The sequence below is a fragment of the Rhodamnia argentea genome, chromosome 4 (genome assembly GCF_020921035.1).
Source record: "Rhodamnia argentea isolate NSW1041297 chromosome 4, ASM2092103v1, whole genome shotgun sequence".
Classification (NCBI taxonomy): domain Eukaryota; kingdom Viridiplantae; phylum Streptophyta; class Magnoliopsida; order Myrtales; family Myrtaceae; genus Rhodamnia; species Rhodamnia argentea.
Window position 1 is genome coordinate 14,939,916 of NC_063153.1, and position 50,967 is coordinate 14,990,882.

Consider the following 50,967-nt stretch of genomic DNA (forward strand, 5'->3'; position numbering starts at 1 on the left):
AGTCCTAACTTATTGTATGAACACTAATTTAGTCTTAAATTTTTCAATTTTGTCCTAAATCTTTACGCAAAGTTTTAATGTAGTCCTCCATAGCAATTTTCGCTGGAGATCACTAATGTAGCAATCTAGTCATCGCCAACTGTCCTACATGGCATATCACGACATCAGCATTTTTTGATAAAAATTACCGGAATGACTATAGTGGCATTTCGCGCAAATGTTTAAGAATAAATTGGCATTCATACAATATGTTTAGGAATGATTAGACAATTTCTTCTATGGTGATTTTATCCAATATACTTCATTAATGACTTACCAAAATGACATTGAGAAGATGGAAATATACTAATCTGGACTTGAGTCTAGTAACCTTCAAAGTACACAAATTGGTAGAGAGAATTACCAAATAAGTCATAAACTTATTGCAATTGTCTTGATTCAGTCCTAAATCTTCTGCATTTGAGTCAATTTAGTCATCTAATCAATTTTGGCTAGCCGATTCTAATGTGGCACTATTAGCTATGATCTGGACTTTTAAATAATATTTGAATAATTTTATGAATTTTCTTATAATTTTTTTCTTTAGTTTTTTTCCCGATCTCTTAGGGCCGAGATGCCCTCGCCCGGCCAGATCCGGTAGGGGTGTCCCGACCCTCACCGCCCTAAGGGTTGGGAAAAGAAAGACTAAAGAAAAGAAAAAAATTGTAAAAAATTGTAAAAAGATTTAAAAAATATTAAAATATTTTTAAAAATTGCCGCGTCAATGCCAATAATACCACGTCACCATCGACAATCCAAAATCGATCGGATGGACTAAATTGGCAAATATGCAAAAGATTTAGGACTACATTGACAAAAACAAAAGCGGTTTATGACTGAATTGGTACAATTATAATACATTAATGACTTGTTTGGTAATTTTCTCCAAATTGTTCAAAAGGTGCGAGAATTAAAAGTAGCTTCTTTGTTCCAAAGCAAATCAAGTGTATCCACAAACCTCTTTCTAGTAATGAAAGTCTTGGTTTGTCGACCAAAAAAAAAAATGGGTAGAATACACAAATTTCTTAAAAAAAAAAAAAAAAGCCCGAGTAGTTCTTAATACCTGTTCTTTATCATCTCTAATTTCCCATTCGCCTATTGAGGAATTGATATTTAGTAAATGATAATCCCGAACTACTCGAGCAAGACAAACCCTAATTAAAGATGATAAGTGTAAATTTATCAATATTGAAAGCCCATCTGGCTCACATGATATGCAATCTAAAATATTGGCCCAATACCCAAAAAAACCTCTAACTTTAGCATTTGTGATAATTATATTCAATTTTTTTTGTCTCATAAAAAACCCCCAACTTTTACTTTTGTCCCAATTCTAACCAAAACTTTTACTTTTAATCCAATTCTACTGGCCTAGTACCAAAAAAAAAAAAAAAACCACTGAACTTTAGTATATGTCCCAATTATGTCCAAAACTATTTTTGTCTCATAAAAAACCTTCAAATTTTACTCTTGTTTCAATTCTACCTCTGTTAGTCTTCCGTCATAATCACTATTAGTTAATCTTATGTGGCATTTCCACGTCGCTAATGAATTACACCTCAATAAAGCTGACATGAAAAAAATACTTGAACTCCTCTTCTATTGCTTGCTTCCTTACATATTGTCGGGAGATACAGAGTCATTCAAGACGACGCATTTGGTATTCTCTTTGGCACTCAACTTCCTAGAGAATTGGTAGACATGGAGATATTTGGAAACGATCTAAAATCTTGTTGCCCCTAAAACCTATTATTTCTAAATTTCAAAGATTCATTAGTAAGTTCGGTGAGAAAATTCGAGCCACATAGGATTAAATAACGGTGATTATGGATGGAAGGCTAACGGTGGTAGAATTGAGAGAAAAGTAAAAGTTGAGGGTCTTTTATGAGACAAAAAGAATTTCGGATATAATTGGGACATATGCTAAAGTTGAGGATTTTTTTTTTTATATTAGATTGGTAGAATTGGAACAAAAATAAAAGTTCATATTTTTTATGAGACAAAAAAAGTTTTGGAATAATTTTCACAAATGCTAAAGTTGGAGGTTTTTTTTAGTATTATGCCTTAAAAAAATTTATTCCATAATCATTCTTTTTTTTTGGGTCAGAATTCCATAATCATTCAAATTACATAAACATTGATAGAGTAAAATGAGAAAATCGTTGGACCGTATGAGACCCAATTTGATTTAGGAAAATGCTTGGATAACGATCATACTACTCAATAACAGTGTGAATGTGCTCTGCAAGTTACAAAATGATTTTCACAACTTTTTTTTTTCATGTGCCAGACACAAAAGGATATGTTTTAGACATAGCACCTGTTCACTGTCATTGAGCAATGGACGGTTATGCCGGCCGCTTTCTTAGATTTATATGCTTGGCAATCATGATTGATCCGATCGGTCAAGGACCGTCTGATTTCAGGAAGTATCTTTCTAAGGCTAAGGTAATCCGCACTCGCACTTGGAAAATGAGAAAAGGGATTGCGAAAACATGTTCAACATATGTGCCAACCACAAAAGGATTTGTTGCTAACATAGCACCTGTCCATTATCATAGCACATGTCCATTGTCATCGAGCTGTGGATGGTTATGCTAGCCACTCCCTTAGATTTATATGCTCGGTGATCGTGATTGACCGGTCCGTCACGTACCTTATGATTTCAGGAAGTACCTTTCTAAGGCGAAGGCAATCTGCACTTGCACCTGGAAAATGTGAAAAGGGATCAAGAATGCATGTGCAACATATGTTATCAATTGTTTCACATGTTGTCTCGATTAGATTGCCATGTCTAGTCCTTTCCGAGAGGCTATTGGAATCCAACTGCTGAACTCCAATGCCTAGTGGATGACCCCACGACAACCCATGGACAAGGAAATGACACGATGCAATGCCGTTTATGCTAAGATAAGTTTGGTCTGCATAAACGACTAAAAGTACAAACAGCAAAACCAAAAGGAAAATTACCGGTGGGAGATTTCATGAAACTAGTGCTGACTATTAAAAAATCGTAAGGTTATTAGATGAATGCATAATTTATTATCTAAATATTCTAATGCTCCCCATCACGAGTAAGCTAGACTTTAGTCTAAGCCTAGGTGTGAAAATACGCAATTAGATAAATAAATAGGGGTCTGGAAAGAGTTGAACTTAAGACCTCCTGCTCTATACAGATTTCATGGGATCATTGTTGCCTGTTCTAAAAGCTTAAACTGTTAAATAAAAGCATGATTTATTATACAAAATATTCTAACAACCAGTTTGACAAAAATAGGAAGTAAGATGGTCTTGATTCACCACTTAAATATTTTTACAGTGCTAAAAGTATAGAGTTAAAGGCACTAGAAACCCTGAAAAAACCCTAAAAGCAAAATTAAGAAATCAACGGTCGACATAAACTAATTGACATAATAATAAGTATTATTGAAAGTTTGTGCTTGTTTAGAGAAATCATCATAAATGATTAAAGTGTGTCGTTCACGAAACATAAAATATTCAGCGAGAGTTGCTCGCGTTTACATAAAAAAAGGCCTTGTACAATTAGTAGGCGACACCTAAGATGGAAGAATGTAATTGGTTGCACAAGAAGATAGACTATCACAAAAAGGGGAATGTTTCAAATCAAGACAGATAAAGCTATAACACTAGATCATAACCTAAAGAAAAACTACACCAAACTCAAAGTCACGTACTTTTAACTGGCTTAAATGTATGATTAATAGTTACAAATAAATTATTAACGATAATGAAAATATTTCTAATTGGTCAAGTGATATAAGCGATTGTTTTCATAAAAGAATTTTTTAAATATTCATTTTCTACAAAACAAATGGAGCCTAAGACCGATTGAAAGAAAAGAAAAAGATAACTATATGGTCATGCCATCTCAATCTCAATTCCCATTTGAATTGGTAAACTACTACTATCCTAAGATTAGGCATGCACATCGCTATAAAGTAAAAGGAGGGCTGAGATGCAACTTATTACATAGGAAACTCCCACACATCTCCTTCCTTCTTAGATTAGGTTTAAAGGGCTTGTTTTCTTGTAGTTTTCATTAAACGAGGAAGATTAGGTTTTGTGTTTTTGGGGGAGGAGAGATTAGGTTATACACATGAAAATTACCACTTGGCGCTATTACGAGTTGAGGGAATGTACATGTGAGATATATATTGTTAGTATATTTTTTAATCTTATGGTGTGTTTGTTTCAAGAAAAATTTCATGATAAAAGAAAATACTTTCTAAGAAAATGTTTTCTTCTTTTAAAGTTAAAGAATTCGTTTTCTTAACTTTAAGCATGCTTATCTGTTTTACTGTTAATGATTTTTTGTTGATAGATTATTTTTAGCAAACCAAACATGTGAAAGTCCAGAAAATTGATTAGCAAAAAAAATTTTCGCTCAAACAAATACACCATTAAAAAGAAAATCTCATACTCTCACCAAATGAACCGTGCTTTTTAGCTATAAGGTTTTTTGAACTAATTAATGGGATGGTTTAGTTAGAAATAATAGCATCAGTTAAATTAGTGTCCCATCATGGCTTGCTTTTCCAATATGCCGAAAGATGCTTCACTTTTTCACGAAAGAACACGTGATTCGTGCTTTTTCCCATGGTGTGGCTCTCAGAAATCCTCCATTTTCAGTCTTTGCAAATACGAGGTACATGTAGAGAGGTACATGGATTATTATGTATGTTTAAATATGTATACCGTACAATACGTGATACAATGATCGGATATCGAGAGAACACCAAAAAAGTCCTAAACCTATTGTTTGTATCAATTCAATCTATTTGGCCGGCCGATGCTGCACAATAGGACTATGAAAATCCACGAGAAGCGATTTTTCCTCCGACAAGGGCTTCATGGCCCTCGCCTAATGGCCAGCGAGCTCCGGAGACCCTTGCCAACCATAGTGAAAAAAAAAGGGGAAAAAAAAGCAAAAAGAAAAAATAAATATTAAAATATTACTAAAAATTGTTCATATCAACGCTGACCAAACAAATGTATTTAATATACGCATTGCATATCATCGCCTCATATTTTCTAATATAGCACAAGTTAGCTAGATCGGAATCGTGGTCGCAAGTCCATACGATAGAGCTAGGGTAATAGTATGAGATGTAAATAATCACAATGTGGTGTACGAGCGCATACAAAAGATACTTTCTCCCGAAGCCCGAGCTCTCTCCCTATATATAGATGCTCATGTCTGTAGCTCAGAAACACAAAGCTTAATTTGGGGATTCCTCAACATGGAATCCGCAAACGTTGTGACTTCTGAGATGAACCAAAACCAACAAAAATGGCGAGGCCAAGCTTGTGCGGACTTGGCAGGTCCAAAGGCAGACCAAATATGGCCCTTCTTGGAGGACTTCTTCGGCCTCGACAAGTGGTTCCCGACCCTCACCACTTGCTCTCCGGTCGAGGGTGTCTCAGGCCAGCCCGGATGCGTCCGCTACTGTGCCGGGTTCAGGACCCCGGTTGACCAGGACGTCGGTGACGCCGAGACAACGACCCTGAATTGGACGAAGCAGAAGCTGTTGTCGATCGACCCAGCCGACAAGTTATTCAGCTATAGCATTGTAGACGGCAATGTCGGGTTCAACTCCTACGTCTCCACGGTCCAAGTCGTGCCCAAGGAAGACGGGTGTCGCATCGTGTGGCGCTACGAGGTCAAGCCCGTGAACGGCTGGAAACCCGAGGACTTGGACCAGTTCATCCGGTCGGGCTTGCGGGTCATGGCCGAGAGGATGGAGGAGGCTCTTCTTGGTCAAAGCAAACCGACTGTACTCCGAAACTGATCTCATCTGAATCCGATGATTTGCTTTTGTGCTCGCGTGATAGTCTTGAAGCTGTGTGATGCGGTGAGGAAGAGGACTGATAGTCTGGGCTATAGTACGTATTAGCTCTCCAATTATTTCACAATAGTTCGTAAGTTTGGTCATTATGCCTGATTCGCAGTAGATTTAGAGTACCATTTTGTACGTCCAAATTCCACTTACATATATTTGAGCTAATTTCGGATTGTCTTTTGCTGCATGTAACCATATTATGATATTCATCTTGATTTGATGAAGGAATTGTGACCAACTCTCCATTAAAATTACGTCAAAGACTGAATTCGCATCCGTACATTAACCCTGGACCAAAGTGCAACAGAAGTCGAAATTTTTTAAGCAGCTTGATGCATTTTTCTGTTTACATTTGAAGCAAACTAATACCATACAAAAAGTCGAATTTTCTGTGTCATTTTTTGTTACCTTTTGTTGAAGAAAAGATGCACTGCCCCTCTTTTCCAAGAGCTCTAGAATTTTTTTTTTTTTTAAGGATGAGTGTCTGGATATTTTCGAATGAGTGGCTAATAGATTACTAAGATGTAACGTATTCTAGAATTATATAGGAACACATTTCTAGGAAGATCTAAAAATGAGAATCATCAAATAAAAAGAAATTCTAAGGTAGATATTAATCTAGAAATATATAGGAGGTAGACTTACTTCCTTAAGCCTATAAAATTAGGGTTATAGTATGGTAACGTTTCCGTTCTCGAGAATAATTTCTAAGCATAGATGATTTTTTTTAATATCTATTACCAGGAACAATATCTGAGAAGAAGAACATATTTGGTAATTGCATAAAATTTCTATTTTCGAAATAGAAAAAGAACATAAATGCGTTAGGAACAACATTAAAAATTTATATTCCCAATTATTTTTATTTAATTATAAAAATGTCAGTGGAGGTGGCAAAGACTATCGAGCTGCAATGGCAATGGGCGATCGGTTGTGGTAGCGGTAGTGACCGGCAACGGGGTCGGTGACAAGCGGTGGACTTGTGGTTATAAAGACGGGTATTAAGTTATACCGAGCTTGCTTTTTAAGACGACATCGTTTCTCTTTTCGTTCTCGGGAACAAAGAAACTATTTTTTTTACTTCTTGTTTCTAATCTCGGAGATAGAAAATTAATTAACGTACACAAAGTTCTTTTTCTGTTTCGAAGAATAAAAGGACAGGAAAATAGAGAATTTACCTAACAGACCTTAAATAGCCAAGTGCTCCCGTTCGTGGAAGTGAACTTGGCTCCCCACGAGCGAGCGAGCAGTTGAGATTGCGCTTGGCTCTCATGAGTGTGCGTAAGTAGTTCTTCGAACCGACATCGTACAAAAGCGTCTCTACCAATAAAAGGAGTATTTTATTTGAGCAAGTTTCGTGTCTTTCTCAACAAGTGGTATCGGAGCCACGCTTCCACGCCCAACACCTTCAAAAATCAGTTAATTACATCTCGATTCTTGTGGGGGCGTCGTTCGAATAATTTTTGTTTTCTTCTTTCTTTTTCCTTTTCGGCAGAAAATCGAGCGAGATTTGTATTTGGGTAGACTGAAGATATGATCGTGGATTAACAACACGAACATGATTTTGGGGAAGCTTTTTGATTTGCTTTTGACAGGGCGAAAAATGCTATTTCAAAACTCGCCCGTACTTTGGGGCGCATAATAGTTTGTGTGCATCTATTCCAAGAGCATGAAGATATGAGATTCATATCTTACACCAAGCCAACCACTTCCGCAGAGTCTAAAGAGACTTAGGTGCGGGACCTTCCGCTGTGGACCGAGACTATGCAAAGATAGAAATAGAAACTTCGCCGACTTTCTCATAAACCTTAATTTTATGCACAACAACCCTTCCATCAGTTTGAAATGGAGGGGGAGGCACACGTGGCCTTCTTTCCATTATTTTTGTCCAATGTTACGTGGCTTTGAAGTTTGAACAAAGAAATCTGCATCTGTTTTGCGCGCCATGTCAGATAATTAAGGGAAAATTTTGACAACAATCTGAAATTGGAAAGAAAAAAAACTAAAAAAATAGAAGGGAAAATGGTACTAATAGATCAATATCTCATGTTATCTTTGTACTTTAATTCATTTAATGAGATCCTTGACTATTCTTAAATGTTTAATCTAGTCCCCCAACTTTCAATTTGTTCAATCTAGTCCCTTAGCTATCCATTGCAAAGTCAAATAAGCCCTTTGGTACTACTCACAAGTTTTCATAATCACACAATGGTCGGTATTTAAAAAATCTTTTCAATTCAATTCAGTTCCTAATTTAAACTATTACCCGTCTTTTGAATATCCTTTCATTTCAAGTCATTTCCTAAATCAACAAAAAAAAATGATATCTTTACCTTTTAACATTCGGATAGTTTATTTACACCCAAAAAAAAAAAACATTAGGATAGTTTATTATAAGTACATTTTCGCTAATGATCTCTCTAACTGTAAAGCAAAACCTCCTTTATAGTTACATTGGGTGGATATTCTTTATTTTAATTAAAACTATTTTCATAAGGATATCTAATATAAAAATATATATATGTTTTTATACATAGTCGTACTTATATTAATTTAAATTTCGTTCCTAATCTTCAAATAGATAAAGTTATCAAATCTTTGTGGTTCTTGTTCTCTTAATAAATTCAGTTAAATCTAGGAAATTAAAATAGCATGAATATCAACCCAATATAACTCTAAGCGAGGACCTCCTTTAATTATTATAGAGATCATAAGATTATTCCTAGGCGGAACTATACGAATATTTACAAAGACCAAAAAGGTAAAAATGTAAAAAAAAATATTTTTAGTTGGTTTAGAATATTGATTGAAATGACCGGATATTCTAAAAGTCTGTGCAATAGTGTGATTATGTAAATCTGTGAACAGAATTGAAGGACTTATTTTATTTTGTTATGCAAAGTAGAGGGATCGGATCGAAAAAATTGAAAGTCTAGGGGCTAGAATGAACAAATTCAAAGTTTAAGAATTAAATTGAACATATATCAATAATTCAAGGACTACCGTGGATGACTTAAAAGTTCAAGAATGACATTAGACATCGAACATAAAAATTTAAGCTCTATTTTTCAGATAGGAAAAAGGAGAAGTTTGGGCTGGTGGTGGCAGAACAGGGGGCCGGCTCCATTGTTAGACTTTGAGTAGGGGTTGCCAACCTTGGCTTGGTGGCAGCAGCGATAACTCTCTTGCTTGTGGCGAGGGTCGAGGCCCTCGTAGGTGGTCGTGATGGGAAAAGGGACCCGCGCCCTCGCTACGACCCCAACATAGGTGACCGGTCTTCGTCAGCCTCAAAGGGGGTGGATAGCACCGTCCCTGACCCTAAGATGTCTCCTTTCTTTATATCATATTTTTTGGTTTTTGTTTTTTGTTTTTCAATTTCCAGATTATTTTTTTAATTTTCAGTTTTTTCTTTTAATATTCTGACGTAGTATAAAAAACGACACAATTCTATCTTCAACTTAACAAATTATAAACCACGTAGGGTGAAAAATTGATTAAAAAAAAAGGTCACACATTGCATTTTTGTCTACTTGAAACTAACGGACTCGACTCGATGGAAGGGTTGAAGCAGACAAAAAGTACCAAGATCTTGATTCAAATGCGCAAAATGAAAGTTTTAGGACTAAAGACTCAAATTGCTAAGTTATAAGGCTTGCGCTACAATCCCAATTAGGGAGCATCCTAAGCAAGAGATTTACATATGTTTCATTAGTCTGCATTAGGATTTTAAGTGAAAGGTTGGAATAAATAGTATAGAGGACTCCATGAAAGCGAATTGCAGGTCATTGCATGGATCTTTAAAACGTATAACAAGGTATGATGATGCAATTAGCATTTGAAGAAATACCTTATCTCAAAACTCGTTGAATTTCGAATATGATGATGCGATAAATGCTTGATTTTTGTGTGTTTTGAATAGGATTTTATGGAAAAAGGACGAATATTGATCCTAACTTTGATAAGAGGATCAGCCTATGAAAACCCCCTTTTAAATCAATGATTGTCATAATTAGGTAACCTTTTCCGAGATTCCAATAATATCAAACTAGACAGATGCCCGAGCATTGCTCAAGGCCAAGACTAGAGAGACTACATGATTCCTATGCCACTTCCGGAGTATGCCCCTTCACAAACTGACAAGAAATGGTCTTAAAGAGTGTTTCGACATGTTCACGTGCTCCAATAGCACCGCCCCTATGCACATCCACCGACCAACTGAAGTCAACCTAAGAGCATTTGTCCAACACATTGATTCCCATGACAATCCAAACGATGCCTTCTCATATCCGGACAACTAAAGCTTTTCACTATTTCAATGTTGTCCCACTACTGCTGCTGCTAAGATGCTAATTGCTGAAGCCTGAAGCCTGCATTGCTATGGCCAGTGAAGCAGAGGAAAAATGGGAAGGAAAGGTCAGTGCCCAAGTGAGATGCTCTAGTCCTGACCAGGTATGGCCCCTCCTGGAGGATTTCTTCAGCCTGCACAAGTGGATCCCGTCGATAGACATGTGCTACGGAGTCGAAGGCTTGTCGGGTCAACCAGGATGCATCCGATACTGCTCCATCACAAGAAGCTCCACCGATGGTTTGGAGGATGCGGTCACAAACTGGGCCCTGGAGAAGCTGCTTGCGACTGACCCCGTCAACAAAAGCTTCAGCTATGAGATCGTGGACTGCAATCCCGTTGGGTTCAAATCATTGGTCGCGACAATGAAACTGACGGCGATGGGAGATGTGAAAGGAGAAGATGTCGGATGTGGAATGAGCTGGTCTTTTGCGGTGAATCCGATTGAAGGATGGACGGAGAAAGCGTTGACGGAGTTCTACGGTTCTGCTCTTCGAGTCATGGCTGAAAGAATAGAAGCTGCTCTATCGAGCCAAGGGGAATGAATCTTCATCTATTTTGTGTTTACTTTGTAGTGTCATCCTGTTGGATTGGCTGTAAACCAAAACCAAGAAATTATTCCAAAAAAGAAATAAAATTGTGAAGAATTGTTAACCTAATTGCTAGCTTCACATCTGTTTTAGAGAAGGGAGTTGCATCACATGCACACAGCGATGAGTAACGTTAACGATCCAGAGAGAAAATGAAGTTGAGGGAAGTACTTTGAAGCTAACTGTTTCTGATCTCTCCGATCAATAAACATGCATGAGAGCAGCCCTCGCCAGCCTGTGGTGAGGGCCAGTGAGGGGCCTGGCCTTGCATTGTAAGAGCCAACCTTCCTGGTAGAGGTGGCGGCAGCCACGGATAATGGTTGCTCGGTGCATTCCAGGGACTTTGTGGCACAATCTAGGATAGCATTTGGGTGAAGAGATGTATTATGGAGTTTTCCTTTCCACCAACTATAAAGTTGTGGGACAATTTAACCCCATAGAGTTGCGTGATTAAGAAACCAACTTTGTCTGTGTGGACTAAATGCACTATACAAGTTGGATTTACACGCCATCAAGTGCAAGCAATTTCATGTTTGGACCGCCCATATGGGTTTTGGCACTATCTTACTCGGGCCATAACGTCAGCAGGCTACTTCATGGGTTTAAAATTTATCTATTTAAGACACGCTTTCTCCGTCATTAGTTTAACATTTGATATATAGTGAGAATGTAACATAGTGTTTAGATATCTAGCGTTGGATGGTCAACAAGCGGAAGAATTCAGTTACAAATTAACACATGTAGCTCCTATAATATTGAATGTATGAGTATATTATCCCCTTGATGGCGGACTTAACAATAATCCTATAGTGATACGAGCTCGTTGACTCTATTTGGAAATTTTCAATGTTCATTAAGAATGGAATTGAACCAAAGTACGGAGAGAATCCTCTTAATATTATTTTATATTTCAAAATAACAATCTTCTAAAGAACAGCCTCAAAATTGTTGAGAGGGCTTGTCATAATATACATGTATTCTGTCTTGGATCTCATTTAACCTACCTTTGTAGTTACCTAAATTTCTTTTCCATGGTAGGCATATGGAGACTGGAGTTCTCATGACTGGCTATGTTGAAAGGGAAGTTCAGGATATCTCTGGTTTGGGAAGAGAAGTCAAGTCAAACCGACATTTCCGGGAATGCTTGATCATCTAGTTGCTAGAGGAGTGGTTCGACTCAATATCGACTCGTATGACATAGGTACGTGATAAACAGTATTGAAATGCTTATGTAACCCGAAGGCAAAAATAATTGCTATAAAGGTAGGCGATGTTACCAGCGTAGTTTGAAGTAGCTATTTGCATTCTTCTGAGTTTCACCTACAAATATGTCCAAGGAAGATAAAATTCTTAGTGATTTGAATCCTTAATCCGACTTGATTATCCTGTTGAGACACAGTTAGGTGCAGGATATTGGTTTATGATGGAGTAAGGCTCAGTTATGAAGCATTATGGCTGATAAAAGTTCTTGATGTAGAATAGCTTATGTGTGATTTCCTGGAAAAAGCAATCGCCAGAAATCAAGGTGATTCTATTGCTAATTCACACTTGGGGCTGGTGAGCTCGGATCGTGCTCAAATTTGGTCGGTCGCATGGAAGCAGGTTGTTGATCAATTCTCACGGTTTTCCCATGACTAACATCATATTTTCGCGTTTTGGAGTCATTTAGAAAGGTTTTCGGGCAATTTTTCTATTTTAGACGACTTTGTGATATATCCATTCGCAATATTTGATTCTATTTCTGTTTTGATTTGATTTGATTTGATTTGTATTATCTCGTTTTGTGTTATTCTAGTTTCCAAAGGAGTTCTATCTTATAAAGGACGTCCACCCTATGTAATCTACAGAATTCAATCTATCAATTTCAATCAATCTTTTGGAAAAGCTTGCTTGTTATCACTTCCCCTGCATCAGTTCTCTAGTGCAATTCACAGATTATACTAATCTATAAAGAAAAGCTAGATTAATTTTACTTGAAACAAGGTCAGTTGATTAGCTCGAGGGACTCAATGACTAGGTAAATCTTTCCACAACCTATTTGATACTAATCAGTGCTCCAATATGGCAAGCCATCCTTGTTAGAATTTCTAGTGGACTGAATATCCCAATTACACATGGATTAGCAAAAATTCATGTGTAACCAAGATCAAATGTGGAAAAGTGAAGAAATCTGTACTCACCTCCAACCATTAATGAAGTCGACTAACAATCCGGATTCTTGGATCCTTGAACGTCGGTGAATGGATACTTCTAGCCAACTGCCTCGTCAAACGAGATGGTTTGGTTTCTTAAGGCTAAGAAGACCTTTATATACAATCACATTCGCAACCCTCCATACAACATCTTTCATCAACACAGTTATCGTACCTTTTGGGCTTAATGTATACTTAACACGTAACTTAACATGGGCAATATAACATCAATGAAATTAATATGGGTAATAATTTGAATGTGGGTTCATGTTATCGAAATGTTAAACAATCCTGTCACGTGACTTTATCTGATCTCTTTCATAAATCCAAGATTGACTTTAGCTCAAGTTGTTCCAGTTCTTCGTCAATCTTTCACAAGAGCTTTACTATCCTGAACCACCTCTTGGCTGCCTATGTATCCACCATAAACATTGAATGAATCGGGTACCGGGTACCTCACTATGCATTTGGGAATGAAACCCCCTTGAAAAGCAACAAATAATGATAGTTCAAGCTTACCTTGACTTTCAGAAGATCTCCCATCACCAACATGAAACGGCAATACAATGTGCTCGAATAGCTAAGCCAACGTAAGAATTGTCCTTCTAGCAAAAACTCAGAACTTTTCTCCCAAGGAATACTGGAAGCACTAGATTTGATATGTTTAAATGACTTGCGAGACTAAGCCAAAGTGTATAAACAAGCGAAGTAAATCAAACATAAGGGCAAGGAAAGAGAATTTGCTCAGGCGATTTATAGTGGTTCGGCCCAAATTCGGTGCCTACGTCCACTCCCCGAACCATGCCGGGAGTTTAAATCCACTATCTCAAAAAGGATGTACAATTTGGTAAATGAGGAACCAAATACTCCGGCACAACTTGAATTCATAACTTGTACAAGTGAGTGTCTCTCAAAGACAATAGCAAGCGCATTTACCCAACTGTTTCAGCAATCCCCAACAAAAAGACTAGTGTTCTGCCCACTTAAAAAGACTCAAGAAAATCCTCAGCGTGTGTGTGGAGATAATGTAAACAGAAGGTAGCCATTTGCAGCTTCAAAACCAGTTTTACTTGAAACAGGATAAATACTTTCCAAAGCCTGTCTGGTCAATATTATCCCTCCAATAGGACAAAGCATCCTGTCATGACTTGATCTGATGAGCTCCTTGATAAACCTAAGATTGACTTCAGCTCAGGTTCTTCGTTGGTGCTCCGCAACAGCAGTACTGGTCGGAACCGCCCCTTGGCTGTAAAATATGGTTTTGACAAAGTCAAAAAAAAAAAAAAGAGAGAAAAGGAAAGGGTTGAAAAGTCAAAGAAGAAAAGGGGCTCATATTATAAAAGAAAAGAGGGGCAGCAACGGGGAGAGAGAAAACACTCGGCAGAGAAGAAGAAGAAAAAGAAGAAGAAGAAGAAGAAAGAGATGGCGTACGAGAATCGGATGCCCTTCATGACGATTCAACTTCGATTCACAAGGCTCGGTAAGTGCTTGCGCTCCTCGTTCGTATAATCAGGATGGTTTTCGGTTTTAGGGCTCAAATTCGGATTTATGGGAAAGTTGAGCCGCGAAGTCAGATTTTGGAGTCGTTAAGTTGAGATTCTTTAGGGTAACGATAGTTTAGGGTGTTGTGGTGCTGTGGGACTTTACAGAACTCGATTTGGACTTGTGGTTTGTCCGAAACAAAAATTGGAAGTTTGACACGTGCAATGAACAGTGCGCAACCAGAACATGTTGCGCCCGTTCTTGCCGATTTTTGGATAGATTCTGGATGAGCTGTGTTGGGGGTTTTGTTGTACATTAAAAGAGCTTTCTTTGGACTATAAGTTCGTTTAAATCGAAGCTCGGAGGAGGGAGTTATGGTTCGTTTAAGTTTAACGCGCAAGCTGCGTGTAGCGGACAACATGCGTGTTCCTCATGAGCGAGCGTTTTGTTGGTGCGTAGGTGTCGTCTTAGTGACAAATAGACATTTTTCAGTCAATTCATGCTATAGAGTAGCTTGTTATTCAGTTTTTGATAATGGTTTTCATTATATTTGATAGGAACACGAGTGTGTTCGGTCGAGTAACAATCCTAAGTTAGTTTTTGGCTTTTCCAAGTGAGTGGTGCTATCTCTTCTTTGAATTAGTAAAAGCATATTTTGAAAAATAAAAAGTATGAGATGTATTATGTGAAAAGTGTAATTTCGCTAAAAGGGAAAAGTGATGTTTATAGCATATTTAATGCATAACTTCGGATCGGGCATTTGCTACCCCATTTGCTATTTGAAATGGTTTAAAAAGTCCGTATGACAGCCATTACGAAAGGTTATTTGTACTGATTTGTGAATAGTTTTATAAATGTGTTATGAAAGGTATGGTGAAAGTCATTTTCATTATATACTTGTTTATATACATGTGCATTTAAGTTGCAAACTAGCTTGTGGAATGAGTTTCGAAAATGATTTGGGAAGTACTTTACAAAAGTATTTCTAGCGGTGAGTTTTTTTGAAAAGGCTATTGGTGTTAGTTGAAAAACCAACTTGTGATATTGATTCTAAATTGTTTTGTGAATTGTAAAAATACTACTATGAGTTGTGTTGATGCTCAATATCGCTATGAGCCCATTGAGGGACTTGTGGGTATGCGCATACTAATGTTAGGATATCCTTGTGGGCCGAGCCACCGGCATTATAGGTGGAGACCTTGCCAAGGGGGGAATCTTGGTCGCCTTGTCACGAGGCGTTATACGTGATCATAGTTAGATATTTGAGCATGAGTTTGGTCAATAGAATGGACTATTGACATGTGATTTGAGATTAGTCGATGGAATGGACCATCGTCATTGATTATGTATGAGATTAATCAATGGAATAGACCATTGATATTTGATTTGAAGTTTGTTGATTTAAATGAAGATTTTTGATATTTATAAAGTTATTGTAGAAAGATGTAACTCACTTTTGGTTTTGTATATATATGACCTGTGATAGCTAAAAGTAACATGTATTTAAAGACTTTGTTATTCACGTGACCGCGTACTTTAGTGTGTATTATGACCGATGAAAGTAAATAATTTATATTTGTAGTTGTGCTCATATTATCAAGCGAGTTTGGGATTATTGAGTTCGGTTATGATTTTGTAAATATGCATAGTGGGTGCTCGATCTGCTTAGAAGAGGTACGCACTATTCACTGAGCTGTGGTTGCTCATCCCTTTCTTTCCCAATCTTTCGGGTTGCCAATAGAGCCAGAGCATTTTCAATGGTGATTTTTGGAAGTTCGATTTTGGGTGGCTTAAGGCTGCGTCCTTCGGAAGGGAGGACGGCTGTGTCATTCCCTGTTTTTTTTGCTAGGAATTGGGGTGTTACATTGGCTGCCTACGGCTGAGTCGGGTAACAGGTACCTCTTTAGCTGTCCGTCTGGTTCAGTGGCTCACAGTGCATTTTGGGAATGACACCTTGAAAAGCAAAATTAGTTCAAACCCAATTTGACTTCTGGCAGAACTTGATGCTTACATGATCCTATCAACAGTCTAAAACAGTAATACAATGTGCTTGTTCCACATTATTAAATAACAACTGTTTGGGAATCACAGCACTACTGTTCGCTCCAGACATTCACTTACATGCAGATGCAAGCATCTTGGGACAAATCAATTCGCATTCATGAACAAGCCTATAAAAATGAACAAATTTTGGAGCCATATGCAAGACATTATATTAATAAAGAATCAGACACAGAAGAAGATTCTACCTGCAGAACATTGTACATGATTTTGGGATATTTCGCCAAGCGAGATTTGCAGAACTCAGAATGCATGAGGAGATGAAAAATCATTTCATGATGTATAATTATTAACTGGCAATCTTCCTACTCTAGTTACGGAGTTCCATTTCTGTACGTCTTGAGCCGAACCAGAAGAGATCCGGAGAAATCCGTAATAAGCAAAGGAACTCAGTAGTTAAAGTGTGTGCACACATGAGAGAGCGAGGATCACCAAGAACAAGGCATACCGTTGTTTACATCTGCAATGTCGCCGAGTACATTTTTGACAGCATCTTCAGTGCATGCATAGCAGCAAGAACCTACAACAAGGCCCTCTTGATTCAATCATCAACCAATACATGTCGACTGCTTTGACAAACCTTTGGATTCTACCTATGAGAACCAGATCAACACGCAGCAACTTTCTTAAGGCGAAGAGAGATGATAAACTGAGCAGATGAAGGAAAAGAAAAGCATCACGATGTTTCCTCGCCCGGCATCAAGAAAGTGGTGTTGCCAAGAATCTCTCATGAAAGACGTTTTCTTGAACCACGTCAGGGACTGAAAAGCTACGAACAAGAAATATTCAAAATACCATGTCCACACGAAAAGGTAAACAGATGATTACATAAAGCATGGCCCTGTCATGATCTTGTACTCATTGCCGAAACAATGAGAAACTTGAATCAGGACTCGATTCTTTCGGCCCCGATTATCAACACCCCATTTAATTGACGGTGAATACCCAGACAAAAAGGAAAATTATGAAACCGGTACTGATTTGAAACATTACAGGAGCGTTACGAATTCCAACTAAAATCTTAGGCGAGAGACTCAAGACTCGCAGGGGTCTTGCTTCGCGGATGACTATTGGAGAAGACCGGAGGAGAGGCTGAGACGAGAGCGCAAGAGAGTGATGGGGGATGGAGAGAGCGATCGACTGAAACGGCTACTGACGGAGGGATGCGAAGAAGCGGAGCGAAGAAAGTTTAAATAGTGAGAAAATGGCGGTGAGATTTGAAAGATGACCTTGCGTCATTCCTCCAGAGACCGTTAAATGATTTTTTTGAATAATAATATTTTGTGCAATTTGATCCTTTAATTAATGTTATCTGTTTTATCATTAACAGATCTTTCGTGAATACCATTGCTAATATAATAGTGGCACCGTGATACAACACTTTTTGCCATGAGAAACCAATAGATAAATAATATTATATACCGATTAAGTCAACTTCTAATTTGGGAAGGAAAAGGAAATTCAAAAAATTGAAATGAAGGGTCGCGAGGGATAAAATAACTGAGTCGGGAGTGCCAATCGACATAGGTAAAGTTACCAAAAAATTTAAAAATTTATTGTAATCGTGCGAATTCAGTTCTAATTTTTTTTTTATCAATTCAGTACTAAATATTTTCATGTTTTGTCTATTGAGTACATCCGATTAATTTTGGTTGAAAAACATATATATGGATGTCGGTTGTTCTACTTGTCTTGGCCAGCGATGACGTAGATAAATTTTTTTGTAATATTTAAATTTTGTTATGATTTTTTTCTTTTTTCTTTTTTCTTTTTTCCTTTTTCCATGCCTAAGGGTCGGCGAGGGTAGAGACTTGTTGGCACAAGGCGATGGCCATGACGACCTCGCTTGGCCGGATTTGGGGAGGACGTTGCGGCCCTTGTAAGATCTAGGCGAGGGGATGTGCGCTCTCGCTTGTGGCTAGCGAGTCATCGGCCGTACGTACATTAGAAAAAAAAAATAAGTAAAGAACCGAAAAGGAGAAAAGGAAAAAAAGAAATAAATATATAAAATATATAAAAAAATCCAAAATATTGTTAAAATTTGTTTACATATGTACCGGTCATGCTCCGTAGGAAGGTCGATGTCTACGTCAGCAATTTTCAACAAATATTGGCTGGATGAATTGAATTGATAAAAATGTAAAAGGTTTAGGACTGAATTGAAAAAAAAACGTTTATACAATTGCAATAAGCTTAAGACTTTTTTGATAATTTTCCCCAATCGACACATGATGAGGATTGCGGATTGGCAATGTATGAACGAACTTGGCATCATAAAGTCCCATTTATAACCATTGGAAGTTTGCCTTAATGGTTACTCTTCTCACTTGAGAAGGGGAAGGTGGGGTGTTCGAATCTCCATCTTCGAGGGGGTTGGGGTGTGGACGCGTGAGGATGGAGTAGAGTTTCGTAACCTGCGTACACACATAGCACACATGGTGGTTTGTAAAATAGAATAGAATAAGACCGAGAAAAAAAAAAGTCCCATTTATAAATAGAAACTTCTTAATGTATTATACGAACATTCTAAACAAAAGTTTCATTTGAAATTCGTGTGTGTGTTTTTTCTTTGTAAACATGAATGTCATTTCAATTATATATACCATTTTTTGGGGCGTTGGATACAGAATCTTCGCGAAAGTGCTTAATTCTTTGGTTGCCATGGAGGAATTTGACACGGTAAATAAAGATAAATTGAAATTGTTATTTCATAGTAAAGAGTTAATCTAACTTAGTAGGGAAATTTCCAAAAAATTCTTAAACCTATTGCAATCGTGTCAATTTAGTCCTAAACTTTTTTTTTCCGATTCAATTATAAACCTTTTTATAATTATGCTAATTCAGTCCATTTGGCGTATTTTGGTTGGCCTACGCTGACGTGAACGCCAGCCAACCAACGACTCAATTTTTTAATAAATTTTGTGAATTTTATGAATATTTTTATTTTTTTCCTTTTTTTTTTTTTTCTCCCTTCCCTTCCCCTTCCCGTTCTACCTCCAGTTGGTCACCTAGCCGGCGACCGGCTAAAGGACGATTGGCGAGGCCAAGCCTTTCCATGGCCAGGCAAATGATGACCTCGTCAGCCTAGATTTGGCAAGGTAGAGCCTCGCCAAGGTCCGACAAACACACAGCCTAGCGTGTTGTGGATCGGCGAGGCGGCCCTCGACACGTAGACCCACGGCGTGGGTGCCGCAGCGGTTGCGGCGAAGAGGTGCGAGGGCGGGGCGAAGGCGGAGACCTTGGGTTGTGGACGTAGACGGTGGCGTGGCGGGTGGCCTGTAGCTGGTTCGGTTCTTCTTCTTCGGTGAACTGGTGTAGTTGAAGCCAAAGAATAGGGAAGTTGAAGCCGAAGAATAGTGAAGGGGAAGGGAAGAAAAAAATAAAATAAGAAAAGGAAAAGAAAAGAAAAGAGAAAAATAATTAAAATATTAGGTCGTCGGCCGGCCAGCCAAAAGTCGCCGGATAGCCTAAATTGGCACAATTGCAAAAGGTTACCAAAAAAAAAATTAGAACTAAATTGGCACAATTGCAATAGATTTAGAACTTTTTTGGTAATTTTCCTTAATTTAGGAGAATAACACGATATGATTGTATGGATGTTTAATATCCTGCCTATTATTAAAATATAATTGTTGGATGGCTAAGCCAACATCCATGTCGTCCTTCTAGGGAAGCCTCAACTTTTCTCCCAAAATATAGTACAGACACTAAAATTAAGATGCCAAATGATCTGCAAGACTGAGCACAAGTAGAGTAGCTGGGGAAATAAATCAATCATAATAGCAAAAACTAGAGAATTTGCTCAATCAAGTAAAGGATAAGCGACATACTCTGGCAAAACTTGAATTCATAACTCGGACAAGTGAGCCGTCTCTCCATAGACAATAGAAAGCCAGTTGCACAACTGTTTCAGCAGATCTCCAATAGAACATCACTGCTTTCCTACTAAAAGAAACTCGAGAAAGACCTCACCCATATGTGAAAAATCTAACTAAAAGCTAGCCATTGAAGCTTCAAAATCGATTTACTTAAAAACAAGGTCAGTTGACGAGCTCGAGGGACACGGTGAGCTGGTAGATTCTTTCCACAGCCTGTCTGGTGTCGTTCATAGCTCCAAGATTGACTTCAGCTCAAGTTGTACCAGTTCTTCGTAAACCCTTGTATTATATCGAAGACTGCCGAAACAGTTGTCCAAGCAAATGGCTTTCCCACAAAGAATCAGCCATAGAAGAAGATTCTATCTGCAGAGCATTGTCCATGATTCTGGGATATTTCACCAAGCGAGATGTGCAGAACTCAAAATGGATGAGGTGATGAAAAATCTTTTTATGATGTTATGACTGGCAATCTTCCAACCCTAGTTACTGTTCTTCGAAAGTTCCATTTCCCACACGTCCCGATCCGAATCTGATGAAAGAATTCAGTAGTTAAAGTAAGTTCACGCATGAGAGGACGAGAATTACCAAGAACAGGGTATGCCATTGTATACGTCTGCAATGTCGCCGAGCACATTTTTGACAGCAGCATCTGCTCTAGTGAATAGTATTGCTAACATGATAATTGTTACTTAGCGAAATTAAGGGTGTACATGGCAACATTTCTACCGTAGAAATCAACTTCTGCTTCTTAGCAATAGTTATTTTTTCTACTTCTGAAGAGAAGTAATTTTTTTTTTACTTTTTTGAGGGTCTCCAAAATTACTTATGAAGCAAAGAAAATGCTTTAGAAGTTACGTTATAAAATGAATTTCTATTTCAAAATTGTTGTCATGCGCGCCTTAATAAAGATTTCATTCGAAGTTATCCTGCAAAGTAATTTTTTAAAGTGCCAATTACCTCTTAGGATTTTCTTTCCATTTTTTTTTTTATGGTTGTTGGGATTCAACAGATCCTTTGATGTGAGTTAGCTTACTCTCATTTCTAGTTTCCTGCTTTTTTATAAATAAGAAAAATATTTGTAACCAATTTTTATAACAATATCTCGGCTTAGAGATATATGTATCTTATCTTGTCCAGAGGTTCAAACGAAGAAGACCAGGTAAAGTACTAGTAGAATCGGTGATCACTCTTCTCATTTGGGATGAGGGAGGTGGGGAGTTCGAAATCCCCACCTTCGAGAGTAAGGGAGAGAAAAAGTGGGGTGGGAATGTGTGAGGAGGGAATAGAGTTTCGCAACCTGCACATGACACATAGCGGACGTAATGTGGCTTGTATAGTATAATATGATAGTATAGAACCAGAAAAAAAAAAAAAGTACGGGGTAGAATTAAAAAAAAATGATTCCAAAAATTTTCTGAAATTGCACTGTGTTTTTTTTTTTTCTAATTTCGAATTTATACTTTGCTTAGAAGTAAGAAGAAGTATCAATCCATTTATTTCGATAGTAGCTTTAACGTCAAAATGCGCGATGCATGCCCATGGTAAAAGTAACGGTATTAACATATATGAGGAAATGCAAATTCATTTGGGGTGGGGTTTAAAATGTAACTTTTTAAAGTTCGGGATTTATTGTGCATCAATGCCTAAGTTAGTGGGGAACAAATTGAAATTTTCCTAAAGGTGTAAGTCGACTTACTTCAGAAATATGTACCAAAGGTTGTCGGAACTGTCCTGGAAATGTTACTTGGAGCATCTGCAAAGGTTGCCTATAAGTTATCTTTGCTGCGATCTGCGCTGATCGACTCGGATTTTGCGCACTGAAATCGTCTAGCGTATGATCTCGTTTCATCACCTTTTACGGGGGCTCTCCAAGTTCAATTCAAGAAGACGGCTCTCGACCTCTTGCGCTCTCGGTCACAGCACCCACTTCGGCGATGCGTCCTCCGTGTCTTACCTCCACGCTCAATCTCGATGGCAACCTGATTCACCGAGCTCAACCCAAGCCCACGCCAAAATGGTAGCGGCCCTCTTGACCGAATGCGGTCACAAGCAAGGATTGAGCCAGATACACGCCCATGTGATCCGCTCTGGCTTATTGGATGCGAATCCTGTCGCGTTTCACTGGAACAACATCATACGAGCCTACACGAGGCTAGACGCCCCAAGAAAGGCGTTGCTTGTTTACGCATTCATGGCGAGAGCAGGCGTTTCGCCAGATTCTTACACTCTTCCGATTGTTTTGAAGGCACTATGCCAATCTTTTGATTTTGAAGCTGGTAGGCAGATCCATGGTGTCGCCGTGAAACATGGGTTGGAGTGTAATGAGTTCTGTGAGAGTGGTTTCATCAGCTTGTACTCCAAAGCAGGAGATTTCGGTGATGCGCGCAAGGTGTTTGATGAAAATGCTGACAGAAAGTTGGGTTCTTGGAATGCCATGATAGCAGGTCTTGCCCAAGGTGGGCGCTCGACGGAAGCTGTCGACCTGTTCATAGAAATGCGGAGAAGTGGTTTCGTGTTGGATGATGTGACTTTGGTCAGTGTAACATCAGCTTGTGGAAGCATTGGGGACCTAGATTTGGCACTTCAGTTGCACAAATATGTTTTTCAGGCTAAAAATAGCGAGAAAGGTGATATTTTGATGTTCAACTCCCTTATTGACCTGTATGGTAAATGCGGTCGAATGGACTTAGCATACAAAGTTTTTCTCGAGATGGAGGGAAGAAATGTTTCGTCCTGGACTTCTATTATCGTGGGTTATGCAATGCATGGGCTGGTAAGTGATGCTCTCGAATGCTTTCGTTGCATGAGAGAGGCTGGCGTGACACCTAATTTTGTGACCTTTGTTGGAGTACTTGGTGCTTGTGTGCATGGAGGGATGGTGCAAGAGGGAAAATGTTATTTCGATATGATGCAGAAATTTTATGGAATAAGGCCTCGTTTACAGCATTATGGTTGCATGGTCGATCTGTTTGGAAGAGCTGGAATGCTTGATGAGGCTAAAGAAATGGTGGAAGGGATGCCAATGAAGGCGAATTCGATTATCTATGGATGTCTGTTGGGTGCTTGTGAGAAGCATGAAAATGTGGAAATTGGCGAATGGGTGGCTAAGCATTTGCAAGAGTTGGAACCGTGGAATGACGGGGTTTATGTGGTACTGTCTAATATCTATGGCAGCAAAGGTATGTGGAAAGAAGTGGAGGAAATGAGAGTGGTGATGAAGCAGAGAAGACTCCCTAAGCTTCCAGGTTATAGCTTGGGAACAAATTCAGAATGATATCTGATAGACTGAAGTCATCAGCATTCATAGCTATGTGAATAGTTGTTAGTTTAAGGCAGCCTGGAATTATCAAATTTTAGTTCTCAAAATCTTCACAAGTGTCTTAATCTTCTTTGGAAACCCATAGTGATGAAAGTTTTAGTACGGTTTGGAGGGAAATCTCTTTTTGCCCATTTATTGCAACAGCCAACATTATGATATTGGCTAGCTGATTTTAGCCTAACTTAATAAGAAGGAAAAACAGATTCATGGGCACATCTTGTTGAGGTACTGTATCAAAAAAGATTGATTGGTTCTTTTGGATTTTCTCTTCCTGGGAAAAGCATAAGATAAGTTGTTCACGTCGGATAAGAAGCTATGAAGGGACAGTGCATTGATGCTTCAGCGTAATGGCATTCACAGTGCTAATAGCATGTGAGCTGCTTCATAGAAGTTGGAGACTGGAAATCTGATGAATTTACTGGAGAAAAGCGGCAAGGTTTCATATTGCAGGTTGCTCATAGTCTCAATCTGCTCTAGAGGACATTCTTTTTGTCTCTTCTGGATTAACTGCTTCAATTATTTTATTCGCATTCGTTTCAGATTAATCAATAGCAACTCAACTTTGACGTCCGTTCTTACTTGATTTCAGAATCGTTTGATGGATTTGCTCACTATTATGGCTTTCAAGCTGCACTTAACTCACAATGTTGCCTCTTTCTTGCTATGGAAAGAGCAAAGGAGAAGAGGGGGACATCACTGACTTGTTGATTAACTGAGAATGCTTGAGTGAAGCACTTTTTCCAGATTCTTGCTCCACAGGATCTGGACACAATGCACTATCCAACATCTCTTAAAAAAATATCACTGACTTGTTGATTACTATGGTTTTACATTGAAGTGTCCAACATCTCTTAAAATCAATAAGTCAATAACTATTGACATGAATAATCATATATTAATTTCCATGATTTTTGAAAGCACGGAAGATCATAAAGTTTACTTTTCAATTTTGAAAAAAAAAAGATTAAGTATTTTCGTATGTCTGTATCTAACGCCTCAAAAAAATGGTATACACCATTGAAATGGCATCCATGTTTATAAAGGAAAAACACACAACCGAATTTCAGATGAAACTTTTCTTTGTAGCATGTACATAACTCGTTTAGAAGTTCCCATTTATAAATGGGTCTTTACGATGCCAAATTTCGTTTATACGTTGGCAATCCACAATCCTCATCGTCATCGTATATCGATTGGCACTCCTGACTCGGTTTATTTTTTCCCTCTTGACCCTTCATTTCAATTTCTTGAATCTCCTTCTCCTTGTCAAATTAAAAATTGCTTTAACCGGTAAATAATGTTATTTATGTATTAGTTTCCCATAGCAGAAAGTGTTATACCACGGTGCCACTATCATATTAGCAATGTCCTTGACCAAAGATTTGTTACGCATAAAAACAGATAATGTAACTTAACGGATCACATTTCACCGCCATTTTCTCACTATTTAAACACTCTTCGCTCCGCTTCTTCACATCCCTCCGTCACTCCGTTTCAGTCAACCGCTCTCTCCTTACCCCATCCACTCTCTCACGCTCTCGTCTCAGTCTCTCCTCCGGTCTTCTTATGATAGTCATGGCGAAGCAAGCAAGACCCCTTAGAGTCTTGACTCTCCCGTCTAAGATTTTAGTTGGAACTTGTATCGTTTCGACCTTCTCCTTCTTATTCCCTTCGACACTGGTAATGTTCATCCATACCGATTTTCTCTTCAGGGTATTTATTCATTGGATTGACGATGGGGGCCAAAAGAATCAAGTGCCACTTCGTGGTTATCATCGTCGTTGGGCGACAAGTACAAGATCATGATAGGGCCATGCTTCCTGTAATCATCTGTTTCCTTTCGCATACTATTTTACAGTCTCATCCAATGATCTGTGAAATATTGTGTGGACATGGTATTTTACCATGAATATTTCTTGTTCATAACTTTTCAGTCTAGACCTGGTTCAAGAAAACGTTTTTCACGAGAGACTCTTGGCAATGCTACCTTTTTTATGATGGGTGAGGAAACATCGTGATGCTTTTCTTTTCCTTCATCTGCTCAGTCTATCATCTCTTTTTCTCCTTAAGAAAGTGGTCGCGTGTTGATCTGATTCTTATAGGTATAATCGAAAGGTTTGTCAAAGAGGTCAACATTTGTTGGTGTGATGATTGAATCAAGAGGGCCTTACTGAAGATGCTATCAAAAATGTGCTCGGCGACATTGCAGATGTAAACAATGGTATGCCTTCTTGTTGGCTATTCTCGTCTCTAATGTGTGAACTTACTTTAACTACTGGATTCTTTGGCTTTTTACGGATTTCTCCGGATCTCGTCTGATTCGGCTCTGGACGTGTGGAAATGGGATTTTCGAAGAACGGTAACTAGAGTAGGAAGATTGCCGGTTATACATTATAAAAAGATTCTTCATCTGCTCATTCATTCGAGTCCTGCAAGTCTCACTTGGGAAAATATTCCAAATTTTTGTACAATGCTTTGCAGGTACAATCTTCTTATATGTCTTATTCTGTATGGACCACTATTATAATGTCTTGCATAAGGCACTAAGACTTGTTGATTTGTTTAGACCTGTTTACAAAAATGAATTGATTTGGCCCAAGTTGGTTGCATCTGCATGCAAATGAATGTTTGGAGCGAACAATAGCGCTGTGATTCCCAGACAGTTGTTGTAATCTGATCATGTGGAACAAGCACATCGTATTGCTGTTCTAGACTGTTGATAGGATCATTTAAGCATTACGAGAGTTATTGTGCAAGTTCTGCCAGAAGTCAAGGTGGGTTTGAACTATTTTTGCTTTTCAAGGTGTCTCGTTCCCAAATGCACAGCGAGCCACTGAACCAGACGGACAGCTAGTGAGGTACCCGGTACTCGACTCAGCCGTAGGCTGCCAAACGGGCGGTTCCGAATAGTCCTGCTGTTGCGGAGGACCAACGAAGAAGAACTAATCCTAAAACAGCATGAACTGAAGTCAATCTTAGGTTTTTATGAAGGAGATCAGATCAAATCACGACCGGATGCCTTGTCCTATGGGAGTGATCATATTGACCAGACAGGCTGTGGAAAGGATTTACCCCAAGTAAACTGGTTTTGAAGCTGCAAATGGCTGGTAAAATGGCTTGCTACTGTCCATTGAGAAGACAATTCACTTGTACAGGCTATGAATTCAAAGTTGTGCCGGAGTATTTGGCTCCTCATTTACCAAATTGTACATCCCTTTTTTTTGAGATAGTGGATTTAAACTCCCGGCGAGGTTCGGGGAGTGGACGTAAGCACCCAGTTTGGGCCGAACCACTATAAATTGATGGAGCAAATTCTCTTTCCTTGCTCCTTGTATTTGATTTACTTTCGCTTGTTTATATACTTTGGCTTTGTCCAGTTCCTCACTAAAACATCTCTAGTCTAGTCCTTCTAGTATTTCTTGGGAGAAAAGTCCTGAGTTTTTGCGAGGCGGACAATGCTTACGTTAGCTTAGCTGTTCAATAATGGGTTGCCCTCGTCAGTGGCATGAAGCTGAAGGACAAGTCAGTGGCTTGTTCCCCAATTTTAATATGCAAGGATGTGTTTGTTTCATGAAATATTTTATTTTATTTTTATAATTTTCGACAATGAAAATATTTTCGTTAACTAATTTTTCTAAGCGGTCTTAAGAATCATTTTTTCAGAAAATATTTTTCGTATCTTAATTTTTTGTGAAACAAAGGTACCCTAATTGGTGGAATATTATTAATAGATCCTCAATTAGTTTTTTTTTTTTTTTTTTGGCTGATTCTATACAATTATATTCTATTATACAAGCCATACTATGTACGCTATGTGCCATGTGCAAATTACGAAATCTTGCTCCCTACTCACGCGTCCCCACCCCACTTCCCTCAAGGGTGGGGATTCGAACCCCCCACCTCTCTCTTCCCAAATGGGAAGAGAGCCACTCAAGCAATACCACAGTGGTTGATCCTCAATTAATTTAAAGGTTGTGATTGTTTCTCGAAAAATGAGAAACTTGTAAACTATTTTCCTAAGAATGATCGCTTATACTTCTTAAACCCATTAGTCGCTGTCTTTATTGTTAATAACATCTTATGTCTAAGAATTTTCATGAAATAATAAGAATACTTTTCATTCGTTCATTCTTGTAAGCGACAAAATAGATCATTTAGAAAAAAAAATCCTAAAATTCTTACTTGTATTTTATCTTTTTCCAGTTACATAGAATTTGATGGGAAGGACCAATTGGGCTTTCGGAAGCCCAATAAGAAAAAGGGGCTCACCGGCCCAATGCTTGTTCCACGCAACGATTACGCCAACTGAACACAAAAAAAAGGGAAAAAGGAAAAAACCAAAGCCGAAACAAACGAAAGAAGATTCCTCTTCCCTCGTCGAAGTCTCTCAATCGATCATCGCAAGGCATGGAGGAAAGCCAGACCATATCGACGTCGGACGCCGACGATCCGGCGGCGGCGGAGCACGAGGGGCCCGTGGCGGTCCTCGACCTCACGAGCAGCCAGCTCCACGATCTCAGCTCGGTCGAGCTCCCTCCGACTCTGACCGAATTGGACTTGACCGCGAACCGCCTCACGAGCCTCGACCCGCGAATCGGGCAGCTGTCTAACCTGAGAAAGCTCTCGTTTCGCCAGAATCTGATCGACGACGATGCCGCCGTGGCTATCTCTGGCTGGGAGGCATTGTCCGGCCTCGAGGTATTCGGTTCTTTTCTTTTCGGGAATCTTAAAGGTTGTGGTTTATACCTATACAATAAGGTATTTTGGCCGGTTGATTAAGTGAATGCCTGCTTATTTGCTCTTGCTGTTCGGTGAAGATTGATTTTTTATGAAATGGCGTCTGTACTGAGAAAATGTATGTTAAAACAGTAGTGGAGGGTAGGCGAAGAATTTTTAATGGGCGCTGGTTCACCGCCTTGACATAACATTGGAAGGAAAACGAATAGGTAGATCATTCATTGAACTTGATCCTTTTCGGTGCTTTGGTGCGACTGATTTTATATAGGCGTCGCATTTTCCAATAGAGTACGTAGTGCTTAGGTTGGAGCTAAGTGCATGAGGTGAAACTAAGAGAAGAACTTATGGCAGAACTCTTGACAGAATGGCGCAGAAAGGTGGAAAGTGGGGAGGAAAGTGATTCTGGTTGGGGACAGGGAGTTCCTCTAGCTGACCTTGGGAAAGAAACTAGAAAAAGAAAAAGAAAAGTTTTGTATCTTGTTTGCAATTACACAGTGGTAGCTGTTGTATAGTTCTTATTATGCAGACTTTGTGGACATTTGCTGTGTTGATGTGAAATCCATATTCTTTTTCTTCCTTGGACTGATTAAGAAAAAGCTGGAAGATTTGCATCACATGTAGGTTTCACTGCTTTTGGTTCTTTGGAGTAACAAGTAGTTTTTATTCTGCAGGAACTAGTGCTTAGGGATAACAAATTAACAAAGATACCTGATGCCAGCATATTCAGGAGGCTTTTGGTTTTTGATGTCGCCTTCAATGAGATTCCCTCATTGAGCGGGTTGTCCAAGGTCTCCAGCACTCTCAAGGAGCTCTATGTATCGAAGAATGAAGTACCGAAAATAGAGGAGATTGATCACTTTGCTGACCTTCAGATTCTTGAACTCGGTTCTAACAGATTGAGGGTGATTGTTCTTACCTTTAGAGAAAACCAATTGTTGGGAATAAATATTTAAGCGATCTTAGTTACAAACCTCAATTTTGGTACATCAAGATCATGCACCTTGTGTTATTAACAGATGTCTTTGTCCCCAGCACGGATACAAGTTATGGTTGTATACACTGAATAAGGGTGTAGCAGTCGGCATTGAAGACGCAATGGTCTATTTGAACTCTCTTTAGTAGTTTTTTGGTCATGAGATGTGAACCTTCTGTTTCAGGTAATGGAGAACTTGCAAAATTTCGTTAACTTACAAGAGTTGTGGCTGGGAAGGAATCGTATCAAAGCAGTCAGTTTATGTGGGCTGACATGCATCAAGAAGATTAGCTTGCAAAGCAATCGTTTGACCTCTATGGCAGGATTCGAGGTACAACATGGCCTGTTGTTTGGTCCTCAAGCTGAGCATTTCTGCAATGATATTGCAGTAATTTCATACACTATCAATGAAATTTGGGTAATGATGAGGACAAAATTTGTAGGGATGCATTGCTCTTGAGGAATTGTACTTGAGCCACAATGGCATTGAAAAAATGGAAGGCTTGTCAACTTTGGTCAATCTTCGTGTATTAGATCTGTCGTCAAATAAACTGAAGTCTATTGATGACATTCAGAGTCTTACACGGTATCTACGTTTCTTAAGATTTTCCTTCGATCACATTTTCATGTAATTGAAGATGTACTTTTATTTCCTGATTTGACTGTTGATTGGAGCTTAGACTTTTCTTCTGATTGGTGCGTTGGTTGCATGTTTGTATTTCTTTTGATCATCACTTGCAGGTTAGAAGATTTATGGCTTAATGACAATCAGATAGAATCACTTGAAGGTATTGCTGGGGCTGTTGCCGGTTCAAGAGAGAAACTTACCACTCTCTATCTTGAGAACAATCCATGTGTATGTTATCTGCAACTTGAGTAATTGATTCAGTTTGTTCAAGATTTCTTTATCTTGCTGTGCTATCATATCCATAAAAGGATGTATTTCAGAGTAATTTTCTTATGTTGGTCACATCCCCCTTTGGGTTGATGTTTCATGATTCTGCAATATGTCGTACTCTTTTGTTTTTGTGGATGACATGTCATGCACTCAAATTGAACCAGTCATAGTGAGCACCATACCTTTAGACTGCTTAGGGAATTTATCCCTAATATACTTAAAATTTGTAAAGATTCAAGAATTACAGATTAGCAAAAGCAATACTGCTATTTTCCCACTGAAAATGCTTACATGGCTCGTTCTTCCTATGTTATTGGTATTGCTGCAATTTCCATGGTCATTACGATATGGATGGGATACCATATTATAACATTCTGGATTAACTCACTGAGATATTTTCTGCTTTGGCCCGTCCCATACCGAGCCTCGTGGTTTTGTCCTTCGGCGTGTTGCTTATGACTCCTGATCTTGCTCAGTTTCTTGTTCAATGGTTGATCTAAACCTGTCCACGCATGGCTTTATAATTGTCAGGTGTCTCACATGAAAATCTTATAATATACTGCAAGGCATTGGACATATTCATTTGGAACCGCTGGAAATCTTCTGAGGGTAACATTTGGCAATTTTTAAGTCAGTTGCTTTTAACAGAGACAGTCTAGAACATAGGATAAGATAAGAAATGAAGATATTCGACGAAAAGTTGGAATAGTACCGGTGATAGAAAAGCTGAGAGAACATAGATTGAGATGGTTTGGGCATATTCTTCGAAGATCCGTAGATACTCCGGTAAAAACAGAAGTTTATTATCGAGAGCATGATATGAAGAAAAAAAGAGGTCAACCGAAACTTACATGGGGAAAAGTAATAAAACAAGATTTAATGAAGTGGGAAATAGATTGGCGTACGGTTTGTCTTAGGACGGAAAAAAGTTATTAGGCAGAATTCCTATATTCCAGACTATCCTTTTTAGTCCTTTTTCATATATATATATATATATATATATATATATATATATATATTATTTCTTTTTCCTGCTTTGCTTGTATTTTATTTATTTTTGGGTTCATCGACCGCCAACCCCAATTAGTTTGGGATAAAAGTGATGTTGATGTTGATGTGTTGCTTTTAACAGAGATAGAAAGGTGGATTAGTGACTAATTTTTCGGTTTTGGTTGCGCCGTAGTTGACTATATGTTCAATATCTGAGCTTCCACATCTCTAATCCTACCTGCTCCTTCTTTTTCAGGTGAAATCTCCAAACTACTTCACCACATTGAAGCAAATCTTCCCCAACGTTGAGCAAATTGATTCGAAAATATTTGCTTAGTGATCCTCAGTTTCTCATAGATGAGAAGATTTGCAACTTTTGTGCGAGCAATGTTTCCAAGGCCCTTGATCGTACAAAGCATATCCTCGGTTTTCATTGGCATTGCCATTTGCTGCGATGTTAATGGGGCCCTTAGCAGACTGATTCAGTTTCCTGCTGAGCAATGCTTCCTGACCCTAAGCATGGCGAGATTCCTGCTTTCATCACAGGTGGAAAGCTTCAGATATTTTTGTCAATTTTCTTTATCTGTTCCAAGAAAAAATTTATGGGTTCCAGTTCCTTGCTGCTGCCTTTTCCTATCTCTAAGCCAAACCCTCTACCCTTGGTTGTGTGCCAAAATTTTAATGCAAGACGATGGACATGGGATACTTATGTTGGTTGAATGTGTATTTAAAGCGACTTTCTTCCGAGTTTTGAGGACGGCGTTCAAATGATGATACTAAGTTTTTCTTTGTAAAATGGACACCGGTGACTCATCTTCACCCGATTCCAGAATTTATGCTTTTCCTATTTCCTAATGCTTTTTGCATATGCCTATCACTCCATCCGAATGATATCTGATGAGATATGTAAAGGTTAATAGAAATTTTCTTTCTCGGGGATTTCCCCAATCATCTGTAGACAATTTACTCTCATCTTAATTTACCTTCTCAGATAGTTTATCTTTGGGGCAAAAAATAATGGTCGCTTTAGTTAGTTTGACAATTTTGTCTCAAGTAACCTGGCAGAGCTGCCTTCACGTCAAGATCACAACTAGGGGTGTCGAAACTGAACTGCATACCCGAACCGACTCAACCGACCCAACCCGAAATTTTCCAGTCTTTTGGTTCAGGTCTCGCAACTAGATGTTCAAGCCAAAAGGCCTAGCACGAATAATGAAATTTGAAACCCGACATTTCAAGCCTACCAATTACCCATGTTGTCAACTCTCAACAACTATAAATCGGTAAGCATAGAAACCTGAATTCCAGCCATGTCAGGTGACTACAGATTGCTTTGACCTTCGACCAGGAGTGACTACAGCAAATTATACAAGCCAGTCCACAATCACCGGAGAGGCTAATTGCTCTGACATACGATCGCCATACCATCCGTACAATTGAAAAATTTAAAGCCTCTGAGACTATCGGTCAGACCTTCAACAGGTTTATGCTAAATCTGTTTCCAACCAATAATCCATGCACAATAAACCGGTCCGCAAAGCACAAGCTCTAAGTAAAGCGACCACAAAATGGAACCATGATGAATTCACAGCAGCTAGAAGAGAATGCTGATTATAATAACGCAACTCAAATTATGGCTGAGAAAATCCAGAGTTTCTGCATTACTTCATGCTGCTTAATCAGTGTCCGCAGACTTCCAATTCACAGCACACGCCAAGTAAATTACTTAACTCTACCATACAAACACAAAAATGTAAATAACTGCTGCTTGCACAAGCAAAGATTAGCAGAATACAGTTTATCGTCCCTTCTCAAAGCCGATGCGTGTTCGGCCGGAACCTCCCCCATAACTATCACGCATCGACGAGCCTGCACTGGCCCTCATTGTCCCTCCAGAGCCGATCTTATCGGTTGGTTTCTTGCCCCCCTTCACCTCCGTCAAGAACTGATCCAGACCAAATGGATCAGCCTCTTCAGCAGCTTCCCTCTCAAACTCAACTGGCCTGTCCCTCGGACCACCTTTCTCAGCTGTGCCGGAGAACGCCTTATCTGGCTTGAAGCGCTCGGTCTTCATAATCTTATCTAACTGCTCATCCGCACCTCCATATATGTCAGAATCAAGGTCCTTCTTAGGCCTGTAGAGAGTTGAAAGTGTGGGCTGAGCGGTGAACAGTCCCTTATCATACACGTTGTATTGGTCATCGGTGGCAAACCCAGAATCCATGCCTTTCTCTTGGTTAAAGAGCCTCTGGTCATACATGACCTCTCCTCCTCTACTTGCCCCAGCTGAAGCCATTCCCAATGCAACTTTCTCACTAATATCTCTATCTCTGTCCCTAGTGATTTTGCTTTTCTTTCCCATAGCAGCGTCCTTAGCCTCCAATCTTCTCTCCCTCTCCCTCTCTCGACGCCTCTCCTCACGAATTTTCTCGCGTTGCAGCCTTTCTTCCCTTTCTTCTCTTGTTTCCTTGGGATAATCTCGATCCCTCTCTCCTTCACGCTCATAATGCCCTCTCATTTCCACACCATCCATGTCATTTTTCTCGGTAGGAATAGAAACAGCAGCTGGGGGTGCTGCCCCGGTTCTCTCTGAACGAGCTTTTTGAGCCAAAGCCCGGAGCTCCTGCTCTTTCCTCTCTTTTTCCTTCATCAGCATTTCTTTCTGCACCTTAGATCTCATGGCAACTGCCTCCCTAGCCTTCTGTTCAGCAACATAAAGAGCCTCAGAAAGCTTGGCAAAATTATCATTGATCTGTACGTCCTGGAGTCCTCGTCCATCTGCAGCAAGACGCTTGTCTAGTGGGATAGTGTAACCCTTAGGATTTTTCCAATTTGAGATACAAGGTGGGATCTTCCAATCCTGTTGATCTTTTACAGTAACAGGGCGAGGCGGTGAATGCATAATTGGCACAGGCGGGGATCCAGAGGCCCTTGGGACCCTCTTATGCTTAAACTTTGGTGGCTCGAGGGGGTCCACAGGCATCTCCACCATCCTTATAATCCTCTCCTTTGCACCAGAATTAAATGCTGCAGACTGCTGAGATGGCTTATACTTAATAAACTTTGAATCCGATGATTGTTTGGGCACATTTTTTGGTTGTGCCGCGCTCAATCTCACATTAACAATCTTCTCTAGCGCAGTCTTTGTTTCCTGAGTTATTTCTTCAATCTCCCTCTCCATATCTTCATCCTCTTCTTTCTCATCCTCATCTCTCAGAATCTTTGGAATGAGATCTTTATGCTGGCTGTGAACAACCTTCTTTGCATTTTCATTCTGCTTAACAATGGCATCATAGGCGACGTTTCCATGAGCATCAACAGTCACCGGCAGAATTTTGGATCCAGGCTTCCCAGATTTATCCCTGCCCATATCAAGAGGGTACTGGGCAATATGAATCTCAGGAAATGCACCTCCATCTCCAAAATCCTCAACTTTTCGAGGTACAAAACCCTGGCGTTTCAAGTATGGAGGCACAGGATTGTGCTTGAGCACAGTGGTTCGTTCAGAATCAGAAGTACTGAAGCGCTGCTTGAACCAGGGATCATTTGAGTGGTCATAAAATGTGGTTGTGGTTGACTTAGCTGGAGGCAACAGGTCATTCAAAGATGCCATGATTCCTTGTCACGCAACGGAAGGCCAGGAGTCCCAACAACCTGAAACACAGTTAGAAAGAAAAATCCTCAGCAATTACCAGAAAATAGGAAATCCATCCAAATGAAGATTAACCTGAAGAATCAAAATTGGACACCATCTAGTGGCCCAGACATTGGTTGCTATGAAAGATCGAAAAATCGAGTAAACATATTCGACTCCCAAAAGAAGTACAGTATACGCATCAGCGTCAAACAAATGCAACTTCAAAATCACTAGGCAATGAATCACATAAAGCTTCAAGCCTTCTTTGATCTCTGCACAACCTTATAGTAGAAAAAGAGCAAAACAAACAGCTTAACGACACCAAATCACACGGTTTGTTTCATCAGCGCAAGACTTCTCCACGATACCACAAAAAACACAATATCCCAACATGGAGCAGAGAAAACCGATATATCCAATCCAGTAAAAAAGCAGAATTAAAAAAAAAATTGCAACCGCCAAGAAACACTGCGACAAAGCTCAATCCACAGCTCAAAATCGCATTCAAATCTAGGGTTGCAATCAAACCCCGACAACAAATTCAGATTCTAACCCTAGGGTTCTACAAAGCAAATTTAAGCAGCGCCTCAACACGCCAGGCTCTCAAAACACCACACCTAGTCCCCAAACAGGCCGGCGAAACTCGATCTGGAATTCGCGACGCTCGAGCAAAAAGAAGGAACAGAACACGAACAATCGAGACCCAGAGAGAGAGAGAGAGAGAGAGAGGAGGTTTCGATACCTTCAAGCACGACGTAGTTCGATTGATGATGGCTGATCAAACAAGAGGCTTCAAGTACACAGAGAAGACATGTATAGGGCAAACGCCGGAAGAAAAACAACAACAAGAAGACGACGACGAGGGGCCTTCTCGACCACTGCCAACAGTTGGCGAAGGATGTCAGCGAAAGACAGGGAAAGGTTGGGAGTGCGGGTGGGGGCGGGGGTTGTTTTGATAGGCCTTAAATGGGCCTCACCGTCATGGGCTAAGTTGCTTTCGACATATTATTGGGCTCTGAGGATGAGAGCTGATAATGGGCTTGAGGCCCACTTATGTGGCAAGTGTTGTGTTCCCTTTGAGGCAGAGAAAAGTTTTGGATAATTGAAATAAGTTTTACGCAATCTCAATATGGGATATTCAAAATTGTTTACACTATCCCAATATGTAATCTTGGCAAAATTAAAAATGAAAAGTAAACCGAAAAGGGCTACGACTCCGATGCAACATTGGGGAGATTTAACAATTATTCTTACCATTGGCAAATTAGGCTGGATGTGGTCCGCCGTCAAGCGGAAATTTCCAGTTTTTCCAAATTTTAGAACAAGTTTAAGGAGGAACCTAACTCGCTCAGTCCTGGAATGCATGCCCGGGAAGAACAACGAGAAAAAGAAAATTGGGGGAGGGGGGCGGGGAAAGGAAAAAAAAAAAAAAAGCCTAGCAGTGAGAAACCTAGCGGTGAGAATTGAGAAGTGCTCTGTCCACTCTGTGGGGAGGCACGAGATCTAAGTTCCCAAACTGATCTTGCACTTGCATTCATCTACCAATATCAAGGCTTTCTTTATTGCTTATCGATCTTCGAATGATTAGTGCTCATCCTCACAACAAAACCAATTGCCAAGGCAAGCCCCCGAGCAAGCCCGTATATGCAAAAGAATCGAGGCCGGGCGGCCTCATCCATTCCTACTCTTTTTGTCGTTATTACTTTTATTTTAATGAAAAGTATGGCTTTCGCTTGGATTACTCGACGGAACTCACTGTCAAGCTTGCTCTTTAAGCTATCCGGAACGAAAATCACTTTCTTTCTATAGGGAATTTGGTTGCATCCTTCTTCTTCTTTTTTTCCAATATCATTAAATAGCATGGCCTAGGGCTAAGGTAACTCAAGTGGGTATCTCAACGATAAATAATAAGTTTAATAAATAAAGACTTCCTATATCCATCTCTTACTTACCCACCTTGTGAGCCGGGTCAAGAAGGAGTTTGACTGCTGGGATGGGAACAAGAATAGTGAAATCAAGCCTCCTTCCTGCTTTTTTCATCTCCATTTCTCTATAATACGATACCATCAAAGCAAATGAAAGCCTTCAAGCCACAAAGAAGAAACTAAAGAAGATGAAGTCATTGACCTCTCTCAAATTCAACATAAGCCTCTTTGTCATGGGGAATCAATGCTTCGGGCCAAAAGTGGATTCTCTGCATTTAAGTCTTTTCTTTGTTGAGGAATTATTGATTTTATCAAATATGATATACAATTAAGATCAAAGAAAGTAGCGGGCTAATCACTAAATAGATACAAATAGGTCAAATCGACTGCTTATTTTCTTTTTCGAACCAATACAAAGGTATGTAACCTACCTAAATGCAACAGTGACATATATAGGATGCCACTTCCTTAAGAAAGTAGCAAGGCGAATCACTAAATAGATACAAATAGATGCAAATTCTAACCTAAATCGACCTACTTATTTTCTTTTTTAAGCTTTAATTATAGTCCTAAACGTTTTTTATGCAAAGAGATAATTGGACATCGATTATTCTAGGTGGCAAGGTAGGTAGATATTTTTTTTTAAATATTTTTTAAAAATTAAAAAAAATTTTACAATAACAAAAATGCTTAAAATTCATTTAAGAATACTTAGACACCTAATATGAAAAAACAAGTCAGTGATAGTCATGATACATAGGATAATCGACGCCGTTAGCGATTTTCAAAAATTATGGCCAAAATAAACCCAAGATTTAGGACTAAATTGGCACAAATAGAAAGGTTTATGACTAAATTGGCACCAATGCAAAAGTTTTGGTTGGCAAAAGTTTTGACTTAATTGGATGCATTTTAGGATTTAATTGGACAAAAGGGCTTAATTAATGCAATATTGGACTTTTTTTGTATTGGAGAAGCATTTGAAATGGGCTTTGTAATCTTGTTTGAGCTTGTCCGCTTCCCTTAACACCCTCTGGTTCTCTCTCCAGGCCGCTCGGTCGGGAGAGAATCAAGTTCCTCTCACTAACACCATCTATGAGAAGGTGTATCTTGATTCTATTCTAGACTTATAGGGTCATGTTTCAAAGCTAGCCTATTGGATATAGCAAGGGGAAAGAGCAATTTGACTAGTACAGATAGATCCTTCGAGACTCAAATGGTTAAAATATCTTTGATAAAAACGTTGACATCGAATTGTTGTGGATTAAAACAAAAGAGATTGATAGCTAAAGCATGGCATGCCCATTATGGGCATCCTAACTATGAAAAAGTTCCTTCTTTCAAAGAGAACGATGTTTCCAACTTCTGGTCTTTGACATAAATAAAGAAGGTTTCATGAAAGGGTGGCACCAACATCCAAACCATCTCTGCCGAACCATTGTTTACACCAGGAGAAAACCTCCATATCCATATAGGACCGAGAATTTCGAAACAAAAGAGAAACCAGCACATACTGATAGCTTATCTCATCACTTGTTGCTGGCTTATCAGATGTAAACGAAAGCCCTTGTGGCAGCTCTTTGTGGAGTGTCAGAGCCTTGTAGCCCAACTAAAGGAAGTGTCCGTAGCCTATTGTCGTCGCGAAGCTAATAGAGTTGCAGATTAGATCGCCAAAGCCCATCAGAATGGGACCCGCCCCTTGAATTGGCTCTCGAAGCCCCCTCAACGCCTTTGGTCTAGTTATCGATGTTTGCTTAGTACTACCATTAAATGAATGAAATGAATCTTTTTTTGACCAAAAAAGGGGGGCTAACAATTGAAAGAATGGACTCAACAACATTCTTTTCGTTAGCTAATCATCAGTGGACTCTCGTCCATCTCTTTCTTGTTGCATCCAATATGAGTTTAGCTCAATGCAAGCAAATTGTACCTACTGGAGCCTTTCGATTATCATATCGGCCACCCTCCCGCTTTTACAGCCACAGGCGCGCATAACACTGAAGGCGTGAACACTCGAACGAATGGGTCAGAAATGATTGATGAAGGATGGATCATTTCATGACTCATGGACTCCTGTCTCCAGAGGCATGTCCATTAACATGCTCACATTTTTTTTACCTGTACAAGGAAACAACACAGGCAGTTCTCCTTGAAGAAACAACTCATATGGATATACTCAGTTCGAGGGACCAAAGAGATTATTACATGCTCCGAGAAAGTTCGTCAACATGTGGACTTTGGGATCAGGTGAGCCGATCTACCGATCCGAGGTCCACATTCATGAGCATCAAGCTCGAGACTAAAATGCATACATGTAAGGCGAACAAGCGTCTGCAAGTGCAATTGATCAAGTAACATCTTGCTACATAATGCTAAACAACCCTAACCTTGATACTCAATTTTCTGGAAAGAGATGTATAATAATACAGAACAGAATATGTGAACACTTATCATACACAAAATGGAAAGCTAACTAATTCCTACTCAATTTCTCACAACCGCTGTTACAAACCGGGGTACACAATACCTATCCTTGTATTATTGGAGCACTTTAGGTTTGTATAATCTGATCTATCGTATCCTAATAAAATATGAGAGTAAAGAAAGAAACCATACTGTCACACCTTGTAAATGTTAACGTTTAGTTGCCTGAACCCCTCCCCAGAAGGAATTATTTCGGGGAACATATAGTCAACCGAAGCCAATGCCGACACCATGTCCTCGCATTCTCTCTCATAAGCATCACATTTCCAATCTCACAGAGCCCTCTCTTATGAGTGGATGACCTGATGATACTACTGATGCGCCCACAATCTCGTTATTGTTGAGCCACCTTGAGCAAACAAACCAACCACAATTATACAAGAGATGCATCTCGTCTCCCGAAGACCGCCCCAAAGAAGCCCCCTCCTCGTGCAAAGGTGCAAGAACTCACTTATCCAAACTACACAAAGCAATAAGAATGGTCCAACAACAAGCCTCACATCAAAGAATGCTACACAAATTGATAGCTCCACATTAACTAGTCATAGTTTCTTGGGAAAGTTGTAGGTTTTCTTGAGAAACTTTGTTGCCGACTGGTCATTCCTGTAACACAAAACTCGTAAAATAGTGTTTGGTTCATTAGGACTCCACTGACTTGGAGTTGGAGGCAGTGGTGGCTTGGATTTGGTGGAGGAGCCATTACTTTCCTGTGAGATCTGTTTGAACCGCTCGATTAGACTCTCAGTATTGGCATGAAAGAGTGGAAGAATATTTTTAACCGTGGCGGAAAATTTATCAATCAGATCAGCTGGCAGCCCATCTCCATTAGACCAGAATAACTCTTCAAGGAGCTTAAAATCTTCATCTACAATTTGTGAGTCTTCAAGAGAGAATGCACGGCAAGGTCCTCCAGCTAGCAAAACTAATAGAAACCCTTCAAAGGAAGCTCTCATGACATCTGTTATAACACGCGTTCTCACTCGATCATGCACCAGCGATGATAATGTCTCTAAATACTGCTCAAGATCCTGAAGGAAAGGCTCAATCCTAGAAGAAGCGACATCCCCGACATATAAAGCATCCCACAGCACAGGACTTAGGTTCTGAAAGATCACCTTATAAGCTGTCATCTCACAGAGTTGTTGGATTCCTTCCACACAAGCAGTGGCAGCAAGCTCAAACCTAATTCCCTTTGCATCTGCTATAGCGTCTGCATGAGTGGGGTCAGAACTTCTAAGATACATGAGTGTCTTCTTTGACAAAACCTCCAGTTGTGTCCTGAAGTGCTGTAGTGTGTTGATGCGAACACACAGCTGAGGTACTCCAAAGAAGTCATCCCCATTGGTAATCCCAATCTGGGATTTCCTCCTCTGCGCTATTTTTTCCTTTTCCTTCTTCTTGGACACACGATTGTATTTAGATCCCGTGGTACATCGAGTTAGAGCAGGCATTGCAGGGACGAAATTACTCTTTGTTCCTGCAGATAACAACATAAATTAACTTTGCGCTAAACATCTAGCAAAGTCCCAGTGCCATCTCTATAGGTCTTCCTTAGTACTTGGTATAAAGATGCGAAGTCTTTTTTAAGTTTATTTTACAGTCCACAGTACTTACCACAGCCAGCTTTCGCTTTCACTATATATTGTTGAAGACATCTATCAAGACCACTGATCAGTTGAGGAAGCAAGCTTTGATACACTGGTATGGGCAAGAGGAAAAATGCTTCCAAAGTCTCATCGACTATCCGGAGAACTTCCACGGCAGAAGGAGCAAACCGTTCTTTATTAGCATTTGGACTCCAAACCTACACATGAAGAAGATGGCAAGGTGTGAACCTATATGCACCTTGCTACAAAGAATAATGACAAGAATGCCGAGGCCAGCATGCATCAAATGGCATATATCCTGATTCGTGCATCACTGTAAATGGAGCATGTGAGACAAATTCAGAAGCTAACAAACGGGAGTTAACAAGAATAACAACAGTGCATTACGTTCCCTGCATTATGTGGACCATCAGTGACGTACCTCTTGTTGCAGATTCCGGTCAACCCACTCTCTCAATCTGTCAACTCTTGTTTTTATCCATGACATCACCAGATTGGTTATTACCGATTCAGCCTCGTAGGGAGGCATCTCCTGTATTATAGACTTTCCACCATCCTCACTGTCCACTGAATCTTCAACTGCTACTTGGACAAGATCTTTCTCCAGTTTATCTGCTGCAATTAGGACTTGCATAGCCTCAGGTGTCAACTCCTCGATACCCGAAACGAACCGGTTCAACTCATTCCCATAGCAAGAATGAAGAGTAGCCACTGCAACACCAGCTGCAAGTGGATGCCACCTTTTCAATATTGGGCTAAACAGCTCCTTCTCATTAACAACAAGTTCTCTAATGTCTTGAGCGAGGATGGAGAGGAAAGGAAGAGCATTATGCTGGCTTTTACATATTTTCCTCATCTTCTCCTTTTTCTGTCTTCAAAGTACAAAGGAAAAAGTTTTCAATCAAAAGAAAGGAAATAATCTGTACTTCCATCAGCATTCTTCTATTAAAGCTAGACTGCATCCTCAAGAGGTCGCACAAGAACTATCTAAAGCCTTATTAGTGTCCCTCACCACTCCAAGAGATGAATAAAAAATTATTCTTAAATGGAAAAGAAAATTAACAGACGGCCATCATAGGTTCAAGATAATGTTCGTATGCGTCTTGCTACGCATATGGGTCCACATACTCCACACTCTACCAATATACAATCTTGAGAATCAGAAAAGGAATTTCATCCCGGTGATCATAGTAGCATGAAGAGCACAGACAGTAATGAGGTTTCAAAAAAATACAACTTACTGAGTCAAAGGAAAAGTTCTCACTAATATCTACAGGACTTACTAGATATTAACATGGAGGAAGGAGGACTGAAATGAGTTTCCAAGAAATCACAGCTTACTGAGAAATAAAAACAGTTCCTAGAAATATTTACAGGACTAACTATGCACTTCATTCTAAGATATTATAGAATATAGAATCAAATTGTAAATCCGTCCGACCACAATACAATGTAGAAAAGGAGCAGTCTTTTTGTTAAACATATAAAAAGGAGAAAGGAGGAAGTGTCCACCAAAAAGGTTGATTCATATAAAACTTGCTCACTCATCTAAATAGAACTAGATTCCAGCAGAAATCTCACAACAAAAAGCACCAACATAAAAAAAAATGCAGATAAATTTTGTTTCTGAAATTGCCATTCGCATGTGCTCCTATCAGATCAATTCTCATGATGCATGAAGAATATGAAATGATTAGACTCGCCTGAGAATAGACCATGCGGAGCGATGATCTTATGTAAGCCTCAACCCTGTCGGAAGCAACATCAGTATCATTCTTTTTCATGCGATGCTCATGGGAGGTACCTTCAGCTAAAATTCTCGCTGATGACACACATAGCGACACGAAACTCTGCATCACATCAATATTACCGCTGTGAAACGTATCGTGGTATGCAAGAAGCCTCTTCTCAGCCCAGTTTAAAATTGAATTCAATGTAGAACTTAAAACCATCGAGTAGTTTTCATCTTTCATATGTTTTGCATCATTTTCAACTTCCATCAACAAGTTACCAGCAGCAAATAGCAAGTCATTTTCTGCTTGCCCAGTTGCTACATACCGCTGGAACAAGACCCATGCAAAACAAAGATTATGTAGGGCCTGGTTCATCCCAAGAATTGCCCAAGTTTTCTTAATGAGTTCCAAAACCTCATCAACCTCTTCAATCACGGATGTCTCATCATTAACATCAAAACATGCTTCTAGGAGCATTTGATACAGCCGAAGATTGAAGGGGAAACCATCAGCCCAATGGCAAGTCTCTGAAGCACTCCCATCGAAAGATCTGCAAGCAAGAGACATCACATTGCTCCGAAGAAGTTGCGCTGCTTCACCATTCCTTTCGTTTTCTCTCGGATTTTCTAATGCGGCGCGGATCAATTTCCGGAGACGCTGTGGAGTAGTGTCGGTCTTACTTAAAGGCAGGTGAGGGTGCAGAAGCAATCCTGCTTCGAGAACCTTCAGATGTCTCCTTTGCCAAGCTTCATATTCCTGCGGGTTGGGAAAATCCGACAACTTGTACTGCTGCAACAGCTCTAATGGAAGAACTACCGACTCCATCCGTCTTCCAAGCTGAAACAATTGGTAAACAGAAGTTTGTCATTGAAGTTGTACCAGAAAAGACTATTGACAGATTAATGATTATTAAAAGGATGTACTTTATTCCAAATAGAATTTCCAAGCCATTAATTTCATATAAAACAGAAGAATTGAATAGAGAGAACCACCTTGAAAACCAATGTGCTAAGTTTTCTCTCCAATCATTCCTAATTGCCAAAAGCATGTAAAACCAGAGAACTCTTTCAAGTAACTTCTCTTTGTCTCATCATGCCCCAAAAGTATCTCACTAGTAACTAAAGTTTACACATTTCAACAATACCAATTTGAATTCAAACCAAAAGCGAAGAACAAGTGCTTCAGAAAACATAGTATTCGCACCTGTCCAGCAGCGACCCTCAGCAAAGCACGCCGAACCCTCGAGTCGATCTGCTCAGACACCTTCATCTGAACCCTAACCATCTCCCCCACCGTGACCGGCCTCTTGGCTCGGCCCTGGCTGGCCGCCGAGTCGCCGCCCCTCCTCTGGCTCATCGACTCCCTCCGCTTCAGCCCCAGCGCCTTCTTCACCTTGCTCGCGGCCGTCGACGTCAGCGACCTCTGCAGCGAAGGCGCGGCCGCCGGAGCCTGTGGCGGCGCGGCGGCGGCGGCAGCAGCAGCAGCCCCGGCCGACCTCTCCGACTGGGAGACGTATGTCAACGGACGGGAGCCGGAGCTCCGGCACGCGGCGACAAGGACCTCGTAGGAGGTTTCCCGCAGTTCCGGATCGGACAGGGTGGGAGCCGGATCGCCGAACGGCGAGGGCAGGTGCTCGGCCATGGTGGGTCGATGAGTACCCAATTCTTTTGGCTCAGTGTCGAATCAGTTCCCGATCGAATGAAGCGTCACTTGTTGCCGGTGAGCGATGAAGAGTCGCTTTTTGGGAGGGGAGAGAGAGAGAGAAAGGCTATGGGGTTTATTCTTGCTTGAATTTTAAGGAAGATGCAGGATCATTATGCAAATGGCATCGCCATGAGAGAGAGAGAAGAAGAAGAAAAAGGTAAAGGCTTTAACCAGTGGGAGGAGAGTCATGTGGGAATGTAGGAATCTCGTGCTGATGGGTTTCATTAAGACAGGATTAAGATTAATTAATAGCGGTTATAATAAAGATTCTGGGAGATTTCGATCATAGATTGAAGGGTTGGGAAATGAACGCTGGCATCGAATCCGTGATTGGAGAGGGGCCCAAGTCAAACTTGACTTGGGGTTGTTGACTTTGGTAGTGTTGGAAATTGTGACCTAGGAGTGCCCTGTGCCCGTTGGCTCTTCATTGTCAATGGAGCGCTCCTACATTTTTTCCTCATTACAAGTACGGATACAAACATTAGGGCTTTTGAGACGTGCTTCTTTTGCAGTGCAAAATCATCGCGTGAAGTCTCAGTCCCGTCGAATGAAAGAGTTAGATATGATGCATCAGATGCCGAAGCATTTCCATCGCCGGATTCGACCGAGTTAATGTCATCGGATCCTCTAGCGTAGCTTGCACCGAAATGATATCTAAACAGGCATGAAATCCGCCAAAAAGAAGTGTCTTTATGATACCAATCTTTCAAAGCACGGAATAGAGAATCATATTAATACGTCACAATACTCGTGTTCAATCCGAATGTCGAGATTTTTTAATAGTAAAAGTTGTTACACGATGACATATCCACGAATGTCACAATAGGGAGTGTTCTTCCATTCCCACTTTTTTTGTTTTTTTTAACCGTTTGAATATGGTCCCAAACGAAGTTGTTTGATTGAAGGAAGAGAGCACTATTTTAAGTAAAGGTAATAATTTTAACAAAGCGTGGACAAATTCATCGGACTCCAAAATGGAAAAAAAGAAAAAGCAAAAGGCATTTGAGCCTGGAAACCAAAAGAAGACCTTGACAGCAAGCAATGCAAAACCCTTGTTAAGGAAAAATTTTCAGCCAAAAACTCTTGTATGGTACAAATTAAATTGCCATCACGAGTTACTGACCAGAGAAAAGCCAAACTCCAACTAGTTTACCTGCTCGCTGCTTGCTAATTTGGCGTGATTAGCGACTTTTCTCGATTAATATTGGAATTAGCTGGAAAACAAAGTGGATTAGAGTTTACCAAAGCTTTCTTTTCCTAGGTCGCTCTTAACTGTTAAATGCCAAAATCAGCTGTGTGTAGTAACAATTACCTGAAAAAGCTTACACCTTTTAAAGAACGACATAATCTTATTCCATACCGCTTTTTAATGAAAGTGAGGAAGGAATGACTTTAGGCTAGATTTGAATTCCATCAAATCATGATATATGCCCTAATTGCATAATTTTGGTTTCCCTTCCATCTTATTGATGAAAATGAAGGTTTTTTTGATTTCATTTTCAAGTATAGCACTATTTTAAGTAAAGGTAATAGATTTTAACAAAGCGTGGACAATTTCATCGGACTCCAAAATGGAAAAAAAACATGGAATTTGAGCCTGGCCCGCAAAAGAAGACTTTGCCAGCAAGCAATGCAAAACCCTTGTTAAGGAAAAATTTTCAGCCAAAAACATAATTTTTTGTAAAGGTCTCTATCATTAGTGTTTACCACAGAAAACTTAACTCCAACTGGTTTTTCGATTGCTGCTCGCTAATTTGGCGTGATTAGCGACTTTTCTCGATCAATATTCGGATTAGCTGGAAAACAAAGAAATAGTTAAACTAATAAAAAATAAAATAGTTTTGAAAGATTTTGACCTATTCCTCAAAAATAATTTCGATTTTCTTAGGGGGAAAGATGAAAAATCTACGGAATACTTGACAGTCATTACAAATTCACATTTAAATAGGTAAGAGATTCATTAGTTACTTTCTAATCATCTTTATTATCGTAAATTACGTTTTCGTTCGTCTATTTTTGTTTGGTCAAAGGGTATTATCCAAATAAATATATCTATGAGTATGAATTTTTTTACTTTTTTTCCAAAATTTTGATAGGAGCCATGTCATGTGAACAAGCTCATTTGGAGCCTAGCTGTGTGTGGAATTGAACGCACATTTAAAATCTCTGGGCACGATCTGGCAATGTTAACGTAAAGATCATCACATTCAAAACCTTCTTTCAATGTATCATTCAAGAAGTCTCTCTACTACCAACCCCCTATTTTAATTCCTCCTTCGGCTTGCCAACAAGCTCCATTATAATATTGTTTACCTGCCATTGGCATTTGCCAACAACAACCATGGCAGTCATCATTCATTTCAATGCGATTGGATGTGATTGGGTTTGATCATTTTAAGCGACTCATTCAAACTTCCAATGACCATTCACTTAGAAAAAATTGGATTGCAAGTCTTAAATCTTATGTAGGTAATATAATATAGTGATAAACATTTTGATTGTTTCAATCGAGTTGTAAATTTTAACACAAAAAGTGCAATCGAGTCCTAAATTTTTCGATTGATTGAATTAAGTCGTGAACCTTCACTTAGAAATGCAATCGAGTCCCCAAGATTATGTTGAAAAGTGTGATTTAAGGATGTCATGTAAGTGAGTTTTAAGTAGAAACAATTATTAAAAAAGTCATAAACTTATTACAATTGTATCAATTCGGTCTTAAATCTTGTCAATTCAGTCCTAAATATTTCGTAATTATGTTAATTCAGTCCATCCGATCAATTTTGGCGGGTCGACGTTCACCTGGACACCAAGTGCCCAGCATCATAATATTTTAATAATATTTTATTGATTTATTTTTTCTTTTAATTTATCCTCTTTCCTCTTCTTCCTCTAGCCGGCGAGGTCGACCTCGCTTGCTTCAGGTAAAGCTTACCTCTACCAGCAACTAGCGAGGCGAGGTCGGCCTCACGCAGCCATGGCGAGGCTCGCCCTTGCCGGCCGTCACCTCTAGATCGCCGGACCTCGACAACCGGCTAGAGGAAGAAGAGGGAAGGGAAGAAGAAATAAAGAAAAGAAAAAAAAATCAAAAGAAATCTTACAATATTATGTCGTCGGATAGTCGGCATCTACGTTAGCGTGCGGATGGACTGAATTGGCATAATTGCAAAAAGTTTATGATTGAATCGTCCAAAAAAATTTAGGACCGAATTCACGGAATTACAATAGGTCTAAGATTTTTTTGATAATTTGTCCATTTTAAATAGCGTGTACACAATTTTAGGGATTGTTTATAGAAAGGACTTGATAGTACTTTCTCGAAAAGGATCGTGACTTAATTAAGCCAATTAAAATGTGTAGAACTTGATTTCTTTCCGTGCCCAAAATTTAGAATTTCGAGTCCAATTATGATCTAAGGGCACGAGTATGAAGGTCTGACTATCCGGAATCTCACGAACAAGTAAAGTCAATGTATTTTCCCTATGTAGATGGCTCCAATATAAAGTAGTTTGCATGCGGTTTCTCGGATTTTTTTTTTTTTCGGGATTTGGTGATCCAAAAGAATAGAATGGGTGATTTGTTGTACAGAAGAGGTATTTCAAAAAGGCTATGTCTCCTCAAATTTACTTGTCCATATAATTGGTAATCACATAAATAAGGTGACCGGCTCGCACAAGTGAGATTGGACCAAATCAGAAGTAGTTCGATCTTGATCGATTCTACCGGTTAAAAGATCCAACTAACCCTAATATTTTTTTTTTCCCCGCTCCTCTTTTGATTTATAGGTACAATTTGGAAGCTAGCATTCGGCTCATGCCCATGCAAGCTTGTGGCTTCCTATAAACAAAGTCCAAAATTTTCCATTCAGACGAAGTTTGTTGGTGACAAGTGAACCTATAATTACCAAACCGTACGAGCCGAGTCGAGTCGAATCGTTCCTAGGAAACAGACAAAAGCAAAAGGTGTTGTGTTCATGGCCGGCCCACGACCTAAAGAGGATAAGAACAAGCTATTCCAAATGTCAAAAGGTTGGACCAGTCAGCCTGCAAATCGGGCTACTAATTTTTTAAGTGGAAACCTCTCGATGCTCCGTCGTCGATCGGCTGAGGAACTGGTCCTTTCAAAGCGCCTAACAAAAATTTGCAGAGAAATCTTAAATCTTGTACACTGTATGGAATCAAGCGTTTAAGCCTCTCAATTAGGGTAATCCAGTCCTAGGCGGTGCATCCAAATTCTAAGTCTTTTGATTTGTGCAATTAAGACTTGAACATCTGTCAAAAGGCGCAATTAAGTCCTAACCCTATATCAAAAATCAGTTTCTAATGCTATTCATCGAAAAGATTTTGATTACTTTGGCTCCGTTTGTTTCGTGGAAAATGAATGATGTTAAAAACATTTTTTTTTAAAAAAAGAAAGGTCGCTTGTATCTCTTGAAATAATTAGCAAATGAGAAATGTTTTCATCGTCGACAACAATTTGTATCTGAACTTTTTCGCAGACAATGTGTGGACGATGAAAATATAGGCATATCCTCGACGAGAGCGTTCCAGGCACTTTTCTTATCTGCCGAATACCGAGGTAGTTCGCAAAATGGGATCGCAATGGACGTCAATGGCTCTACAGGGAAAGGCAGCAAGCTATGCAATTTGCATGGCTATGTCGAGCGTGTTTCGGCCAAGGGTTGGGAATTGGCAAGGGGTCGTCGAGATGTTGCTTCCCCATCACCCTCTTCCCTTTTCGGGTTATAAGGTCAAAAAAAGCATATCCCTAAATCACAAATCGTCAAAAGGTTTAAAATTAAATAGCCAAATTGAGAAATTTTTTGAATTGGCGACGTGCAATAGGTTTAGAGGCTTTTGAACAACTCCCCACAAAAACAAATTTGACCAACGTATCTCCAGCAAATACAAACGTTGCATTTTGTTTGATGTTGTTGTCTTGGGCCTAATTTTGCCCATCGCTATCGGGCTAATCGTTTCGCAGAGGTCTCTTACCTACAGCTGTTTTTAAACATCTCTTGGCCCGGCCCACTAGCCTACCACTTTGATTTTGTTTGAACGATAGCTACCTGCTTTAGCTAGGTTTTTGCATGGGACTTGCTTGCATATGTATATGATGACTATTCGACCAATTAAAGAAAGAATGACAATTGATTTTGTCAGCTTAGTTGTCAACGGCCTAGCTGGGCAGATTTTAAGGATGAGCGTGCTTTTAAGGTAGAATTTGGAACTTGAAATCAAACCTATGGAAAGTTTGTCCGATTTTAGGTTACAAGGTATACGGGATAGGTTCAAAGTTCCAAAATTGGAGAATCTATTTCGATGAGCAGGTTTTCGGAATTTGGAACCTATAAAAAAATTTGTGTTTTTCTTGGTACATATCTTCGCACGATCCTATGGTATTCTATGGTGTTCGATGATGAATGTGTAATCTAGAACTACTAGTCCGAGCTTCCATTTCTTACAACATTTTTTATCGAGACTTTTACTTTGTTGACATTTTATATGCATTCATGTGTCTAAATATGAGTTGTGGTCATAAACCATCATCACTTTTAAAAAGAAAAATTTATTCAAAAAGTCATAAATCTATTATACAATGATCAACTTAATTTTAAATCTTTTAATTGTGCCAAATTAGTGACATTTTAATGGATTTTCAATGTAATCCTTCTAGCTATTTTTGATTGAAAATCAATAACGTGGACACCGGCCATCATACGTGGCATGGCCGGCGCCCAAATATATAGTTTTTACAATTTTTTAAAATTTTTTAATTTTGAATTCTTTACATTAACTTTTCTTTTCTTTTATTTTTGTTTGCTGTTTGTGGCTGGTGGGATGGCATCGGGCCTAGAAAACAAAAGGAAAAATAATAAAAATAATAAAAATTCATAAAATTCAAAAGAATTAAATTTTCGTAAAAATTGTCCACGCTAGTGGGTTGTGCCACATAGGATGGCCGAAATCCACATCATTGATTTTCAGTCAAATTTAATCATAATGACTACATTGGTAAATCGTCAAAATATTTAAAATTGAATTGTTATAATATAACGATTTATGACTGAATTGACTATCCATTCAGTACTTTTTACATCCTTTTCAAACATAAAACATGCATTCATTCCCAAAGCATGCACCCATCTTTTCCTCCCTATCTCTCTTCCTCTACCCTCCTTCTCACGCACTCGCGCACATGTCTCTCTCTCTCTCTCTCTCTCCCGCTCGCCCTTAACGTAAGCCCTTTTGATTTTGACCCGAAAAAAAAAAAAAAAAAGCAACCTTAAGAAATTCATGAAGTCAGTAGTTTTCCTTCAACACAGCCAAAACCAGACCGTTTGGCCTAGCTTTGTCCATTGTGAATGAAGCAACAAACGACTAGAAGATGCTTTGTTATCTATCTTATTGTTGTCGATACGTCTCCTACTATCTCATCCACTCCTTTTAGCAAAAGACGAAGACAGCGTAATGCGAAGTTGAATGAACAGACATGGGAAGAACGTGGGGGGGTTA

The 50,967-nt window shown here is 39.4% G+C and overlaps 6 protein-coding genes across 7 annotated transcripts; 4 read left to right on the top strand and 2 right to left on the bottom strand.

The window, feature by feature from the left end:
• Positions 1-5,239: 5,239 nt before the first annotated feature.
• LOC115731478 (lachrymatory-factor synthase-like) lies at positions 5,240-6,087 on the top strand. Its single transcript, XM_030662145.2, has one exon. It carries the CDS (start codon positions 5,301-5,303, stop codon positions 5,847-5,849), a length of 549 nt encoding a protein of 182 aa, XP_030518005.2. The 5' UTR covers positions 5,240-5,300; the 3' UTR covers positions 5,850-6,087.
• Positions 6,088-10,277: 4,190 nt separating this feature from the next.
• Positions 10,278-10,790, top strand: LOC115731477 (lachrymatory-factor synthase-like). The gene has a single exon (XM_030662144.2). It carries the CDS (start codon positions 10,278-10,280, stop codon positions 10,788-10,790), a length of 513 nt encoding a protein of 170 aa, XP_030518004.2.
• An 11,362-nt stretch (positions 10,791-22,152) lies between these two features.
• On the top strand, positions 22,153-23,869 carry LOC115749218 (pentatricopeptide repeat-containing protein At1g77170, mitochondrial). Its single transcript, XM_030685947.2, has one exon. It carries the CDS (start codon positions 22,283-22,285, stop codon positions 23,720-23,722), a length of 1,440 nt encoding a protein of 479 aa, XP_030541807.2. The 5' UTR covers positions 22,153-22,282; the 3' UTR covers positions 23,723-23,869.
• Positions 23,870-28,104: 4,235 nt separating this feature from the next.
• LOC115749198 (protein phosphatase 1 regulatory inhibitor subunit PPP1R7 homolog) lies at positions 28,105-32,115 on the top strand. The gene is made up of 6 exons (XM_030685922.2): positions 28,105-28,465; positions 29,176-29,406; positions 29,662-29,808; positions 29,921-30,063; positions 30,219-30,333; positions 31,622-32,115. The coding sequence occupies exons 1-6, from the start codon at positions 28,175-28,177 to the stop codon at positions 31,700-31,702; spliced, it is 1,008 nt and encodes a 335-aa protein (XP_030541782.2). The 5' UTR covers positions 28,105-28,174; the 3' UTR covers positions 31,703-32,115.
• An 861-nt stretch (positions 32,116-32,976) lies between these two features.
• Positions 32,977-50,724, bottom strand: LOC115749160 (SNW/SKI-interacting protein). Of its 2 annotated transcripts, XM_048277089.1 has the most exons (3): positions 50,712-50,724; positions 35,745-35,776; positions 32,977-35,019 (listed from the first exon to the last, which is right to left on the bottom strand). In XM_048277089.1, the coding sequence occupies exon 3, from the start codon at positions 34,976-34,978 to the stop codon at positions 33,164-33,166; it is 1,815 nt and encodes a 604-aa protein (XP_048133046.1). In that variant the 5' UTR covers positions 34,979-35,019; positions 35,745-35,776; positions 50,712-50,724; the 3' UTR covers positions 32,977-33,163. The 2 variants fall into 2 exon arrangements, with proteins under 2 accessions (XP_048133046.1, XP_030541723.2); XM_030685863.2 differs by lacking the exon at positions 50,712-50,724 and having other exon boundaries at positions 35,745-35,858.
• On the bottom strand, positions 39,271-44,675 carry LOC115749159 (protein unc-13 homolog). The gene is made up of 5 exons (XM_030685862.2): positions 43,955-44,675; positions 42,722-43,588; positions 41,440-41,886; positions 41,026-41,215; positions 39,271-40,888 (listed from the first exon to the last, which is right to left on the bottom strand). Exons 1-5 carry the CDS (start codon positions 44,390-44,392, stop codon positions 39,954-39,956), a joined length of 2,877 nt encoding a protein of 958 aa, XP_030541722.2. The 5' UTR covers positions 44,393-44,675; the 3' UTR covers positions 39,271-39,953.
• Positions 50,725-50,967: the final 243 nt, after the last annotated feature.

Coding starts and splice junctions, on each gene's coding strand:
- LOC115731478 (XM_030662145.2), top strand. CDS start 5,301: ATGGAATCCGCAAACGTTGTGACTTCTGAGATGAACCAAAACCAACAA.
- LOC115749218 (XM_030685947.2), top strand. CDS start 22,283: ATGATCTCGTTTCATCACCTTTTACGGGGGCTCTCCAAGTTCAATTCA.
- LOC115749198 (XM_030685922.2), top strand. CDS start 28,175: ATGGAGGAAAGCCAGACCATATCGACGTCGGACGCCGACGATCCGGCG. Junction 29,407..29,661: donor TCGGTTCTAACAGATTGAGG/GTGATTGTTCTT, acceptor CTTCTGTTTCAG/GTAATGGAGAACTTGCAAAA. Junction 30,064..30,218: donor GACATTCAGAGTCTTACACG/GTATCTACGTTT, acceptor CATCACTTGCAG/GTTAGAAGATTTATGGCTTA.
- LOC115749159 (XM_030685862.2), bottom strand. CDS start 44,392: ATGGCCGAGCACCTGCCCTCGCCGTTCGGCGATCCGGCTCCCACCCTG. Junction 41,216..41,439: donor ACCGGAATCTGCAACAAGAG/GTACGTCACTGA, acceptor CTTCATGTGTAG/GTTTGGAGTCCAAATGCTAA. Junction 40,889..41,025: donor GAAAGCGAAAGCTGGCTGTG/GTAAGTACTGTG, acceptor TGTTATCTGCAG/GAACAAAGAGTAATTTCGTC.
- LOC115749160 (XM_048277089.1), bottom strand. CDS start 34,978: ATGGCATCTTTGAATGACCTGTTGCCTCCAGCTAAGTCAACCACAACC.
- LOC115731477 (XM_030662144.2), top strand. CDS start 10,278: ATGGCCAGTGAAGCAGAGGAAAAATGGGAAGGAAAGGTCAGTGCCCAA.